Source organism: Pinus tabuliformis, chromosome J (genome assembly GCF_031772625.1).
Source record: "Pinus tabuliformis cultivar Carrire ecotype Pingquan chromosome J, CPIR1, whole genome shotgun sequence".
NCBI classification, from domain to species: Eukaryota; Viridiplantae; Streptophyta; class Pinopsida; order Pinales; family Pinaceae; genus Pinus; species Pinus tabuliformis.
In genome coordinates, this window is record NC_142295.1 from 467,481,445 (window position 1) to 467,553,533 (window position 72,089).

General features: G+C 40.8%; 1 pseudogene; it reads left to right on the forward strand.

Moving 5' to 3' along the window:
• The first annotated feature begins 24,083 nt into the window (after positions 1-24,083).
• LOC149227862 (mannose-1-phosphate guanylyltransferase 1-like) lies at positions 24,084-56,357 on the forward strand (annotated as a pseudogene).
• Positions 56,358-72,089: the final 15,732 nt, after the last annotated feature.

A 72,089-nucleotide genomic window follows, 5' to 3' on the forward strand; every position in this document is an offset into this window, starting at 1 on the left:
GCTTCATGTAGAGCATACTAGCTGGGTCATCATCTTATGGTTCCAACTCACTAAGTTGTTTTACCACCAGTTTTCCAACTTTCATGTTGTGATGCATTTTGCAGGCACTAAGCAATGTTCGCCACACCAGAGCACTATGTTCAAATCAGTTTTGAAGCTTGTATTTGGACATGCTAGGTTCATCTAGGCAAGTGGGAGATTTTGTACGCATATTTAGATCCTCTGTAAATCTTGAGGATCAACACATTCAACAAGGGTACAATGAAGGGTTAAAAGACATAGTAGATTTTTGGGTTGTGTTATATTCTTTCCACGTAGTTAACAGGGGGCTTGAAGGGCACCTGTAACCCCATTTTATGGGGTTCAGGGCAGCGCCCTGGAAAATTTTGGTTTTGGACCCTATGTTAGGTTGGGCGGACCCACCTATGGTTTTGTGCATGATTTTCGCACATGTTTTTTGGACACGATGGTTTTTAGTCCATGGTATTGGACATGATGGTTTTCACTCCATGGTATTGGATGCTTCGGCATGTATAGATATGTGTTATAACATTGAAAGGAAAATAATGAAAAATCAAGCTGTTGGTCCCGGTTTTGAGATCCAGGGGAGAATATTTGTGTATATGTGTTTTATGTGTTATGCTCTCACATTGCTTATTTTTTGTGTTTTAGAATTCTTATGCAGGTAATTTCTGGATGGGGTTAAAACCTACATTTGGTATCAAAGCAGATTTGGCTTCAAGGGGACGCCTTTGTTTTTGAGGGGTTTCGCTCAGGCTTGTGGTAGACCCTGTTCAGTGGGATATCTACGAGATCGATTCTGGTGGTGAAAGAGGATGGTGAGCAGTGGAAAGATAGAGATTGAGAAATTTAATGGTCAGAGTTTTGAGTTGTGGAAACTCAAGATGGAGAATATGTTGGTGGAGAAAGATAAGTGGATAGCAGTAGATCCAGGTACTAAACCAACGGGAGTGTTCGATGAAGAATGGAAGAAGTTAGATTGGAAGGCAAAGAGCACAATATGATTGTGTGTCTCAGATTCAATATTGCTGAATGTATCAGGGGAAGCTACGACGAAGGCTTTGAGGGACAAGCTAGGGACTTTGTACCAATGTAAGTCTCTGGTGAATAAACTGTTCCTGCGGAAAAAGTTGTATAACTTGAGGATGAAAGATGGAGACTCGGTGACAGAGCATTTGAATGCATTTAATACTGTGGTAAGTCAGTTAGCATCTATTGATATTAAAATTTCAGAAGAAGATAAGTGCATCAGTTTGTTGTGTTCTCTACCAAATTCGTGGGATAGTCTGGTTATTACAATAGGTAGTAATGCAACTGCATTGTAGTTTGATGAAATAGGCTCAACCTTGCTGATGGAGGAGATGAGATGGAAAAATATGGAGAGCCGAAATGGTGATGGATTGTCTGTATGAGGACGGTCCCAAAACATAAACAAAAATAAGTCATCGAGTGGGAGATCTAAATCTAGAGGGAGATCTAAATCTCCAGGAAAACCTGTAAAGGTGCTGTGTTGGAAATGCAGAAAGGAAGGCCACTTCAAAAGGGACTATAAATCTAAAGCTCCTGACAAAGGACAGGGATCTGATGAGGCTCCTTCTGCAGAGGCGAAAATCACCTCAGATGAAGGTGGGGATGTGTACTTGGCTTCTTCAAGTACACATGTAGATCATGAGGCATGGTTGATTGACTCAGGTGCATCCTTTCACTTCACTCCCCATAGAGAGTGGTTCTACGAGTATGAGAAATATGATGGTGGTGATGTCTTCTTGGGGGATGACAGGAAGGCTAAAATCATTGGTCGCGGAAAGGTAAAGTTGAAGTTGCAAGGTGGAAGAGTTAGAACACTTCCGGGTGTTCTACATATTCCTGCATTGGCTAGAAATCTAATTTCTGTAAGCAAGTTGGATGATGCAGGTGTAAAAACAGTGTTCGAGAAGGATACCTGCAAGATGGTTCAGGGAGCACTGGTATTGATGTGGGGAGTTCGGATTGGAACTCTGTACAAGATGCAAGGTAGCACGGTTGTTGATGGGTGCAACAATTCTGTGGTTCTTGAAAGTGGATCAGAAAATCTAGTGGTCTCTGGAGAGAAGACCATGCTGTGGCATCAAAGGCTTGGAAATATTGGAGAGAAAGGCCTTCGACTACTTCATGATAAAGGTATGGTAGAAGGTATGAGTAATAGCTATTTGGGTTTCGATTTCTGTGAAAAATGTGTATATGGGAAGCAGAATCGGGTGAGTTTCCCCTCTGGTGGTAAGAGGGCAAATGATCCGGATTTAGACAGGAACGCAATAAAACACAGAGATAACCATAAACATAGATATGCAGCGGAAATAATACTTCACTTCATTAATATAAAACACTGAAATATGCTTACAAACAGTAATGGAAATAAACCAGCTAGGGCGATGGTAGCTTATCTGTGAGAAGAGATGTGGTGGCTACATGCCTCTGAACTGTTCCAAAACTCTGTTACAATGAGGCTCGAAGGCCTATTTATTGTTGAGAAACAATGGAAAACCCTTCACATTCCAAAACCTACCCCTAGAAGATGAAACACCAAATTGTGGGCCCCGTTTGGGTAAATTGGTACATCAATTTCCCAGGGTCGTAACTTTGGCATACGATCTTCGTTTGACATGTACGATAGCCCGTTAGAAAGATCTATTCGAGCACTACCACTTTGGGAGGCAACATCGGTCCATGGACCCATGTTGCCCCAGATTTTCCAAAAAACTTCGTTTAGGGCCTCAAAACAGCTCCGGAAGTTCAAGACCCGAAAAACTACTAAAAATAGTAAAATGTGCTACAATTTAGGAAACTGAAAGAGCTGAAAGAGACAGTTGTGGGGGTCCAAATGGGATAGGTGGGTGGCCACCAACATCCACCTGGATCATTCCTCCCCCCTTAGGAAGCAATGGTCCCCATTGCGTTGAGTTCCTCCATCTGCTGAACTTGGTCCCTGGTGAGCTGTTCTGCAATCTCTGATGTGTTCAGAAATGGTGGGAAGCATGGTCGACGACGGTCCACATTGATCACTTGGTGCAAGCGAAGGAATGGAGGAATGCTATGCTTCAAAGAATTGTTACCCGTAGCCTTGGTACTGGTGTAACGACCATGTCGGATTGGTCTGAGTTTCTGATGGGTTCTGGTAAGGCGTTCTCTCTCCAGATGAAACCAAACTTTGTCGCCCAACTGAAACTTGTGTGGTACCCCTGTGGGTGAGGAGAAGTTGTTCCCGTGTTCTATCATGACCATATCCCTTTGCTGATGCTGCTGCGTGGAGGAACCCTTTGCGAGGGTCATGGATGTAGCAACGATCTTCCCCTTACTTCGAGAGTGAGCCAAACAAATGAATTTCCTGGTTTGGGAGATGAGCTTGCTACCTTTCTTAGCAGTTATCAAAGAGGTGGTGGTAGGTGGGGCTACCTCTGGTATCCTGTATAATGAATCACCCAAAGAAATAATGACAGCGCGAGGCCTTAACGCATACACAACATGTCGCCTCCACAAGTATGGCTGGCCTAATAATACATCACAAACATCCAGAGGTGTAACATCACACAATACCTCATCTGTGAAGGGCTTGATGTTGTAGGGAAGGTGGAACTACTGGAAAACTTTGAGATCTCGTCCTTCGTGAAGCCACCCGATACTATACGACTGCGGGTGCGGTGTAGTCGGTAGGCCAAACCGCTTCACGACCTCTACTGAAATGAGGTTCTTTTGGCTGCCACTGTCGACACTGAATTGCAGCGGCGAACACTTCACCCACATCTGTGAGTGGAAAAGACGCTCCCCCTCTTCTGGATCTGTAGGTTCATTCTTCTGGATCTTGGCAGTGGCAATAGTTGCGCTGGGATCCGCATCAATGATCTGCTTCCCTTTGCCATTCCCCTTATCAGGTTCTGGCTCAGGGTCAGAACATGCATCTGATTCGGAAGCCTTCAACTCGGCCACCAACGACTGCTTGGTCCGACACTCACTTGTGTTATGAGTGGGACTCTTGTGGAATTCACACCACTTTCCTGTGTCCTTCTTCGGCTTCGTGGTATTGTTCTTTTCTTGCGGCTTCGACGGGTTGTCTTGGGTCACCCCGCCTTGGCTTTGTCCTTTGGGCTTCGGATTTGCAGATCCAAAGTCTCGCTTCTTCTGTTTGAACTTTTGCTCGATTTTGACAGCGTATCGGTATGCTGTGCCGAGTGAGGAGATGTTCAAGAACCCCATCTCTTCCTGGATGTATATGTGTAGGCAGCCACGGTATTTGAGTACCAGATGCAGCTTAGAATCTTTGATACCCAACTGTGTGCGAAGGGTATGAAAAATGTTTGTGAACTCCGGCACATCTTGGTCTCGTCCGTTCCGCAGTGTGGTCCATTTGATGTATTTGTCCTCATAGCTTCCGACAGGGTAGTACTGCTCCTTGTTGGCATCCCGGAAGTCATTCCAAGTCGGTGAGGCTGAAAATAGTGAGCCTGTACTTTCATCCTTCTGCTCGCAGTAGGTTTCCCACCAGTCCTTGACGTGGGGAGCTGCTTTGAGAAGAGCGAAAACAATCTTTTCCTGATTTGAAAATTCATGAACAGAGAAATACTGATCTAGCAGATTTAACCATTTATCTACGGCATCTGCGTCTATTTGACCCTCGAAGATGGGGATTTCAAAATTAACTTGTACCTTAAACGGTGTGGCGTTTCCAGAGTAGCTGTTGGAAGCCGATGCATCGCCTCTGGGTAGCCGCTGAAGGATCTGCGCAAAGCTATCCATCATCGCGCTCCTTTGCCGCTCGAGCGCTTCTTCGAGCAAGATTTTGATAGGATCTCCTGCCCCCTCCTCTTTCTTCTCATCCTCCATGGGAGGTCGTCGGGATTTGCGAGGCTGGTCTTGCAAAGGTTTGACCCGTTCAAGCCCTAACTCCTTATATCCCGACCTCGTTGGGGACATGCAAAGAAAAACAGAGAAAAAAGCAGACCGCTCTGATACCACTGATCTGGATTTAGACAGGAATGCAATAAAACACAGAGATAACCATAAACATAGATATGCAGCGGAAATAGTACTTCACTTCATTAATATAAAACACTGAAATATGCCTACAAACTGTAATGGAAATAAACCAGCTAGGGCGATGGTAGCTTATCTCTGAGAAGAGATGTGGTGGCTACATGCCTCTGAACTATTCTAAAACTCTGTTACAATGAGGATCGAAGGCCTATTTATTGTTGAGAAACAATGGAAAACCCTTCACATTCCAATACCTACCCCTAGAAGATGAAACGCCAAATTGTGGGCCCCGTATGGGTAAATTGGTACATCAATTTCCGGGGTCGTAACTTTGGCATACGATCTCCGTTTGACACGTACGATAGCCCGTTAGAAAGATCTATTCGAGCACTACCACTTTGGGAGGAAACTTTTTTCCATGGACCCATGTTGCCCCAAATTTCCCAAAAAATGTCGTTTAGGGCCTCAAAACGGCTCCGGACGTTTAGGACACGAAAAACTGCTAAAAATAGTAAACTGTGCTACAATTTAGGAAACTGAAAAAGCTGAAAGAGACAATTGTGGGGGTCCAAATGGGATAGGTGGGTGGCCACCAACATCCACCTGGATCAGCGAAACAGATATTAGAGCTTTTGCACAGTGATGTGTTTGTACCTGTGAAGGTACCATCACTCCATAAGTCTATGTACTATGTATCATTGATAGATGACTTCTCAAGGAAAACATGGATATATTTCCTTAAGAAGAAATCTGAAGTCTTTGACAGGTTTAAAGAATTTAAGGCTCTTGTGGAAAATAAGATAGAGAGGAAGATAAAGGTGCTAAGGACAGATAATGGTGGAGAGTTTTGCAGCAAGGAATTTGAAGAATTCTGTAAGAAGTGTGGTATAGCATGGCAGAAGACTACTCCATATACACCTCAGAAAAATGGAGTTTCAGAAAGAATGAACAAGATTTTGATGGAAAGGGCAAGAAGCATGCTCAGTGGTGTCGGGTTAGGACAGGAATTCTGGGCAGAGGCAGTGGATACTGCATGTTACTTGGTCAACAGGTCACCTTTATCAGCGTTGGAGGATAAGACTTCACATGAGGTATGGAATGGTAAGAAACCCCCTCTTTCACATCTAAGGGTATTTGGATGTGATGGATCGGAAGGCAAAGAGCACAATACGATTGTGTGTCTCAGATTCAATATTGCTGAATGTATCAGGGGAAGCTACGATGAAGGCTTTGTGGGACAAGTTAGGGACTTTGTACCAATGTAAGTCTCTGGTGAATAAACTGTTCCTGTGGAAAAAGTTGTATAACTTGAGGATGAAAGATGGAGACTCGGTGACAGAGCATCTGAATGCATTTAATACTGTGGTAAGTCAGTTAGCATCTATTGATATTAAAATTTTAGTAGAAGATAAGTGCATCAGTTTGTTGTGTTCTCTACCAAATTCGTGGGATAGTCTGGTTATTACAATAGGTAGTAATGCAGCTGCCTTGTAGTTTGATGAAATCAGCTCAACCTTGCTGATGGAGGAGATGAGATGGAAAAATATGGAGAGCCGAAATGGTGATGGATTGTCTGTACAAGGACGGTCCCAAAACATAAACAAAAATAAGTCATCGAGTGTTAGATCTAAATCTAGAGGGAGATCTAAATCTCCAGGAAAACCTGTAAAGGTGGTGTGTTGGAAATGCGGAAAGGAAGGCCACTTCAAAAGGGACTATAAATCTAAAGCTCCTGACAAAGGAAAGGGATATGATGAGGCTCCTTCTGCAGAGGCGAAAATCACCTCAGATGAATGTGGGGATGTGTACTTGGCTTCTTCAAGTACACATGTAGATCATGAGGCATGGTTGATTGACTCAGGTGTTTCCTTTCACTTCACTCCCCATAGAGAGTGGTTCTACGAGTATGAGAAATCTGATGGTGGTGATGTCTTCTTGGGGGATGACAGGAAGGCTAAAATCATTGGTCGTGGAAAGGTAAAGTTGAAGTTGCAAGGTGGACGAGTTAGAACACTTCCGGGTGTTCTACATATTCCTGCATTGGCTAGAAATCTAATTTCTGTAAGCAAGTTGGATGATGCAGGTGTAAAAACAGTGTTCGAGAAGGATACCCGCAAGATGGTTCGGGGAGCACTGGTATTGATTTGGGGAGTTCGGATTGGAACTCTGTACAAGATGCAAGGTAGCACGGTTGTTGATGGGTGCAACAGTTCTGTGGTTCTTGAAAGTGGAGCAGAAAACCTAGTGGTCTCTGGAGAGAAGACCATGCTATGGCATCAAAGGCTTGGACATATTGGAGAGAAAGGCCTTTGACTAATTCATGGTAAAGGTATGGTAGAAGGTATGAGTAATAGCTCTCTGGGTTTTGATTTCTGTGAAAAATGTGTATATGGGAAGCAGAATCGGGTGAGTTTCCCCTCTGGTGGTAAGAGGGCAAATGATCCGGATTTAGACAGGAACGCAATAAAACACAGAGATAACCATAAACATAGATATGCAGCGGAAATAATACTTCACTTCATTAATATAAAACACTGAAATATGCTTACAAACAGTAATGGAAATAAACCAGCTAGGGCGATGGTAGCTTATCTGTGAGAAGAGATGTGGTGGCTACATGCCTCTGAACTGTTTTGAAACTCTGTTACAATGAGGCTCGAAGGCCTATTTATTGTTGAGAAACAATGGAAAACCCTTCACATTCCAAAACCTAACCCTAGAAGATGAAACACCAAATTGTAGGCCCCGTTTGGGTAAATTGGTACATCAATTTCCCGGGGTCGTAACTTTGGCATACGATCTCCGTTCCACGCATACGATAGTCCGTTAGAAAGTTCTATTCGAGCACTGCCAGTTTGGTAGGCAACATGGGTCCGTGGACCCATGTTGCGCCAGATTTCCCAAAAAATGTCGTTTAGGGCCTCAAAACGGCTCCGGAAGTTCACGACTCGAAAAACTGCTAAAAATAGTAAACTGTGCTACAATTTAGGAAACTAAAAAAGCTGAAAGAGACAGTTGTGGGGGTCCAAATGGGATAGGTGGGTGGCCACCAACATCCACCTGGATCATTCCTCCCCGCTTAGGAAGCAATGGTCCCCATCGCGTTGAGTTCCTCCATCTGCTGAACTTGGTCCCTGGTGAGCTGTTTTGCAATCTCTGATGTGTTCAGAAATGGTGGGAAGCATGGTCGACGACGGTCCACATTGATCACTTGGTGCAAGCGAAGGAATGGAGGAATGCTATGCTTCAAAGAATTGTTACCCGTAGCCTTGGTACTGGTGTAAGGACCATGTCGGAGTGGTTTGAGTTTCTGATGGGTTCTGGTAAGGCGTTCTCTTTGCAGATGCAACCAAACTTTGTCGCCCACTTGAAACTTGTGTGGTACCCTTGTGGGTGAGGAGAAGTTGTTCTTGTTTTTTGTCATGACCATATCCCTTTGCTGATGCTGCTGCGTGGAGGAACCCTTTGCGAGGGTTATGGATGTAGCAACGATCTTCCCCTTACTTTGGGAGTGAGCCAAACAGATGAATTTCCTGGTCTGGGAGATGAGCTTGCTGCCTTTCTTAGCAGTGATCAAAGAGGTGGCGGTAGGTGGGGCTACCTCCGGTATCCTGTATAATGAATCACCCAAAGAAATAATGACAGCGCGAGGCCTTGACTCATACACAGCATGTCACCTCCACAAGTATGGCTAGCCTAATAATACATCACAAACATCCAGAGGTGTAACATCACGCAATTCCTCGTCTGTGAAGGGCTTGATGCTATAGGGAAGGTGGCACTGCTGGCGAACTTTGAGATCTCGTCCTTCGTGAAGCCACCCGATACTGTACGGAAGTGGGTGCGGTGTAGTCGGTAGGCCCAACCGCTTCACGACCTCTGCTGAAATGAGGTTCTTTTGGCTGCCACTGTCGACAATGAATTGCAGCGGCGAACACTTCACCCACATCTGTGAGTGGAAAAGACGCTCTCCCTCTTCTGGATCTGTAGGTTCATTCTTCTGGTTCTTGGCAGTGGCAACAGTGGCGCTAGGATCTGCATCAATGATCTGCTTCCCTTTGCCATTCCCCTTGTCAGGTCTGGCTCAGGGTCAGAACATGCATCTGATTCGGAAGCCTTCAACTCGGCCACCAACGACTGCTTGGTCCGACACTCACTTGTGTTATGAGTGGGACTCTTGTGGAACTCACACCACTTTCCTGTGTCCTTCTTCGGCTTTGTGGTATTGTTCTTTTCTTGCGGCTTCGACGGGTTGTCTTGGGTCACCCCGCCTTGGCTTTGTCCTTTGGGCTTCGGATTTGCAGATCCAAAGTCTTGCTTCTTCTGTTTGAACTTTTGCTCGATTTTGACAACGTATCGGTATTTTGTGCCGAGTGAGGAGATGTTGAAGAACCCCATCTCTTCCTGGATGTATCTGTGTAGGCAGCCACAGTATTTGAGTACCAGATGCAGCTCAGAATCTTTGATACCCAATTGTGTGCGAAGGGTATTAAAAAAGTTTGTGAACTCCGGCACATCTTGGTCTCGTCCCTGCTGCAGTGTGGTCCATTTGATGTATTTGTCCTCATAGCTTCCGACAGGGTAGTACTGCTCCTTGATGGCATTCCGGAAGTCATTCCAAGTGGGTGAGGCTGAAAATAGTGAGCCTGTACTTTCATCCTTCTGCTCACAGTAGGTTTCCCACTAGTCCTTGACGTGGGGGGCTGCTTTGAGAAGAGCAAAAACAATCTTTTCCCGATTTGAAAATTCATGAACAGAAAAATACCCATCTAGAAGATTTAACCATTTATCTACGGCATCTACGTCTATTTGAACCTCAAATATGGGGATTTCAAAATTAACTTGTACCTTAAACGGTGTGGCGTTTCCAGAGTAGCTGTTGGAAGCCGATGCATCGCCTCTGGGTAGCCACTGAAGGATCTGCGCAAAGTTATCCATCATCGCGCTCCTTTGTCGCTCGAGCGCTTCTTCGAGCAAGATTTTGATAGGATCTCCTACCCCGTCGTCTTTCTTCTCATCCGCCATGGGAGGCAGTCGAGATTTGCGAGGCTGGTCTTGCAAAGGTTCGACCAGTTCAAGCCCTAACTCCTTATATCTCGACCTTGTTGGGGACATGCAAAGAAAAACAGAGAAAAAAGCAGACCGCTCTAATACCACTGATCTGAATTTAGAAAGGAACGCAATAAAACATAGAGATAACCATAAACATAGATATGCAGCGGAAATAGTACTTCACTTCATTAATATAAAACCTTGAAATATGCTTACAAACAGTAATGGAAATAAACCAGCTAGGGCGATCGTAGCTTATCTCTGAGAAGAGATGTGGTGGCTACATGCCTCTGAACTATTCTAAAACTCTATTACAATGAGGCTCGAAGGCCTATTTATTGTTGATAAACAATGGAAAACCCTTCACATTCCAAAACATACCCCTAGAAGATGAAACGCCAAATTGTGGGCCCCGTTTGGGTAAATTGGTACATCAATTTCCTGGGGTTGTAACATTGGCATACGATCTCCGTTTGACGCGTACGATAGCTCGTTAGAAAGATCTATTCGAGCACTACCACTTTGGGAGGCAACATCGGTCCATGGACCCATGTTGCCCCAAATTTCCCAAAAAATGTCGTTTAGGGCCTCAAAACGGCTTCGGAAGTTCAGGACACGAAAAACTGCTAAAAATAGTAAATTGTGCTACAATTTAGGAAACTGAAAAAGCTGAAAGAGACAATTGTGGGGGTCCAAATGGGATAGGTGGGTGGACACCAACATCCACCTGGATCAACAAAACAGATATTAGAGCTTGTGCATAGTGATGTGTTTGGACCTGTGAAGGTTCCATCACTCCGTAAGTCTATGTACTATGTATCATTGATAGATGACTTCTCAAGGAATACATGGATATATTTCCTCAAGAAGAAATCTGAAGTCTTTGACAGGTTTAAAGAATTTAAGGCTCTTGTGGAAAATCAGATAGAGAAGAAGATAAAGGTGCTAAGGACAGATAATGGTGGAGAATTTTGCAGCAAGGAATTTGAAGAATTCTGTAAGAAGTGTGGTATAGCATGGCAGAAGACTACTCCATATACACCTCAGAAAAATGGAGTTTCAGAAAGAATGAACAAGATGTTGATGGAAAGGGCAAGAAGCATGCTCAGTGGTGTCGGGTTAGGACAAGAATTCTAGGCAGAGGTGGTGGATACTGCATGTTACTTGGTCAACAGGTCACCTTTATTAGCGTTGGAGGATAAGACTTCACATGAGGTATGGAATGGTAAGAAACCCCCTCTTTCACATCTAAGGGTATTTGGATGTGATGGATCGGAAGGCAAAGAGCACAATACGATTGTGTGTCTCAGATTCAATATTGCAGAATGTATCAGGGGAAGCTACGACGAAGGCTTTGTGGGACAAGTTAGGGACTTTGTACCAATGTAAGTCTCTGGTGAATAAACTGTTCCTGCAGAAAAAGTTGTATAACTTGAGGATGAAAGATGGAGAATCAGTGACAGAGCATCTGAATGCATTTAATACTGTGGTAAGTCAGTTAGCATCTATTGATATTAAAATTTCAGAAGAAGATAAGTGCATCAGTTTGTTGTGTTCTCTACCAAATTCGTGGGATAGTCTGGCTATTACAATAGGTAGTAATGCAACTGCCTTGTAGTTTGATGAAATCGGCTCAACCTTGCTGATGGAGGAGATGAGATGGAAAAATATGGAGAGCCGAAATGGTGATGGATTGTTTGTACAAGGACGATCCCAAAACATAAACAAAAATAAGTCATCGAGTGGGAGATCTAAATCTAGAGGGAGATCTAAATCTCCAGGAAAACCTGTAAAGGTGGTGTGTTGGAAATGCGGAAAGGAAGGCCACTTCAAAAGGGACTATAAATCTAAAGCTCCTAACAAAGGAAAGGGATCTGATGAGGCTCCTTCTGCAGAGGCGAAAATCACCTCAGGTGAAGGTGGGGATGTGTACTTGGCTTCTTCAAGTACACATGTAGATCATGAGGCATGGTTGATTGACTCAGGTGCATCCTTTCACTTCACTCCCCATAGAGAGTGGTTCTACGAGTATGAGAAATATGATGGTGGTGATGTCTTCTTGGGGGATGACAGGAAGGCTAAAATCATTGGTCGCGGAAAGGTAAAGTTGAAGTTGCAAGGTGGACGAGTTAGAACACTTCCGGGTGTTCTACATGTTCCTGCATTGGCTAGAAATCTAATTTCTGTAAGCAAGTTGGATGATGCAGGTGTAAAAACATTGTTCGAGAAGGATACGTGCAAGATGGTTCGGGGAGCACTGGTATTGATGTGGGGAGTTCGGATTGGAACTCTGTACAAGATGCAAGGTAGCACGGTTGTTGATGGGTGCAACAGTTTTGTGGTTCTTGAAAGTGGAGCAGAAAACCTAGTGGTCTCTGGAGAGAAGACCATGCTGTGGCATCAAAGGCTTGGACATATTGGAGAGAAAGGCCTTCGACTACTTCCTGGTAAAGGTATAGTAGAAGGTATGAGTAATAGCTCTCTGGGTTTCGATTTCTATGAAAATTGTGTATATGGGAAGTAGAAGCGGGTGAGTTTCCCCTCTGGTGGTAAGAGGGTGAATGATTCGGAATTAGATAGGAACGCAATAAAACACAGAGATAACCATAAATATAGATATGCAGTGGAAATAATACTTCACTTCATTAATATAAAACACTGAAATATGCTTACAAACAGTAATGGAAATAAACCAGCTAGGGCGATGGTAGCTTATCTGTGAGAAGAGATGTTGTGGCTACATGCCTCTGAACTATTCTGAAACTCTGTTACAATGAGGCTCGAAGGCCTATTTATTGTTGAGAAACAATGGAAAACCCTTCACATTCCAAAACCTAACCCTAGAAGATGAAATGCCAAATTGTGGGCCGCGTTTGGGTAAATTGGTACATCAATTTCCTGGGGTCGTAACTTTGGCATACGATCTCTGTTTGATGCGTACGATAGCCCATTAGAAAGATCTATTCGAGAACTACCACTTTGGGAGGCAACATCGGTCCATGGCCGCATGTTTCCCCAAATTTCCCAAGAAACGTCGTTTAGGGCCTCAAAACGGCTCCCGAAGTTCAGGACCCGAAAAACTTCTAAAAATAGTAAACTGTGTTACAATTTAGGAAACTGAAAAAGCTGAAAGAGACAGTTGTGGGGGTCCAAATGGGATAGGTGGGTGGCCACCAACATCCACCTGGATCATTCCTCCCCCCTTAGGAAGCAATGGTCCCTATTGCGTTGAGTTCCTCCATCTACTGAACTTGGTCCTTGGTGAGCTGTTCTGCAATCTCTGATGTGTACAGAAATGGTGGGAAGCATGGTCGACGACGGTCCACATTGATCACTTGGTGCAAGTGAAGGAATGGAGGAATGCTATGCTTCAAACAATTGTTACCCGTAGCCTTGGTACTGGTGTAAGGACCATGTCGGAGTGGTCTGAGTTTCTGATGGGTTCTGGTAAGGTGTTCTCTCTGCAGATGCAACCAAACTTTGTCGCCCACCTGAAACTTGTGTGGTACCCCTGTGGGTGAGGAGAAGTTGTTCCTGTGTTCTGTCATGACAATATCCCTCTGCTGATGCTGCTGCGTGGAGGAACCCTTTGCGAAGGTCATGGATGTAGCAACGATCTTCCCCTTACTTTGAGAGTGAGCCAAATAGATGAATTTCCTGGTCTGGGAGATGAGCTTGCTGCCTTTCTTAGCAGTGATCAAAGAGGTGGCGGTAGGTGGGGCTACCTCTGGTATCCTGTATAATGAATCACCCAAAGAAATAATGACAGCGCGAGGCCTTGACTCATACACAGCATGTCGCCTCCACAAGTATGGCTAGCCTAATAATACATCACAAACATCCAGAGGTGTAACATCACACAATACCTCGTTTGTGAAGGGCTTGATGCTGTAGGGAAGGTGGCACTGCTAGTGAACTTTGAGATCTCTTCGTTCGTGAAGCCACCCAATACTGTACGGCTGCGAGTGTGGTGTAGTCGTAGGCCCAACCGCTTCACGACCTCTGCTGAAATGAGGTTCTTTTGGCTGCCACTGTCGACAATGAATCGCAGTGGCGAACACTTCACCCACATCTGTGAGTGGAAAAGATGCTCCCCCTCTTCTGGATCTGTAGGTTCATTCTTCTGGATCTTGGTAGTGGCAAGAGTGGCGCTGGGATCCGCATCAATGATCTGATTCCCTTTGCCATTCCCCTTGTCAGGTTCTGGCTCAGGGTCAGAACATGCATCTGATTCGGAAGCCTTCAACTCGGCCACCAACGACTGCTTGGTCCGACACTCACTTGTGTTATGAGTGGGACTCTTGTGGAACTCACACCACTTTCCTGTGTCCTTCTTCGGCTTCGTGGTATTGTTCTTTTCTTGCGGCTTCGACGGGTTGTCTTGGGTCACCCCGCCTTGGCTTTGTCCTTTGGGCTTCGGATTTGCAGATCCAAAGTCTCGCTTCTTCTGTTTGAACTTTTTCTCGATTTTGACAGCGTATCGGTATGCTGTGTCGAGTGAGGAGATGTTCAAGAACCCCATCTCTTCCTGGATGTATTTGTGTAGGCAGCCACGGTATTTGAGTACCAGATGTAGCTCAGAATCTTTGATACCCAACTGTGTGTGAAGGGTATGAAAAATGTTTGTGAACTCTGGCACATCTTGGTCTCGTCCTTGCCGCAGTGTGGTCGATTTGATGTATTTGTCCTCATAGCTTCCGACAGGGTAGTACTGCTCCTTGATGGCATCCCGGAAGTCATTCCAAGTGGGTGAGGCTGAAAATAGTGAGCCTGTACTTTCATCCTTCTGCTCGCAGTAGGTTTCCCACCAGTCCTTGACATGGGGGGCTGCTTTGAGAAGAGCGAAAACAATCTTTTCTCGATTTGAAAATTCATGAATAGAAAAATACCCATCTAGCAGATTTAACCATTTATCTACAGCATCTGTGTCAATTTGACCCTCGAAGATGGGGATTTCAAAATTAACTTGTACCTTAAATGGTGTGGCGTTTCCAGAGTAGCTATTGGAAGCCGATGCATCGCCTCTGGGTAGCCGCTGAATGATCTGCGCAAAGCTATCCATCATCGCGCTCCTTTGCCGCTTGAGCGCTTATTCGAGCAAGATTTTGATAGGATCTCTTGCCCCTCGTCTTTCTTCTCATCCGCCATGGGAAGCCGTCGGGATTTGCGAGGCTGGTCTTGCAAAGGTTCGACCAGTTCAAGCCCTAACTCCTTATATCTCTACCTCGTTGGGGACATGCAAAGAAAAACAGAGGAAAAAGCAGATCGCTCTGATACCACTGATCTAGATTTAGACAGGAACGCAATAAAACATAGAGATAACCATAAACATAGATTTGCAGCGGAAATAGTACTTCACTTCATTAATATAAAACACTGAAATATGCTTACAAACAGTAATGGAAATAAACCAGCGAGGGCGATGGTAGCTTATCTCTGAGAAGAGATGTGGTGGCTACATGCCTCTGAACTATTTTGAAAGTCTATTACAATGAGGCTCGAAGGCCTATTAAACAATGGAAAACCCTTCACATTCCAAAACCTACCCCTAGAAGATGAAACGCCAAATTGTGGGCCCCGTTTGGGTAAATTGGTACATCAATTTCCCGGGGTCGTAACTTTGGCATACGATCTCCGTTTGACGCGTACGATAGCTCATTAGAAAGATCTATTCGAGCACTACCACTTTGGGAGGCGACATCAGTCCATGGACCCATGTTGCCCCAAATTTCTCAAAAAACGTCGTTTAGGGCCTCAAAATGGCTCCGAAAGTTCAGGACCCGAAAAACTTCTAAAAATAGTAAACTGTGCTACAATTTAGGAAATTGAAAAAGCTGAAAGAGACAATTGTGGGGGTCCAAATGGGATAGGTGGGTGGCCACCAACATCCACCTGGATCAGCGAAACAGATATTAGAGCTTGTGCACATTGATGTGTTTGGACCTGTGAAGGTTCCATCACTCCGTAAGTCTATGTACTATGTATCATTGATAGATGACTTCTCAAGGAATACATGGATATATTTCCTTAAGAAGAAATCTGAAGTCTTTGACAGGTTTAAAGAATTTAAGGTTCTTGTGGAAAATCAGATAGAGAAGAAGATAAAGGTGCTAAGGACAGATAATGGTGGAGAGTTTTGCAGCAAGGAATTTGAAGAATTCTGTAAGAAGTGTGGTATAGCATGGCGGAAGACTACTCCATATACACCTCAGAAAAATGGAGTTTCGGAAAGAATGAACAAGATATTGATGGAAAGGGCAAGAAGCATGCTCAGTGGTGTCGGGTTAGGACAAGAATTCTGGGCAGAGGCGGTGGATACTGCATGTTACTTGGTCAACAGGTCACCTTTATCAGTGTTGGAGGATAAGACTTCACATGAGGTATGGAATGGTAAGAAACCCCCTCTTTCACATCTAAGGGTATTTGGATGTGATACATATGTACATGTTCGAAAGGAGAAATGAACCAAGTTGGATAGTAAATCTGAAAAGTGCATCTTTATTGGGTATAAGGATGGTTTAAAGGGTTATAAACTTTGGAACTCAGTAACAAGGAAGGTTGTGTACAGTCAAGATGTAGTGTTCAGAGAGGTGAAGGATGTTATTAAACATGAAGTCCAACCAAAGGAACCTGAGAAGATAGAGTTTGAGCTAAAGGAGGAAGAATCAGACTCTACAATAGAGGAGGAATCAGAAGATGAAGAGCCAAAAACTCTGGCTGTGAGAAGATCAGTTCGAGAAAGAAGGCAGCCAGAAAGGTATAGTCCATCTGATTTTTGTTTAAATTTTGCTTTGTCTGTTACTGATGATGATCCTAGAAATGTGAAGGAAGTAGTGGATTCAGAGGATGGAAAACTCTAGAAAGAGGCCATGGTTGATGAAATGGCATCTTTGCACAAAAATGAGGCTTGGGATCTGGTGGAGTTGTCGGCTGGAAGGAAACCCATTGGCAACAAATGGGTGTTCAAGAAGAAGACAAATGCAGAAGGAAAAGTGGAGAAATACAAAGCTCAGTTTGTAGCAAAAGGTTATTCCCAGGTGCCGGGAATTGATTTTGGTGATATTTTTTCTCCTCTTGCCAAGGTAACTTCTATTAGATTACTTTTATCTGTTTCTGCTACTTTTGATTTTGAGGTAGAACAGATGGATGTGAATACAACATTTCTTCATGGAGATTTGGATTAGAGAAGATCTACAAGTGGGTATGTGTTTAACCTATTTGGAGGTACAGTCAGTTGGATGAGTATGAAACAATCTGTAGTGGCGCTATCAACTATAGAGGCAGAATACATGGCAGCAACTCATGCAAGCAAGGAAGCAGTTTGGTTGCAGAGATTGTGTTCAAGCATGCGCATTTCAGGGCTGAGAAAACAGCTAAGTTCTCTTGTGGCCCCCTGTGGAAAGAAAACAACAGGTGGGAGAATGTTGGGTTGTGTTATATTCTTTCCACGTAGTTAACAGGGTGTTTGAAGGGCACTCGTAACCCCAGTATATGGGGTCCGGGGTAGCGCCCCAGAAAATTTTGGTTTTGGACCCTATGTTAGGTTGGGCAGACCCGCCTATGGTTTTGTGCATGATTTTCGCACATGTTTTTGGACGCGATGGTTTTTGGTCCATGGTATTGGATGTGATGGTCTATTCGAGCACTACCACCTTGGTAGGCAACATCGGTCCATGGACCCATGTTGCCCCAGATTTCCCAAAAAACGTTGTTTAGGGCCTCAAAACGGCTCCAGAAGTTCAGGACTCGAAAAACTGCTAAAAATAGTAAACTGTGCTACAATTTAGGAAACTAAAAAAGATGAAAGAGACAGTTGTGGGGGTCCAAATGGGATAGGTGGGTGGCCACCAACATCCACCTAGATCATTACTCCCCCCTTAGGAAGCAATGGTCCCCATCGCGTTGAGTTCCTCCATCTGCTGAACTTGGTCCCTGGTGAGCTGTTTTGCAATCTCTGATGTGTTCAGAAATGGTGGGAAGCATGGTCGACGACGGTCCACATTGATCACTTGGTGCAAGCGAAGGAATGGAGGAATGCTATGCTTCAAACAATTGTTACCCGTAGCCTTGGTACTGGTGTAAGGACCATGTCGGAGTGGTCTGAGTTTCTGATGGGTTCTGGTAAGGTGTTCTCTCTGCAGATGCAACCAAACTTTGTCGCCCACCTGAAACTTGTGTGGTACCCCTGTGGGTGAGGAGAAGTTGTTCCTGTGTTCTGTCATGACCATATCCCTTTGCTGATGCTGCTGCGTGGAGGAACCCTTTGTGAGGGTCATGGATGTAGCAACAATATTCCCCTTACTTTGGGAGTGAGCCAAACAGATGAATTTCCTGGTCTGGGAGATGAGCTTGTTGCCTTTCTTAGCAGTGATCAAAGAGGTGGCGGTAGGTGGGGCTACCTCCGGTATCCTGTATAATGAATCACCCAAAGAAATAATGATAGCGCGAGGCCTTGACTCATACACAGCATGTCGCCTCCACAAGTATGGCTAGCCTAATAATACATCACAAACATCCAGAGGTGTAACATCACATAATACCTCGTCTGTGAAGGGCTTGATGCTGTAGGGAAGGTGGCACTGCTAGCGAACTTTGAGATCTCGTCCTTCGTGAAGCCACCCGATACTGTACGGCTGCAAGTGTGGTGTAGTCGGTAGGCCCAACCGCTTCACGACCTCTGCTGAAATGAGGTTCTTTTGGCTGCCACTGTCGACAATGAATCGTAGCGGCGAACACTTCACCCACATCTGTGAGTGGAAAAGATGCTCCCCCTCTTCTGGATCTGTAGGTTCATTCTTCTGGATCTTGGCAGTGGAAAGAGTGGCGCTGGGATCCGCATCAATGATTTGATTCCCTTTGCCATTCCCCTTGTCAGGTTCTGGCTCAGGGTCAGAAGATGCATCTGATTCGGAAGCCTTCAACTCGGCCACCAACGACTGCTTGGTCCGACACACACTTGTGTTATGAGTGGGACCCTTGTGGAACTCACACCACTTTCCTGTGTCCTTCTTCGGCTTCGTGGTATTGTTCTCTTCTTGCGGCTTCGACGGGTTGTCTTGGGTCACCCCGCCTTGGCTTTGTCCTTTGGGCTTCGGATTTGCAGATCCAAAGTCTCGCTTCTTCTGTTTGAGCTTTTGCTCGATTTTGACAGCGTATCGGTATGCTGTGTCGAGTGAGGTGATGTTCAAGAACCCCATCTCTTCCTGGATGTATTTGTGTAGGCAGCCACGGTATTTGAGTACCAGATGTAGCTCAGAATCTTTGATACCCAACTGTGTGTGAAGGGTATGAAAAATGTTTGTGAACTCTGGCACATCTTGGTCTCGTCCTTGCCGCAGTGTGGTCGATTTGATGTATTTGTCCTCATAGCTTCCGACAGGGTAGTACTGCTCCTTGATGGCATCCCGGAAGTCATTCCAAGTGGGTGAGGCTGAAAATAGTGAGCCTGTACTTTCATCCTTCTGCTCGCAGTAGGTTTCCCACCAGTCCTTGACATGGGGGGCTGCTTTGAGAAGAGCGAAAACAATCTTTTCTCGATTTGAAAATTCATGAACAGAAAAATACCCATCTACCAGATTTAACCATTTATCTACAACATCTGTGTCAATTTGACCCTCAAAGATGGGGATTTCAAAATTAACTTGTACCTTAAACGGTGTGGCGTTTCCAGAGTAGCTATTGGAATCCGATGCATCGCCTCTGGGTAGCCGCTGAATGATCTACGCAAAGCTATCCATCATCACGCTCCTTTGCCGCTTGAGCGCTTCTTCGAGCAAGATTTTGATAGGATCTCTTGCCCCTCGTCTTTCTTCTCATCCGCCATGGGAGGCCGTCGGGATTTGCGAGGTTGGTCTTGCAAAGGTTCGACCAGTTCAAGCCCTAACTCCTTATATCTCTACCTCGTTGGGGACATGCAAAGAAAAACAGAGGAAAAAGCAGACCGCTCTAATACCACTGATCTAGATTTAGACAGGAACGCAATAAAACATAGAGATAACCATAAACATAGATATGCAGCGGAAATAGTACTTCACTTCATTAATATAAAACACTGAAATATGCTTACAAACAGTAATGGAAATAAACCAGCGAGGGCGATGGTAGCTTATCTCTGAGAAGAGATGTGGTGGCTACATGCCTCTGAACTATTTTGAAAGTCTATTACAATGAGGCTCGAAGGCCTATTTATTGTTGAGAAACAATGGAAAACCCTTCACATTACAAAACCTACCCCTAGAAGATGAAACGCCAAATTGTGGGCCCCGTTTGGGTAAATTGGTACATCAATTTCCCGGGGTCATAACTTTGGCATACGATCTCCGTTTGACGTGTACGATAGCTCATTAGAAAGATCTATTCGAGCACTACCACTTTGGGAGGCGACATCAGTCCATGGACCCATGTTGCCCCAAATTTCTCAAAAAACGTCGTTTAGGGCCTCAAAACGGCTCCGAAACGTCAGGACCCGAAAAACTGCTAAAAATAGTAAACTGTGCTACAATTTAGGAAATTGAAAAAGCTAAAAGAGACAATTGTGGGGGTCCAAATGGGATAGGTGGGTGGCCACCAACATCCACCTGGATCAGCGAAACAGATATTAGAGCTTGTGCACAGTGATGTGTTTGGACCTGTGAAGGTTCCATCACTCCGTAAGTCTATGTACTATGTATCATTGATAAATGACTTCTCAAGGAATACATGGATATATTTCCTTAAGAAGAAATCTGAAGTCTTTGACAGGTTTAAAGAATTTAAGGCTCTTGTGGAAAATCAGATAGAGAAGAAGATAAAGGTGCTAAGGACAGATAATGGTGGAGAGTTTTGCAGCAAGGAATTTGAAGAATTCTGTAAGAAGTGTGGTATAGCATGGCGGAAGACTACTCCATATACACCTCAGAAAAATGGAGTTTCGGAAAGAATGAACAAGATATTGATGGAAAGGGCAAGAAGCATGCTCAGTGGTGTCGGGTTAGGACAAGAATTCTGGGCAGAGGCGGTGGATACTGCATGTTACTTGGTCAACAGGTCACCTTTATCAGTGTTGGAGGATAAGACTTCACATGAGGTATGGAATGGTAAGAAACCCCCTCTTTCACATCTAAGGGTATTTGGATGTGATACATATGTACATGTTCGAAAGGAGAAATGAACCAAGTTGGATAGTAAATCTGAAAAGTGCATCTTTATTGGGTATAAGGATGGTTTAAAGGGTTATAAACTTTGGAGCTCAGTAACAAGGAAGGTTGTGTACAGTCAAGATGTAGTGTTCAGAGAGGTGAAGGATGTTATTAAACATGAAGTCCAACCAAAGGAACCTGAGAAGATAGAGTTTGAGCTAAAGGAGGAAGAATCAGACTCTACAATAGAGGAGGAATCAGAAGATGAAGAGCCAAAAAATCTGGCTGTGAGAAGATCAGTTCGAGAAAGAAGGCAGCCAGAAAGGTATAGTCCATCTGATTTTTGTTTAAATTTTGCTTTGTCTGTTACTGATGATGATCCTAGAAATGTGAAGGAAGTAGTGGATTCAGAGGATGGAAAACTCTAGAAAGAGGCCATGGTTGATGAAATGGCATCTTTGCACAAAAATGAGGCTTGGGATCTGGTGGAGTTGTCGGCTGGAAGGAAACCCATTGGCAACAAATGGGTGTTCAAGAAGAAGACAAATGCAGAAGGAAAATTGGAGAAATACAAAGCTCAGTTTGTAGCAAAAGGTTATTCCCAGGTGCCGGGAATTGATTTTGGTGATATTTTTTCTCCTCTTGCCAAGGTAACTTCTATTAGATTACTTTTATCTGTTTCTGCTACTTTTGATTTTGAGGTAGAACAGATGGATGTGAATACAACATTTCTTCATGGAGATCTGGATTAGAGAAGATCTACAAGTGGGTATGTGTTTAACCTATTTGGAGGTATAGTCAGTTGGATTAGTATGAAACAATCTGTAGTGGCGCTATCAACTATAGAGGCAGAATACATGGCAGCCACTCATGCAAGCAAGGAAGCAGTTTGGTTGCAGAGATTGTGTTCAAGCATGCGCATTTCAGGGCTGGGAAAACAGCTAAGTTCTCTTGTGGCCCCCTGTGGAAAGAAAACAACAAGTGGGAGAATGTTGGGTTGTGTTATATTCTTTCCACGTAGTTAACAGGGGGTTTAAAGGGCACTCGTAACCCCAGTATATGGGGTCCGGGGTAGCGCCCCGAATTTTTTTTGTTTTGGACCCTATGTTAGGTTGGGCAGACCCACCTATGGTTTTGTGCATGATTTTCGCACATGTTTTTTGACGCGATGGTTTTTGGTCCATGGTATTGGATGTGATGGTGTTAAAACCTACATAGATTTGGGTAAAGAAAAAGAAGGAGATGATGGTTTGAAGACTGGTTTTGAGACAGGGAGAGGAATTGGGTTTTACAAGAGTTGTATCAATATATGGAAAGTTGTAATTGAAGTTGAACTAACTGTATTCTCTGCAAGGGTACAAAAGAACCTAAAACAACTTGAGGAATTGGCAGATAGTTACCCACTTTTGGATTCAGAAATAAAAATGAGTCATCTTAGGATAGATTCGGAGCCTTGAGAACAAAATTCTAAGCCATTTTTGCAACACTATCAGTTCATCTTGAATATGATGGATATCCCAAATGTACAGAAGGAATTGAATTTTGAGTGCACAATTTTTCCCTTTGCATAAGTTTTGGTAGAGTTAGTGATCAAGTCACATATGAAAAGCCTTTTTGAATAGACAAAAAACCATTTCTTTTATTTAGAACCTGATTTGGGCCGAATTAATTCTTGTTTTGGATTGGGTAGATTTAGAACCAAATTCTCACATGGGTACCTACCCCATGTCTTCAATGTTTGGTGCAATGCACAACAAGTGAGTCTGAAATAGGTGATCCAGTTTGAAGTGACCCTTGTTCTTCAGTCGGTTAAAGTGTTTTCTCCTACAACAATAGCTAATCTTGGACCTAGATTTGACTTTATGGGTTGTGTTATTGAGGGACTGGGGGATCATGTCACTATAGAGGTGGATGAGGATGTGGAATTTGGTAAGATGGTGATTTGTTTCATCTATGGGGATAATAATCAATTTAGTCTCAATCCAGTGAAGAATTGTGCTAGGACTGCAGCCAAAGCTACGATGGAATTGTTGGGGGTTAGGTCGGTGGGATTGTCACTAGGTCTTCATAAAGATCTATGTTTGGGAAGTGGCCTTGGCTCAAGTGCAGTTGCTGCAACAGTGGCTGTGAATGGTTTGTTGAAAATAAATTAACAAAATCAGATCTTGTTTTGTCTATATTGGAATCGCAAAGGGAAATTATACTGCCTTGTGAAGATGTTGGTTATGGGCATACCTTGCAATCATGGCATTGCATCAAACTAAATCCCATTTTGGCATCTTATCAAACACATTGCATTCCTCTTTTAGACAACCATAATTAGCATACATGTCGACCATATCACTCTTAGCGAATACGTCTACCTCGGGCTCAACTTTGCCCTGTAAGCATGGACCTGCTTTCCTAAATCAACACATTCTATAATACAATAGACTCTAATAATACTCATAATCGTGAATTGATTTGGATTCATATATGCTAGCTGCATTTGACGAAATAGTTTTAATGATACCTGTCCATGTCGTAGATTTTGTGGGTGAGTAGAAGGGATAATATTCTATGTTGTAGGCTTCTTTTTGGGTTGGGAAGTTTGGGGGTGCAGATTGTTTTCTATTTCTCTCTTTGGAGGTTATGGGAGAAACGTAAATTTTAGGCTGACTAAAAAGCTTGAATTTTTTCTTAGGCTTGTACTCTGTGGTTTCCTACATGCACTGATTTAGTGATGATTCCTTTGGAAAGCTAGCACCTAGAAAAGTATAATGCACTGTCACCAACTGTTAGGGCTTTGGCATGGGATTTCTTTGACCCATTCCGAGTATATTTGACTCTTGTTGATTAGAAAAGGAGGGAAATGGTAAGAACAACTATGAGAAGTAACAGGAAACCATGAAGGCCCTCATATTGGTCGATGGTTTTGGAACTAGGTTGTGCCCTTTGACATTGAGTGTCCCTAAGCCTCTAGTTGAATTTGCTAATAATCCAATGATTTTGCATCAACTAAATTTAATAAACTTGCAAAAGTAGCAGTGATGAAGGAGACTATCAATTTATTGTATGAAAAATTAAACAAATTGGATTTCAATTTTTGAGCAGATTGAAGCACTAAAAGCTATCGGTGTTCATGAAGTTCTGATGAGCTTCTTGAAGGCATTTGAAACAAAACTTGGTATTAATATTACCTGTTCATGGGAAATATATCCCATGGGAACTACTGGGCCTTTAGCTCTTGTAAGGGACAAACTGATAAATGGATTGGGGGAACCATTTTTTGTTCTCAACAGTGATCAAATCAGTGAATACCCATTAAAGAAAATGGTTGATTCCATACAAAATAGGAAATGGAATTGGTTTTGTTTTAATGTAAAAAGAAAGACCCATTGCTTTCAAAAGTCGTCCAATCAAAGGAAAGTATTTACAAAAAGCTATTTATGAGAAAGAAATGTTGGCAATACTACATGCACTTAAGAAATTGCGGCCCTACCTAATGGGAAGACACTTCAAGCTAAAAATGGATCATGATAGTCTTAAATACTTTTTAGAACAAATATTATCTTCAGGAGAGCAGCAAAAATGGGTCACAAAGATGTTCGGTTATGACTTTGAAATCATCTACAAAAAAGGGAAACAAAATGTTGTGGCAGATGCACTCTCAAGAAAGGACGAGGATGTGGAAGCATTACTTTGTGCCATTTCTATTATCCAACCAGATTGGATAAATGAAGTAAGGGATGAATGGAAAAATGATGAAGAAGTGTGGGCACTCATTCAAAATTTACAACAAGATCCTAGTACATCTAATACATTTAGCTGGAAAAATGATTTGTTATGGTACAAAGATTGCTTATACCTATGTAAGAATTCCCAAATCAAACAAAAGATTCTTATGGAATTGCACACCTCTCCCTTAGGAGGGCACTGAGGATTTTTAAGAACTTACCACAAGGTTAAGAAGGATTTTTTTTGGGATGGCCTTAAATCAGATATTCAAAAGTTTGTGGTGGAATGTTTGGTTTGCTAACAAACTAAAGTTGAAACAATTAAGACCCCAGGTCTATTACAACCTTTATCCATTCCAAGCCAACATTGGGAGGAGGTTTCAATGGATTTTATCACAGGTTTGCCCAAGTTCGAAGGAAAGAGTGTCATCATGGTGGTCGTTGACAGACTTACCAAGTATGCACCCTTTTTTGCATTATCGCATCCATTTAAAGCCAATATAGTTTCTATTGCATTTATGGAAACAATTCAAAAGCTACATGGAAACCCAAAGATTATTGTAAGCGACAGAGATCCCATTTTCAAGGGAAATGTTTGGAAAAAATTGTTTTCTTGTCTTGGTACTCAGTTAGCTCATAGTTCATCTTATCATCCTCAATCTGATAGGAAAACCAAGAAAGTAAATTTTTTTTTGGAAGGATATCTTCGTTGCTTTGTATCTGATAAATAGACACAACAGGTCAAGTGGTTGGCTCTGGCTCAATGGTGGTATAACACTTCCTTCCATACTACGGCAAAAATGACCCCATTTATGACACTTTATGGCTATCATCCACGTCCATCACATCATATTTAAGAGAAAATTCTAAGGTTCAAGCAATGGAAGATCACATCGAGCATGAACAAAAATTTCTCCAACTCTTGAAGGATAAACTCACTTTGGCGCATAATAGAATGAAACAGCAGGCAGATTAACATCATAGTGAAAGAAGTTTTGATATAGGTAATGAGGTATTCCTACAGCTACAACCATATAAAAAAAATGTCCTTCAAGCAAGCTAAGAAGGATAATAAATTATCACCAAAGTATTTGGTCCGTACAAGGTGTTGCAAAAGATTGGTACTATGGCTTACAAATTGGAGCTTCCTGCAGCTTCTCGAGTGCACCCAGTTTTCCATGTTTCATGCTTAAAGAAGGTTAAAGGTGATAAAATCCTAGTTCAAATAATATTGCTAGAACTTGACAAGGAAGGAGAAATCATAAGCAGTCACAAAAACAAGAACTCGACAACTACGAAATCGATCAATTTCAGAGTATCTCATCAAGTGGAAGAACTTATCCACTGAAGATTCCACATGGGAGGGTGAGAATTTTATATAAAAGCATCCAGAACTACTCAAGCGTTGAGGACAACACTTTTTTGAAGGAGAGGGGCATGTTAGTTCCCTATAATACTAGTGATTCCCCCATTACTATTGTCATTGTATCCCTTATTATTATTTTTGTGCCCCTATTATCCCCATATTGTTATTATTGTGCCCTATAGAAGCCCACTAATTTTATTGTTGTGCCCTTATTTTATTATTATTATGTCGTCTTTGATTATATTATGACCCCTTAGACTCCTATATATAGAAATGAGGTTTTGTCATTTGTATCATCCAAGAATTGTTCATTTGTGTAATTTAAAGGAGGTTCCCCCCTCGAAGAGGTTGATTTTGAAGTCGTTGATCTATCTTTTATTCGATTTTGTGAGCTGGTTCATAGTTGACCATGACCCAATTTCATATTGAGACAACCTTTGTCACAATGCAATGTTCCACCATAGTTTATTTTCATATTGACAAAATATTTGTCGCAATGTGACGTTGGACCATGGTTGACCATGATTATAAACACAATGGATTTATATTAAACCCAAGGGTTAATATTATAAAACCTATGAATAATTTTATACCCTTGGAATACAAACCCTTACATCAATACATCCAACGAATTGATGTTACAAACCCAAAAAATAATAAACCCAAGGGATTAATATTAAAAAACCAAGGGTTTATAAACCCAAGGGAATAATATTAAAACCAAGCAACTAATATTTTAAACCCTATGTATATAAACCCTTAGATAAATACTATAAACCATGAAATAAACATTGTTGACCATGATTCATTTAAACATTGAGACAATCTTTGCCACAATGCGACGTTGGACCAAGGATGACCATGGTTGGACATGGTAATATGGTATGCGATTATATCAGAAGGAAGATTTCTAACTCAAAATCGAAGTCAAAGTCTAAATCAAAACCCATTACCTTGAATGCAATTACAAATATTGATCTATACAAGTGCAAGCCATATGACTTAGCGGTGAGGGCGTACGAGCCATCCGACTTAGCAACGAGGGCATGCTTCCAAGGGGGGCCAACACTGGTTTTTTTTACAGAGGAGAATAAGAAGAAATAACCTAATGCATCGCAAAAGAACCAAGATATCAAAGGTAGGTAATGGAAAACCACTCGTAAAGATTTCCTGGTTTAGTTGAGAGGGGTGATTGTTGGGATGAAAAATACTCTTGTGTTCTACATAGGGTGCTTGCCTCACACAAAGCATACTAGCTTGGTCATCATCTTATGGTTCCAAATCACTGAGTCATTTTGCCGCCAATTTTCCAACCTTCATGTTGCGATGCATTCTGCAGGCAACAAGAAATGTTTGCCACACCAAAGCACTATGTTCAAATAGGTTTTGAAGCTTGCATTTGGACATGCTAGGTTCATCTAGGCAAGTGGTAGATTTTGCAGGCATATTTAGATTCTCTGTAAATCTTGAGGATCAACACATTCAACAAGGGTACAATGAAGGGTTCAAAGACATAGTAGAGTTGGGTAATGTAGAAGGAAGAGATGTTGGTTTGAAGACTGGTTTTGAGATAGGGGAGGAATTGGGTTTTTATAGGGGTTGTATCAATATATGGAAAGTTGCAATTGAAGTTAAACTGACTGTATTTTCTGCAAGGGTACAAAAAAATGTACAACAACTTGAGGAATTGTCAAATAGTTACTCATTTTGGATTCAGAAATTAGAAAATGAGTCATTTTAGGACAATTTTAGAGCCTTGAGAAAAAAATTCTTAGCCATTTTTACAACACTATCAGTTCATCTTGAATACGATGGATATCCCAAATGTACAAAAGGAACTGAATTTTGAGTGCACAATTTTTCCCTTTACATAAGTTTTGGCAGAGTTAGTGATCAAGGCACATATGGAAAGCCTTTTTGCATAGACAAAGAACCATTTCTTTTATTTAGAACCTGATTTGGGCCTAATTAATTCTTGTTTTGGATTGGGTAGATTTAGAACCAAATTCTCATGTGGGAACCTACCCGATGTCTTCAATGTTCTATGAACTTCACAAAAAGTGAGTCTCAAACAGGTGATCCATTTTGAAGTGACCCTTGTTCTTCAGTTGGTTAAAGTGTTTTCTCCTGCAGCAATAGCTAATCTTGGACCTAGTTTTGACTTTCTAGGTTGTGTTGTTGAGGGACTAGGGGATCATGTCACTGTAGAGGTGGATGAGGATGTGGAATTTGGTAAGATGGTGATTTGTTTCATCGATGGGGACAATAAACTATTTAGTCTCAATCCAATGAAGAATTGTGCTAGGATTGCAGCCAAAGCTATGATGGAATTGCTAGGAGTTAGGTTGGTGGGCTTGTCACTAGGTCTTCATAAAGGTCTATGTTTGGGAAGTGGCCTTGGCTCAAGTGTAGCTGCTGCCGCAATGGTTGTGAATGGTTTTTCTAGAAATAAATTAACAAAATCATATCTTGTTTTGTCTAAATTGGAATCACAAAGGGAAATTATACTGCCTTGTGAAGATGTTGGTTATGGACATACCCTGCAATCATGGCATTACATCAAACTAAATCCCATTTTTGCATTTTTCAAACACATTTCATGCCTCTTTTAGATAGACATTATTAGCATACATGTCGACCATAGCACTCTCAATGAATATGTCTACCTCAGGCTCAACTTTGCCACGTAATCATGGACTTTCTTTCCTAAATCAACACATTCTATAATAAAATAGACTCTAAGAATACTCACAATCGTGAAATCATTTGGCTTCATATATGCTAGCTGCATTTGATGAAATAGGTTTAATGATACTTGTCCATATCATAGATTATGCGGGTGAGTAGAAGGGATAATCTTCTATGTTGTAGGTTTATTTTTGGGTTGGGGACTTTGGGGGTGCAGATTGTTTTCTGTTTCTCTCTTTGGAGGTTAGGGGAGAAATGGAAATTTGAGGCTGACTATAAATCTTGATTTTTTGCTTAGGCTTGCACCCTGTGGTTTCCTACATGCATTGATTTAGTGATGATGCCTTTGGAAAGCTGGCACCTAGCACATTGCAATGCACTGCCACTAACTACTCGGGCTTCGCGATGGGAATTCTTTGACCTGTTCTGAGCATATTCGACTCTTTTTTATTTGAAAAAGAGGGAAATGTTAAGAATAACTATGAGAAGTAACAAGGTACCATGAAGGCCCTCATATTGGTTGATGGTTTTGAAACCAGGTTGCACCCTTTGACATTGAGTGTCCCTAAGCCTCTGGTTGAATTTGCTAATAAGCCAATGATTTTGCATCAAGTAAAGCTAATAAACTTGCAACAATAGTAGTGATGAAGGAGATTGTTGATTTATTGTATGAAAAATTAAACAAATTGTATTTCAATTTTTTAGTAGATTGATGCAGTCAAAGCTAATTTTGTTCATGAAGTTATGATGAGATTCATGAAGGAATTTGAAATGAAACTTGGTATTAAGATGACCTATTCATGGGAAATATAGCCCATGGGCACTACTGGGCCTTTAGCTCTTGCAAGGGATAAACTGATAAATGGATTGGGGGAACCATTTTTTTTCACAACTGTGATCAAATCAGGAATACCCATTAAAGCAAATGGTTGATTCCGTACAAAATATGGAGGAGAAGCATCCATCATGGCAACCAACATACATTTTTTTGCCCTTCCTGTTACACAAAAATATCATCACCACGATTATTTGTAGTCAATATGGGTCTATCATCACTTGTACTATCCTCCTAAGCAAGTCCTAGACCTCAGCTCTTCAAGTCAAGCTTTGAAAATGAGAGGAAGACATTAAAAATCAACAAAGCTCTGGTTCTGCACTTTCTCTCACTGTTGCCTGCGGTCTCGCACCCCCTGTTCACAAAAACTGCGGACCGGCCCACTCTGTCCCTAAAGGAGTGCGTGCGGACCCCTGTGAAAGTAAAAAATGCGCAAGTTTATTCTAAAAACTCATTTTGGGTTAATTCTAGATGATTCTAGAAGGAATTTTGACGTGGATTGGTCGCTCTTAGGTGGTTCATGCATCCCAAAAGAGAAGGAGCTAATCCCTTGATGAGAGGAGCTATCCCTTTGAAGGAGAGCTTTATCCCTTTGAAGGAGGACCTAGTAACTTCCCTCCATTGCACTATAAATTAAGGCATTGGGCTGGTTGCTAAGGAAGTTAGAAGCTGAACATTTTTGAGGGTAAATGCTGGTGGAATTGAGACTTCCTAGTTAAGCTTGAGAGGAGAGATCACATACCTTTTTGGCTTCATTGGGAAGAGAGTGAAACTTGTCAAAGTAGAGGAGACTTCTTGTTGGACCTCGGGAGGAGCTTGTACAGCATCAAGGCATAGGTTGTAAAGTTCTTCTTTGATTTTAATTAATACAATCAAATTCATTTTTCTCAACAAATTGTCCTATGTCATTTGTTTCATGAATTCCTTGATCATCATGTTAGATATGCTTTATGATATTGGCTTTTCAGGTGCTATTTAATTTGTTTGCTTGTTTGTGTTTGCAGATTCGCAACAAGGGAGCTCATTTGGATCAAAGGAGCGAGGCTTCCACAAACTTGCATTGGACCCAAGGTAGGCCTAAACACTTGTTTGCCTTTGTTTATAAATGCATATTTAGAGAAAGATAGTTTTTGATTGGCTTGCTTGTCACTAGATATCGTTAGATTCTAGGAAGGTCTATCTTGTCCGCAAGATCGACTCATTCCGTGTGACAAAATGGCGACTCCACTGGGGACTTGATTTTTTCCTTGTTTTTACTTTGACCTGAGAAACTGTGTTTTTGTTTCTGTTTTTGGCTTGTTGTGTGTGGAATTGGGTAGATTTAGTAGATCTAGGATTATTTTTTGTTTTTCATAACTTTGGGAGAGGACCACACCCTCGGCTTGGGACACAGTGCAGACCTATCTACACTTTTCCTTTTAGCACAGAGCGGTACCGCACCTGTGTTAACTGTGGGCCTGCGGACCCTGTCAAAATTTTGGAAAACCTAAGATTTTCTCTGTTAGTCAACTTAGTTTTTGTTTAGATGTTATTATCCCCTACCCAGACATACATATAACTTGTCAGAAGCTTTTCTTAGGTTAATTCCATTGGTGTTAGTGTTTTAGGTGAAATTCCTAGAAGTTTTGATTTTTGGGTTTGGTTTTCATTTTGGTCTTGTAGTAGCTCTGAGCTTAGAAGCTGTAGAAACCTCAGATTACCTTGGTTTTTACTAGCCTTCTTATGAGTCTGACCATTTGTAAAATCTACCTTTGTTGAGGAATCCACCTTGTGTTTTCCCTTTACGAAACTTCGAAAAAGATTGTGTTAAAAGTTTGGATTTCATTTTTAGAAAAGAAAACAAAAATTGGTTGTTTTTTGACTGATTTGTGATTCTGGACAAATTAGTCCTTAGTTTGCTTGTAGCTAAGTAAAAAATCTTTGAAAAGACATCTTGTAAGCTTTGACTTCAAATAGGTTTTTATAGTTTATAGATCTCAAGATTAGTCATTTCCATAGTTTTGAGTGTTTTATAAAAAATAAAAAATATCTCTTTTGGAAAAAGTTTGTTTTTGTAGTGGTTGAGTGTTTTGAAAGAAAAGGGAAATTTTTGTGAAAATAACTAGTTGTCTCGTTTTGAGTGCATTGGAAAAGACAAAAAGCTCTTCTAATTTGTTTGTTAAGAAAGATTTGTGTTTACAAGTATTTGCATTCTCAAACTCTTTCCTAGCTAGAAGTTCATTGAAGAGAAAAGATTGCTTAATCATCTTAAGTGCATTTTTTAGTGATTTTGAGTCGAGTCTTCATACCATGAGTTTCATCTCCGCACCTCTTGACTTAAACAAAAACCAATAAAAATAATTCTTAAAGTAAAATCTATCTAGTAATATTTTTATTTCTAGGGCTCTGATACACCAATATAGCTTAGGCTAGTGTCTTGGAGTAGGGAGTAATTAACTCTCCAAGACAGTAAACCAAACAAGTAGCTGTATCTTGCGGTAGGAGAGAAATCAAATTTTTGCATTTATGCTCTCGGAAAGCTCCTCTTAAAGGAGAAGCACGAGATCGTGTCTGAACCAGTGTGGGAATCAATCCTTCCTCATTGGGAACGACGCCAGATATTCACATATTAAAAATGGTAAACCTCAGATTAACCATTGTCGAGGAGCCTGGGGTCACTTGTTGATAAACCTTGGATTATTTCAAGGAGCCTTCAAGGGGATTGAGCTTGTTACTCTACCCTTGCATGCGTATCGGATCGTAGACTGCTCCCCCAGGTATATTTGTTTCCGTTGGTAACCTTAGTGACCATATTCTATAGGATTCTTCCTAAGGTGACAGTGGTGGAAAGATCCCACTGTACCTGGAGCAGACGTCGGCTAGACTCACTTGGATTTTCTGGGGGGTTCTCTTCACTCGAGACGGTTTAGTGGAGAAACTTGTGCCAGTCTATTCATTAAGTAGGTTGCCAGGGTAACTGTTCCAACCGCCATTTCTGTATTGAACTCTGCGACGTTGGGCTTCATCACCAACTAGTGTTTTCAGTACGGAAAGTTACTGTTTGTGTGTGTTTGTTCTCCTAGATTCTTTAGGCGTGTGATTCAAAATTGTTTGGTTTTTTATAGGCTTTAGGTGGTTTTCATTGAGATTTTACTTTGTTTGCGTGTGAAGTAGTTAAAATTTTTTAATCGTGGCTGAATTACCGAGGAAGTCCCGTAGACTTCGGGGCCAACCTCCTGAGTTTTCACCGAGCCAGCCTGAAGGGTTAAGAGCCTTCGTAACTCCTAGAGACAGTAGAGTTGGGTCACCTGAAGAAGGAGAGTCTTCTTTGGTGGTACATCCTAATTTTCAAGCTTTAGTAGTAGATTATAATCCACAATCAGTGTCTGTCTCTGAAATTACTGGTAGCTTTTCATCTACTAGTGATATAGGTGAGGAACCTGAAATATCTGAGCCTGAAAGTGAATTTGCTGCTACTCCAACATCAGGGTTTACCTCTCCAACTTCTAGTGGTCCTGGTTCACCCAAGGTAGAAAGAATAATTACCCAAAATCTTCCTTCTGGACTTATAGCTATCGAAGAACTTGCTACTCCGGAAGAAGAAGTAGGCATCCCTATCCCTAAAAATCAACCTGTTATTGAACTAAGGGAGCGTGAATCAATTTTTTACAGTCCACCTAGGAGCAGTGCTTGGTATCTTTCATTGAATAATTTTTTGGAAAACCCAGGGTTAAGTTTTTCACCACCTCGTATTCCTTATCACCCAACACCTAGAGGTTACTATCCTCCGTTAAATATGTCAAGACAGTCGTCCATGTTTACTCAATCGCCAGAATCCTTTTTGTACGGCGGTCCTTCTGTTCCCTCTGGGTATCAGTCACTTTCTGGTACTTTTGTGGGAGCATCTCCTCAACCCATTGAACAAGGGTTATTAACTGGAAACAATGGTACTAAGCCATTGAGTGTAGAAGATATTCTCATGATGTCAGGTACTATTCCTAATCCTCAACCTCAAGGTGGTCAGTTACCGCCTGGGGGGCAGCCTCAAAATCCTCAATTATCGCCTGGGGGGCAACCTCAAGGTACCCAATTTGCGCCTGGGGGGCAACCTCAAGGACAGTACATACCTACGGGACAATACGTTCCTCAAGGTCAACCCCAGACTCAATATGTACCTCAAGGTCAACCCCAGTATCAATATGTACCTCAAGGTCAACCCCAGTATCAATACGTGCCTCAAGGGTATCAACCCCAAGGTCAGTACTCGAACCAAGGTTTCCAACCACCCTGCAATCAATCATATGTTCAAGGAACGGGAAATGTACCTTTGAATTATCAACCCTACCCTCAACCCGGTTATGGTCCTCAATATTCTCAACCTGTTATGGGTCCGTACCCCGGAATGAATTCAATGTGGGATCCATCACAAACTCAACAGGTCTTGCAACTGAATGTACAATTTTCATCTCAAACTGGACAACCCTTAGTTTCTGGTTCACCCCAGCAACCTGTCCAGTCTACTATTCAAACTTCTGTACCTTTGGTAGTTTCTCAGCCTGGGCCTAGTACGCCTCGTACTTCGCCTCAAACGGATGCTACAACTGCTGCAACATCTGTTCAATCTACCCCACCTACTTCTGGATTATCGACAGCTCCAGTTTCTACTGTTCCTGTATCTACTCCTCAGACATCTTTACCTCAGTTTGGATCCACAATTCAAACTTCAGTTTAGATGCCTGTAGGACAACCTGGTTCAAGTACGGTTGTAACAAGTCAACCACAATTTACTTATCAACCATACCAGGGACAGTACCAATTCAGGCCTGCTGTGCAGCAGCCAGTCTATCAGTATCAACCGTACCCTGGGTACACATATCAACAACCTCAACAACCCCAGTACGGTCTGGTTAATCCTGGTTTTCCGGGAGGATACAATATCCCAAATGCAATTCCTATTCCTAGTTATCCTGGATATCCTCCTCCTGGGGCTGGTCTCATGACCTAGAGTTTTAGGGACCCTAATCGTCAGTTACCGTTTATTGCAACTTTGGACTTGCCTGACTTGTCGCGCCTAATGAATGATCCCATTAATTATCTTCCGTTTTGGCTGCCAATGCCGAATAAGTTGCCTAGTGATATTCCTAAGTTTGAAGGCAAATCAGGAGAGGACCTGTCGAACCATGTGATGACTTATCACCTCTGGTGTGCGTCTAACTCCATTTTAGATGATTCAATCCGTCTAAGGCTTTTCCAGTGCACTCTAATTGGTCTTGCGGCCAAGTGGTACATTGAGTTACCACGAGGCACTTTTTATAACTTTAGTCAGTTAGATACCTCGTTTTTAACTCATTTTCAGTTGCCAGTCAGATATGACAATGGCACGAAATTACTGACTTCATTAAAGCAGTCGATGTCCACTTACATTTCAGATCACATTCATGAATGGAGACGTCGACGGCATTTAGTGAAGATTTTTACTCTGGATTAGATCTTAGTTGAATGGTTTGTAAAATATTTATTGCCAAAGATCATTGAGGATGTAGCTAAGGCTGGAGTCATTACTGAAGAGCAAGTAATTGCTCAAGCACAGTACCTTGACTTGGTTTATAGTCAGTTAGGTACGTTACATGAGAAAATCTCCAATCTTCCTAAGCAAAATCAAATCGCTGCAGCTCCTTTAGGGTATCATGCCGCTGATGGTATGATTGGTACGGTTAACACCAAAAGTAAGAAGAAGTCTTCCAAGAATTCTTCTCCTATCATAACCTTGCTAGACTCCCCGACAGGAGATTATTCCGTGGAAATTTCCGCTGATATTCATGTTGTAGAGTCATCTACAGCCAAATCAAAATCCGGTGGTAAGAAGAAATGGAAGAAGAAAAATAAAATGGATAAAAATTCAAAAGAGAAACCTGAAAAAGCGGAATCAAATGATGAGAAACGCAAACCTTGTTATCCTTGTCTCATTTGTGATAAAGAGCATTTTACAAGAGACTACCCTCATCGAGCAGGGGTTGTAAAAATTGTCAAAGGTTCCCAAATGCTTGCTGTTTTGAAGGATCCTTTTCCAAGTCAAGACAGTAAGATGATAGGTTCTTCCTTGAATGCCAATGAAGAACCCATACTGATGATGTCCCATGTTAGGATTGTGACTCGATCACATGATTATGGTAGTAAAAGTCCTGTTGATGGTAAAGAAGCAGAATCTTCTCATTCTAACCCATCAACCTCAGCTCCCGGTTTCGATCCACTACAGATCGAGAAACCTAATCCAGACTTAGTAATCAAACCGCCCGCCAAGGGTATACTTCGAAAGTCAGTTTCAATCCACATGCGAGAGCGGCTCAAAACTATAACAATGTTGAGGATTTAGCTGTTTCACCTTCAGCAATGTTGGCTTTGGAAGTGCTGCAGTCATGTCCAACACAACAAAAATTACTTTTGTCGGCTATAGGAGCTGTTGACGTTCAGGACTCCAACCTAATAATTTTCGATCTAGAAAATAGTAAACTGCACTTACCTCATCAAATGCCTTTCCAGATCCTAGTGATAGTCAAAAACAAGCCTATTCATAGGACTGTGATTGATGAGGGAGCCTCAACGTGTATTATGTCGATACAGTGTTGGAGATCGCTTGCTTCTCCTTCATTAAATCAATCCCCGACGATTCTAAAGGCCTTTGATGGCCGTGGGTTTCATCCTTTTGGCATTCTACAGGATTTACCTATAGGGGTTGAAGGAAAAATTGTTAATCTAGATGTGGAGGTGGTTGATGCTCCTCTAGATTACAACCTTCTCTTGGGTCGTAGTTGGTCTTACGTTATGACAGCTGTCGTTTCATCAGTCTTTCGGGTTATAAAGTTTCCTCATAATGGAAAGATCGTAACAATAGACCAGTTGGCTTACTTTTCGTCCGACCCAGCCTCTTCTGAAAGCATTCATCATGTCGGTAAAACGACTATCCCGTATAAGGATGTTGGAGTAGGACTAGTTAAATATGCCGGTTTACTCAGAACTTTTCCTTTTCCTCCGATCAATGCATTGTCTTCTTTTGCAACCATTCATATGATTTTGTCAGACACCATTGTTTATGACGATCCTTGGATCGTACCTTCCGAATCTGAGATAGACTCATTTGGTGATGTTATGCCTTTGAGTCCACATGAAATTGCGTATGAGGCCGCACAATCGTTTACCGACCCATCTTCAACCAAAATTGACTTAATGAATGTGGTCCATGAGGAATCACTTTTCACATCAAGCTCGGATGCAACAACGTTTTCCGAACATGTTCACTCTGATGAGCAAATTCGTGAAATCCTATGTGTAGATGATTTACCATGGGAAGATCTCCATCACAGATCTTCGTTCTTACCCGAGAATGAACGTTTTGAAAATGATTTTTCATCAATTTTTACAACTGAATATGTCAAGGAACCTTAGAATCCAATGAAAAATCCTGATTCAGAGTTAAATTTGGGAAACATCTCTCGAACTATTCCTATTGACATTTCGGTTAAGCCTGGAATTGTTGAAAACATTCATATAGGTGCCTCGTGTACAGAAGATGAAATTAGAATATATAAGGCCCTATTTCAAGAATTCCGCGACGTGTTTTCCTGGTCCTATGAGGAAATGCTAGGAATTGACCCCGCAATTGTTGTTCATGAAATCAAGACTTTCCCGGAAGCTAAACCCGTCCGGCAACGTTTGCATCAGATTCACCCAAGAAAAGCTACTGCTATTAAAGCAGAAGTTGAAAAATTACTCAAAGCAGGTTTCATTTATCCGATTCCGTTAACGGATTGGGTATCGAATATTGTTCCGGTTAACAAAAAGCAAGGGACAATAAGAATATGTACTGATTATAGGGACATTAATCGAGCCTATCCAAAGGACAATTACCCAACTCCCTATATCGATCAAATCATTGATGATTGTGCCGGCAGCGAAATATTTTCCTTCATGGATGGTTTTTCCGGATACAATCAAATCAATATTCTACCTGCCGATCAAACAAAAACGGCTTTCATTTGTGATCCGGATTTAAACAGGAACGCAACAAATTATAGAGATAACCATATACACAAAGATGCAGCGGAAATAATACTTCATTTCATTAATGGAAAATACTGAAATATACTTACAACCAGAAATGGAAATAAACCAGCTAGGGCGATGGTAGCTTATCTCGGAGAAGAGATGTGGTGGCTACATGCCTCTGAACTGTGTTACAATGAGGCTCGAAAGCCTATTTATTGTTGAGAAACAATGGAAAACCCTTAACATTCCAAAACCTAACCTTAGGAGATGAAACGCCAAACTATGGGCCCCGTTTGGGGGTAAATTGGTACACCAACTTCCCGGGGTCGTAACTTTGGCATATGATCTCCGTTTGACGCGTACAATAGCTCATTAGAAAGATCTATCCGAGCACTATCATTGTTGGAACGGGAAACATCGGTCCATTCCATGGACTGTTGCCCCTGGATTCCCCAAAAAACGTCTTTTAGGGCCTCAAAATGGCTCCGGAAGTTCAGGACCCGAAAAACTGCTAAAAATAGTAAGTTGTGCTACAATTAAGGAAACTGAAAATGTTGAGAAAGACAATGGTGGGGGTCCAGGTGGAGTTGGCAGGTGGCCACCAATATCCACTTGGATCATTCCTCCCCCCTTAGGAAGCAATGGTCCCCATTGCGTTGAGCTCCTCCATGAGATGAGGAAACTTCTGCTGAACTTGTTCCCTGGTGAGCCACTTGCCCTGCTGAAGGAGTTGGCCTGCTTTGACAACTCGATACAGTTGGATATTCTGTTGGCGAGTGTTCTTGATCTGTGTGTCCATGATCCGATCAGTTGCAGCTTGTTCCATGCAATCTGGATTTAATTCTGTGGGTTTGAGCTGTTCTGCAATGTCGGATGTGTCTAACAATGGTGGAAAGTATGGCCAAAGGCGGTCCACATTGAACACTGGGTGCAGCCCAAGGAATGGGGGAATGCTGAGCTCAAATGCATTGTCTCCCATCGCCTTCGTAATGGTGTAAGGACCATATCGGAGTGGTCTCAATTTCCGATAGGCTCCAGTAAGTCGTTCCTTTTGCAAATGCAACCAGACTTTGTCGCCCACCTGAAACTTGTGTGGCACCCGGTGTTGATCATGTCGCTGCTTGTACTTGGAATTTGATTTCTCAAGAATGTCATGGACCTGCTGGTGAATATGTTGGATGCGCTCAATGAAGCTAGTGGCCTTATCTGTTTTGGACTGGACATGAGCTGAATTCATGTGAGTAGCTGCAAGGGGCATGGCCACATCAATGGGGCATAGTGGCTGGAATCCCAAACCCACCTGAAAAGGGCTATGGCCAGTGGAGCTGTGAAGAGCTCGGTTGTAGCTGTGCTGAACATAGGGGAGGCTCTCGTCCCATGTGCGTGGATACTTTGAGTTATACATGCGCAGAATGTGCACAATCATCCTGTTGACAACCTCTGTCTGGCCATCAGTTTGAGGATGGAAGGCTGTGGACTTCGTGAGTTTGGTGTCCAGCATTGACCAGAGACTGGACCAAAATGTGCTGAGAAACTGACTGTCCCGATCTGAGATGATAGACTGTGGGATCCCAAAGTGCACCCACACTCGCTCAAAGAAGAGTTTAGCAGTGGCTTTTGTTGTGATATTCTTCTTGCAGCCCATCATAATGGCCATCTTCGAGAACCTGTCGACGACCACAAAAACACAGTCATTTCCATGCTTAGTGGAAGGAAGGCCTGACATGTAATCCATGGAGATGGATTCCCAAGGTCGACTAGGGGTAGGCAACGGGGTATAGAGGCCGTGCTTCTTAATGGTCAGTTTGGCAATGGCACAGGCAGTACATGATCGGATGTACTTCCCAACATCCTGTCGAAGATTTGGCCAATAGAAATAATTTTGCAGTACTGCCACTGTTTTCTCGACCCCGAAATGCCCAACAGCCCGACTGTAGTGTGCTTCCCAAATCATCTTGGCACGCTCGCTTGAAGGAACATAAAGGTGACCGAGGTGGCATAATAGGGAGTCCTAGAGGTGAAAATCTGCAACATGCCAACCTTCCAAGAGTGTCCGGTATGTGTGGCCGAATTCTGGGTCGCTTTTGTAGAGAAGTGGCCAATCAGCAGTCTCGTGCCCACAAGAGTTGAGCACGGTGGTCAGCGCCATGATCGGTGGCCGACTGAGGCAATCTGCAACATTATTGGTGCTGCCCTTTTTATACTTGATATTCAAGTGAAACTGTTGCAGGTATGTAGACCACTTCTGATGGCGATCATTCTGCAATTTCCCTTGGGTCTGTATGAACTGCAGAGGTCAGTGGTCTGTGTGGATGACCGTTTCCTTCCCCAAAATATAATGCTTCCATTGTCGGCAGGCCTGTACAATGGAATACATCTCTTTATCATAAGTGGGGTACTTCCGGACTGTGTCTGAAAGTGTTTCACTGTGATATGACACTGGATGTCCATGTTGAGTAAGGACTGCCCCAATAGCATAGTCAGAGGCATCTGTCTCGACCTCAAATGGTTGTTGTAAATCTGGTAACGCGAGCACTGGTGCTGTGCAGAGGCGATCCTTCAATTCCCTGAATGCCTTCTGTTGAGATTCAGACCAAAAGAATTTTGCTTTCGCCCCGCCCTTGGTGACTTGACTCAAGGGCCAAGAAATATGAGAAAACCCCAACACAAACCTGCGGTAGAAGTTGGCAAGACCTAGAAAGCTGCGGAGCTCTATTAGAGTGGTTGGAGAGGGCCAATCCCGAATGACTTGGATCTTGGCCGGATCGACATGCACCCCCTGTTCATCAATGATGTATCCCAGATACTGAACCTGGGTCATGCCAAAAGTGCATTTCTCCAAATTGGCACATAGTTTGTGTTGCCGCAGTGTTTGGAGAACCTGTCGGATGTGGTGGAGGTGCTATTCCCAACTCTGGCTGAAGATCAAAATGTCATCCAAGTATACTACTACAAAGGAGTTGGCGAATGGCCGCAAGATGTCATCCATTAGCCTCATAAAGGTTGCAGGAGCATTCGTCAATCCGAAAGGCATGACCAACCATTCGAAGAGGCCCTCCTTGGATTTGAAGGTAGTCTTCCACACATCGGAGGGTTCGATTGGTACCTGGTGATATCCTGACTTCAGATCGATCTTGCTGAAATATTTCGCCCCCTTTAGTTGGTCTAGGAGGTCATCAATCCGTGGGATCGGGTACCTATTACGGACAGTGATCTTGTTCAGCGCCCGATAGTCAATACAGAGTCTCCACGTCCCATCCTTCTTCTGTACCAACATGATTGGGCTCCCACAGGGCAATGAACTCGGACGGATGTGACCTTTCTGTAGGAGCTCCTGAATCTGCCTCTTGATTTCATCGTTCTCCATAATGGAGCGCCGATAAATTAGTCCATTGGGTAGCGGCGCACCTGGGGTCAGATCGATGGAGTGCTTGACTTGACAGTGCAGAGGAGCCCCTGCCGGGGAGGTGAAGATGTACTCGTACTCCTCCACAACCTTGTCCATCTGTAGTTGTCGTGCAGAGGGACCCCGTTTGGAGGCCGCGGCCACTGTCTTCTTCTTTCCTTGAGGGCGTATCATCAAGAAAACAAATTTCCTGGTTTTGGAAATGATCTTACTGCATTGTTTTGCAGTAATCAAAGAGAGGGCGGCAGGTGGTGCTACCTCTGGTATCCTGAACAACTTATTTCCCAATGTAATAATAACAGCACGGGGCCTTGATTCATACACAGCATGTCGCTTCCACAAGTATGGTTGTCCTAGTAATACATCACAAACTTCAAGGGGAGCAATGTCACACAATACCTCATCCGTGAAGGGCTTGATGTTGTATGGAAGGCGACACTGCTGGCTCACGCGAAGATCTCGTCCTTGGTGAAGCCACCCAATGGTGTATGGTTGTGGATGTGCTGGGGTCGGTAAGCCCAACCGCTTCACGACCTCTACCGAAATGAGGTTCTTTTGAACTGTATCGGGGAGCCCTTTACCCAGATCTGGGAGTGGAAGAGATGCTCCTCCTCCTCTGGATCTTCGGGTTCATTTTTCTGGATCTTTGCGGTAGCAACAGTGGTGTTGGGATCCGCATCAATGATCTGCTTCCCTTTTTCATACCCCTTATCGGGTTCTGACTCAGAGTCGGAACATGCATCTGATTCTGAAACCTTTAGCTCAGCCACCAGTGACTGCTTGGCCTAACACTCACTTGTGTTGTGAGTGGAGCTCTTATGGAACTCGCACCATCTTCCAGTGTCCTTTTTCGGCTTCGCGGCGCTGTTCTTTGCTTGCGGCTTCGGCTGGTTGTCTTGGGCTGTCCCGCCTTGGCTTTGTCCTTTGTTCTGTGGTTTAGGGGCACCTTTCCCCTGCTTCGGATTCGCAGATCCAAAGTCTCACTTCTTTTGTTTAAACTTCTGCTCGACCTTGACGGCATATTGGTATGCTGCGCCGAGCGAGGGGATGTTTAGGAATTGTATTTCTTCCTGGATGTACTTGTGCAGGTAGCCACGGTATTTGAGTATCAAATGTTGCTCCGAGTCCTTGATACCCAACTTTGTGCGAAGGGTGTGGAAAAGATTGGTGAACTCCGGCACGTCTTGGTCCCTTCCCTGCTGCAGCGTGGTCCACTTTATGTATTCATACTCATAGCTTCCGACAGGGTAGTACTGCTCCTTGATGGCATCCCGGAACGAATCCCAGGTGGGTGAGGCTGAAAATAGTGAGGCAGTACTTTCATCCTTCTGCTCGCAGTAGGTTTCCCACCAGTCCTTGACGTGGGGGGCTGCTTTGAGAAGAGCAAAAACAATCTTTTCCTGACTCGAAAATTCATGAACAGAAAAATAACCCTCTAGCAGATTTAACCATTTATCTACGGCATCTGCGTCTATCTGACCCTTGAATATGGGGATTTCAAAATTAACTTGTACCTTAAAGGGTGTGGCATTTCCAGAGTAGCTGCTGGAAGCCGATGCGTTGCTTCTGGGTAGCCGCTGAAGGATCTGGGCAAAGCTGTCCATCATCGCGTTCCATTGTCGCTCGAGAGCTTCTTCGAGCAAGATTTTGATGGGATCTCCTGCCCCCTCGTCTTTCTTCTCGTCTGCCATGGGAGGCCGTCGGGATTTGCGAGGCTGGTCTTGCAAAGGTTCAACCATTTCAAGCCCTAACTCCTTATATCCCGACCTTGTTGGGGACATGCAAAGAAAAACAGAGAAAAAGCAGACCGCTCTGATACCACTGATCCGGATTTAAATAGGAATGCAACAAATTATAGAGATAACCATATACACAAAGATGCAGTGGAAATAATACTTCATTTCATTAATGGAAAATACTGAAATATGCTTACAACCAGAAATGGAAATAAACCAGCTAGGGCGATGGTAGCTTATCTCTGAGAAGAGATGTGGTGGCTACATGCCTTTGAAATGTGTTACAATGAGGCTCGAAAGCCTATTTATTGTTGAGGAACAATGGAAAACCCTTAACATTCCAAAACCTAACCCTAGGAGATGAAACACCAAACTGTGGGCCCCGTTTGGGGGTAAATTGGTACACCAACTTCCCGGGGTCGTAACTTTGGCATATGATCTCCGTTTGACGCGTACAATAGCTCATTAGAAAGATCTATCCGAGCACTATCGTTGTTGGAACGGGCAACATCGGTCCATTCTATGGACCCATGTTGCCCCTGGATTCCCCAAAAAACGTCGTTTAGGGCCTCAAAACGGCTTTGGAAGTTCAAGACCCAAAAAACTGCTAAAAATAGTAAGTTGTGCTACAATTAAGGAAACTAAAAATGCTGAGAAAAACAATGGTGGGGGTCCAGGTGGACTTGGCAGGTGGCCACCAATATCCACCTGGATCAATTTGTCCATGGGGGACATTTGATTATTGCAAATTACCTTTTGGGCTCAAGAATGTCGGGGCAACTTTTCAAAGGGCCATGTCTTATACGTTTCATGACATCAAGCACATTGTGCAACCCTATCTTGATGATTTTCCTACTCATTCATTACAGCGATTTGATCATCTCATCCATTTACGAGCAATCTTTATGAGGGGTAGGCATTATCGGATTAGGTTGAATCCACACAAGTGTGTTTTCTGTATAGAAACGGGTCGATTGCTGGGGTTTGTTATTTCGAAAGCCAGCATTCGCGTCAATCCCTCGAAGGTTGAAGCTATTGTCAAATTGCCTCCTCCTTCGAGTCTTCGCCAACTCCAAAGTTTGTAAGGGAAATCAAACTTTTTACGATGATTCATTCCTAACTACGCCGAGGTTACAAAGGGTTTTACCCGGTTGTTGAAACAGAATACTCCATTCTATTGGGATGAGATAGCTCAAAAATCTTTTGATGCACTAAAACATGCGTTAACCCATGCACCGTTATTGCATCCTCCCAACTACAACCAGGACTACTTCCTGTATCTCGTCGCCTCTCATTCCACTATTGGAATGGTCTTAGTTTAGGAAGATGAATTCGGTACTGAACATGTGATATATTACCTTAGTCGAACTTTAAATCCCACTGAGCTAAAATACTCACATGTGGAGAAATTGGCATTGGCAGCTGTTCAAGCTGTCCAACGTTTTCTTCACTACATTTTACTATGTAAAACAATAGTAATTTCTGATTGCAACCCTATGATCTACATTTTGACCAAGAAATTGCTAGGGGGAAAGTACTCCAAATGGATTATGATCCTGCAGGATTTTGACTTGGAATTTGAAAAATCTAAGTCTAAGAAATCTTTAGTTTCTGTGGAGTTAATGTGTGACTTCCCGCGTGCTGACACGAAAACTGTGGCCGAGGATCCCATTGCGGACGAATCCTTGTTTCTAATTAGCACTTTAGATCCGTGGTATGGGGATATCATCATTTATCTCCAGACCCAATCATTTCGGCCAGAAATTTCAAGGTCAGAATGTCAGAAAATACGATTCCAGTCCCAACAATTCAGGATTATTGGAGATACTCTTTATCACCGTGGGGTGGACTCTTTTTTTTGACATTGTTTAACTCACGAGGAAGCTGAAAGGGTTCTAAATGACTGTCACTCTGGAGCGTGTGGTGGTCATATGTCTAGGTATGCCACAACACAAAATATATTGCGCGCTGGCTACTTCTGGCCGTCTTTGTTTAAAGATTGTATTAACGCGGTCCGAAAATGCCACAACTGCCAAATTTTTGATCGAAAGATGCGCGCTCCACCTGCTCCTCTCCACCCTATAATTGCCGTTGGTCCTTTTGCCAAATGGGGTATTGATTTTATTACATGTAACCCTCACTCGGCCGGGGGGCATGCGTATATCATCCTTGCGGTAGATTATTTTACCAAGTGGGCCGAGGCAATGCCTACATTTGAGGCAGACGGTAAAACAACTGCAATTTTCGTGTTCAATCATATAATTGCTAGGTTTGGTGTTCCACAAGCGATTATCACTGATCATGGGCGTCTTTTTCGAAATGTTATGATGATCAAACTTACAGGCCAGCTTGGCTTACGTCACGATAGTTCAACTCCTTATTATCCACAAGCTAATGGTCTGGTTGAATCCATCAACAAAGTTTTAGTCATCATGATCCGACGAATCATTGGGATTCATCGGTCGAATTGGCATAACATGCTATTTTCAGCGCTTTGGGTGTATCGAACCTCAGTAAAAACGTCAACAGGGTTCACTCCTTTCCAACTAGTTTATGGTCTGGAAGCTGTGTTACCCATTGAATGTGAAATCCTGTCATTGCAAATGGCCATCGAGTTACTTCCAGCCACTTCCGAAGAGGAAAAACGTTTGTTATACTTGGCTCAATTAGATGAGAATCGACGTGATGCTGCATTGGTGATCGAAACTCACGCAAAACGTATGAAATCTCAGTTGATCGAAATGTGACCCCTCGAAATTTTCCAGAAGGAGATCTAGCCTTATTGTACGATAAAGCTAATGATAAATTAGGCGCTGGAAAATTCGTTCCTATGTGGCATGGTCCCTATGTTGTCAAGCGAAAGCTAGCAAAAGGGGCCTATGAATTGGTAGACTTTGACGGGGACTCTTTAGGTAAACCCAGAAATGGTCTTTACCTGAAGAGGTATTATGCTTAAAGAATGGGTATGGAGATTTTTAGTTAGGATAGTTTTCTTTCTAGCTGGTGTGTTTTAGTTTAAAAAGTGTGCTTAGCATAGAGAGTGTTTTTCGTCATTATTCCTGCTTATCTTGGTTTTACTCTTGATATTGCAAATCTCGATGCCTCTCCAAACATACATTAGTTTCGCTGATGGTGCTTGTCGTAAATACACGGAACATTTCTTCCGCAGCTTGGGTTATCTATTCACCCTCTGACGAGTTGGTATCTATGCATGGGGTAAGCCTCGGTCAAACAACGAAAAACATTGCCGAGTATAGTGCAGTGATTGAGTTATTATCTGAATCTATTTCATTTGGGATTCGGAGTTTGATAGTGAGGTTAGATTCTGAACTCGTTGTATTACAGCTTAATAGAGTGTATGCCATTAGAAATCCAGTGTTATTGAGATTATTTTTGAGAGTGCGTCTCTTGGAACATGAATTTGATTATATTGAATATCAACATATTCCAAGATCTTTAAATACATTAGCAGATGCAATTGCTTCTCAAATGTTAAGTAGACATTTGCAATAATCATACATGTAAATTTAAAAGCATTCCATAACATGATTTACAAGATAAGTTGGTAATAGTGATATATATATAGAAGTGTGTCAAAATATACATCGTCCTCGATCGTAGGTTGAAAAACACCTTATGATCGACAAAAATGATAAGTACAAAAAACAAAAATGTCATATGCGTCTACAATAGGTGATCATCCTATCACTGGTGATGATCTCGATAAGAAACCACTGTACAAGCCACCTTACAAAGGAACCTCCTAAAAGGTCCTGGGACCCCAATCACATAGCGTTGTAGTTGACGAGGAATGTCATCTATGCCGGTCTCTGGAATGTCCCCTGTAAAGCGCTCTAGATGACTCTCCAACTCGGCCAAGGTCTCTACTGATTCGTCCTGTGGGGCTAGCGCCGCTGCAGCTGATTGTTTCCTCTCGTAAGGCTAGAGAGCGGCTGGTCGCTGTGGACCCACATCTGCATTGAAACTTTTACTATTAGTTTTGGGACGAAATAAAAACAAAAAAAAAATTAAAATACGAAAATGTTGAAAATGATTTTACCTGAATCATCCCATTGCTCTCCTGGTGGAAGAGCCATGTCTGGGTCACCGAGAAAATCTACCCCAGCGTAAGGGAAGTCCCGAATAGCAAAAAACGGGTTTTCCAACCAATGGAAATACTCAGGTTTGAATCGAACGACCTCTGTCCCCTTGTCCGGATGACGGGCCATAACTGCAACCCATTGCATCAGTTTGGGCTCTCGAGGAAGCCCAGCTCCAACAGTAAGGTGCTGCGGGACCAATATTGGGACCCACTCCAGACCAAAGCTCACAACCAAAGCCCCATAACCAAAGGTCTTTAGTTGTCCATTCTTGGCTCTGGTCAGTTGGCCTTTTACATTAGCCAACACAGCATCGCACCAGTTGAAGATGGTGCCTCGAAAGTAGTCAACTGCCATCCGCATCTGCTATCCGGTGGCAATATGTAGTGTGGCACTCCCGCAAAGTCTGGTAATAGTAAACGCGATCACCATGAGTTCAGGACGGGATATGGTTTTAATGTCTATCCCTTTGTCTCTAGCCTGGCTGTTGCAGAACTCTAGCTGGAGGCTATCGATAGACTGGCCACCTGCCCTAGTCCCAAATAGAGTCAAGTCTTCGCCTCTCTTAGGCAAACCAGTCAAAAAGTATATGTCTGCCGGCTCAATTTCGAGCTGGTGGCCGCCAATGAAGAAGCACTGGTCCTATATGCTCCACCTGTCTACCAGCCACTGTAAGAAACCCACCTGGGCCCTCATGCCAGGTATGGCCCAGAATTTGTACAAGATGCATGCCTTCAATGCATCGATTGAAGGTTGGTGATTCAACGCGGCAAGATCCACATCCTCATGCTCCTGTTCTCGCCAATCAAGCATGATGTACACTCTACATCCAACAAAAAGGCAAATTAGAATGCAAGAAATTAATTTGTTTGGGTCAATTTTGAGAATTTTTGGGTTAAAAACCATTGCTGCGGGGTCCGCACCCTCTCTATTAGAGACAATGCATGGGTCCGCACCTTGCCTTCATGGAAGGTGCAGACCCCTAACTTTTTCCCCATTCAGAAAAAGTCAGGGTCCGCGGGCTGCCAGTGTTATGCCTGCAGGCCCCCGCGAGTGGGTTTCTAACCTAAAAACCCTCTAAAAAGTGAATTAAAACCCTAAAACACAAATTGAAACGATTAAAATTGAAGAGTAGGATGATGTGGATTACCTGGAGGAGACGGCGTTCAATTCCGACGGATGGATTTGCCACAATCTTCACGGGAAGTTTTTGAACAAAAGCACTATTTTCTCACCCAAATATTAAACGGTAAAAATGAATTGACGAAAGCCCTTTTTATAAGTTTTTTGAATAAATGAATTGTAAATTTGTTTATGTTTCACTTTAGAAAGGTAATTTTTGCAGCATTTTTATCCATCTCAAACATGTATGAGTAATGTTTGCAATTTTTGTTCAGGATAATGGATTGTTCAGGCGAAATCGATCATTTTCAATGAAAAAACATTTAGAGTCACCTTTAAGGTCTTTTCTGACTCCTAAAACATGAAAAGATCGTCGAGTTTTTCTTTTTAACTCGTTAAAATGGAACTAAAAAGAAGGTCCACTTACAGCTCTTTTCTGACCGTAAAAACATGAAAAGATTGCCGGATTTTTGTCATTTTAAATTCGATATTGGTTATAAAACGACGTGTCCTTGATCACTTTTTTACTTTTTCAGATCAGGGGCACTAAATACGAAAAGTACTCCTTGGTCGTAAAGATCAAGCGGTTCTCTCAAGTATTATTTTATACTTTTTTGGGCTTGGGAGACACAAATTTACGAAAAAGGTCAACCCTGGAGTCTTCTTAAGTTTTTTCAGACTCTCTAAAATTGAAAAACGCCGAGTTTCTCTTATACTAGACTTGTTAAAATTCCACAGTAAAGGACCTGTTCAATTACAAACAGCAACGAACCACTCCTTCTTAGGGTTCGAATTTAAACTAAGTTGGACTCATTCGAAGGATGAGCTTATAATCAAGCAAATGTTATCCTCCTCAAGCTTGTAAAAAATAAAGAGGTACTTGCCAGAAATGGTGGGGGAAAAGAGAGAAAAATGAGCCTGTTTGTCATACTTTGTAACCACTCTTGAACACGACACTTTTATTCACCTGGGTTGGGAAATCCTTTGCCTAACAGTTGATCAAACCACATTGAAAGCCTTCAGCCAGTTTTTGGGGATTAATTTTGGGTCAATTGTCACCAAACCATCTGTTGTGTTGTTATGTGTTCAAGAGGTCATTGCCAATAAAGCCATTCATCTACAAAATATCTGTCATCCATCTTGACCATCCCTGAGTCAGTCCTTGCAACTAAATTTCTTCAACTTGATCTATGATTTCGTGTTGTGAGCTTGCCTACGATGGATCGTTTTCTATTGACTTCAGCTCATTATCTAGAAAGATGATCTAGAAATCGTCAGTACCTTGGGATCTGCATGCCTCAATGGCAGGTTTCTCGCCTTTGACGACAGGTTGCATCATTGACCTTCGATCAAAGGATTCCGTGACATGTTCGACATCAACACATCTATTCACATCTCATGGATTGTACTGGGTACTTTGAGAGCCATTGACATCACTGGTGGTTTCTCTCAAACTTGTTAACAGCTTACATCATTGACTGGTAATCAAGTGGTTTCTACCATGTTCGACTTCAACACATTCATTCGCATGGATAGAATCGTACTGTTTCGGGAAGTAGAAATGAAGACCCTCGATCTAGTTTCTGCAATCTAGGCTGCGAGGAATTTTGTATTCATTATATGGTGGACTATTCATAAATAGATGGCTGCGTCCATACTGTGTCCACATGAGTCTATACTTGTGATGTATTACAATATCATTCCTATATCAGAGCAGTAGTTAGTTTTCTAAGTCAGTTTTGATCTGAGTATGGGAATGCCTACCTCAGCGATGATATGATCTCATATATATATCTTGCATTGAATGTTTTTACAGGTTCCGACAGGGCTCTCCACAAGATGATCCTCGAAATGATAAAGTACTTCACTCTTCCTAAATGATAAATGAAATCCTCATCTACTACAGACTTCGCACTTTGCAATCTGTTACAAAAAATATCGTCACCATGATTATTTGCAGTCAGTATGGGTCTATCATCACTTGTACTGTCCTCCTAAGAAAGTCTCAGACCTAAGATCTTCAAGTCAAGCTTTGAAAATGAGAGAAAGACATTAAAAACCAATAAAGCTCTAGTTCCGCACTTTCTCTCACTGTTGCCTGCGGTCCCGCACCCCATGTTCACAAAAACTGCGGACCTTCCCGCTCTGTCCCTAAAGGAGTGGGTGCGGACCCCTGTGAAAGTCAAAAAGGCACAATTTTATTCTAAAAAACTCACTTTGGGTTAATTCTAGATGATTCTAGAAGGAATTTTGACGTGGATTGGTCACTCTTAGGTGGTTCATGCATCCTAAAAGAGAAGGAGCTAATCCCTTGACGAGAGGAGCTATCCCTTTGAAGGAGAGCTTTATCCCTTTGAAGGAGAACCTAGTAACTTCCCTCCATTGCACTATAAATTAAGGCATTGGGCTGGTTGCTAAGGAAGTTAGAAGCTGAACATTTTTGAGGGTAAATGTTGGTGGAATTGAGACTTCCTAGTTAAGCTTGAGAGGAGAGATCACATACCTTTTTGGCTTCATTTGGAAGAGAGTGAAACTTGTCAAAGTAGAGGAGACTTCTTGTTGGACCCTGGGAAGAGCTTGTACAACATCAAGGCACATGTTGTAAAGTTCTTCTTTGATTTGAATTAATACAATCAAATTCATTTTTCTCAACAAATTGTCCTATGTCATTTGTTTCATGAATTCCTTGATCATCATGTTAGATATGCTTTATGATATTGGCTATTTAGGTGCTATTTAATTTGTTTGCTTGTTTGTGTTTGCAGATTCGCAACAAGGGAGCTCATTTGGATCAAAGGAGCAAGGCTTCCACAAACTTGCATTGGACCCAAGGTAGGCCTAAACACTTGTTTGCCTTTGTTTATAAATGCATATTTAGAGAAAGATAGTTTTTGATTGGCTTGCTTGTCACTAGATATCGTTAGATTCTAGGAAGGTCTATATTCTCCGCAAGATCGAATCATTCCGTGTGACACTTCCTCAAGCCCCTTTTCACTTGCAACAATTTTCCTTGGTTTGTTTTTTTGTAGGGAATGTCTTTGTAAAAGCCAAATTGCAAGGGAATTTCTTTTCATAATTTCATTATGTAAATTCTCTCTTTGTTCAATTTTTTTATGGTTGGTAAGGTAAATATTAAATAATTGATCTCTTGAATTAGGTTGATGAACCCTCAAAATATGGTGTTTTTATTCTTGACGAAGACACTCGAAAGGTAGAGAGGTTTGTTGAGAAGCCTAGGGTCTTTGTTGGTAACAAGATCAATGTGGGAATATACCTTCTGAACTGTAGAGTCTTTGTTGGTAACATGATAAATGTGGGAATATACCTTCTAAACCCCAGTGTTTTAGAACCAATTGAGCTAAGATGCAAATCCATTGAAAAAATAGTGTTCCCAAAAAGTACACAGGAGAAACAACTCTAAGTTATGGTTTTACCTTATTTCTAGATAGATATTAGGCAACCCACAGACTATAATTATGTGAGGTCCTTATACTACTAGTGTAACCCACTATTATTATTAGTGCAACCCCCTTATTATATTGTTGTGCCCATGTAGTACCCATATTGTTATTATTGTGCCCTATAGAAGCCCACTATTGTTATTGTTGTACCCTTACATTATTATTGTTATTTCAGCTCTGATTATATTATGACCCCTTAGATTCATATATATAGAAAGGAGGTCTTGTCATTTGTATCATCCAAGAATTGTTCATTTGTGTAATGTAAAGGAGGGTTGCCCCTCAAAGAGGCTGAATTCTAAGGCGTTTATCTCTCTTTTCTATCTTTTTGTGAGCTAGTTTCATAACATGTGGTATCAGAGCTTTGGATTTTAGGGTTTGTCTACTCCAAACAGGTCATCGTGGAATTTTCACTATAACTTTTTTTCTATGACGTTTCAAAAGCTAAAAAACAAACCCATTTGAGCCAAAATCATTCTGAAGTTCAGGTCCAAATTAGAGCTTGTCTCGATATATGTTAGGAGATATGATCTGAGGAAGTTAGGGGTTTTGTAAACTCTAGAATTACATTCAAAACAGGTGATCAGGGGCAAATAGTCATAACCTTTGTTCTGAGCATTAGATTGAAATTTCGTAAGAAGTTTCAGAAAGAGGACAGCCTGTAGTTTTCTGCATATCAGACTTGCGGGGTTAGAAATAGGAATCAAAGGGCTACTACAGGATGTGATCTCATATATTTGAGATCCTCAGTTACAGATATACAGCGCATTCAATATCGAGCTCATACAAAGTGAAAAAAAAGGTGTGTATTTTTTTTTTTTTTAATTTTGCATAAGATTGGTTTGAAAAATTAGTTTGACGGAATTCAAAGGGAATAGTTAAGAATTATTAGCATTAATTGATGCCCCGAAGAAAGAAAATGGAAACTCCTAGTAAGAAACCTGAAAGATCTAGCATGAATCGTGAAGAAGAGGAAGAAATGCAACATGATATATCGAAATTACAAGACCAAGTACAATAAATTTCACTCTCACAAAAGGTAACTGAAGCTAAGATGAATGGCATGGAAGCTAATATGAATGGCATGCAAGTTAATATGGATGGAGTGGAAACTAATATGGATGGCATGGAAGCTAAGATGAATGACATGGACAGTAAGATGAATGGCATGATGCTAAGATGGAAGAATTGAAGATAAATTTGAATAAGTTGCTACAAGAAATGGTTGCTAATGGTGAAAGGGTAGTAAATAAAACTCATGATGAGAACAAAAGAAATGTTAATCATGATTTCATAGACTGTAATGTTGAATTGAATATCCACTATGTTCCAAAAATCAATATGAGGAAGTTTTATTGCAAGGATCCCGGAACATGGATACTATAGACGGAGCAATTTTTCGATCTCCATAATGTGAAAAACACAGAAAAGGTATGTATTGCAACTTTATTTTTGGAACCAAATCAGTTTGTATGGTATCGATGGCTTTGCTCTCGTAAAAAAATTGTCACTTGGGCAATTTTTACATAAGAAATGATATCACATTATGAGGATACAAAAAGCAGCACCTTTTTTAGCTAATTGATAAATCTCAAACAAAAGGGTTCAATGATGGAGCACATTGAGGACTTCCAAAAATTGAACATAAGGGTAAAAGATATTCCAGAGGAGCATAGGATTGATGTGTTCATAGGGACTTTAAAGGATAATATCCAACATGAGGATCACCTTTCGGAACCTAATTCATTGGAGAAGGCATTTAGGTAGCAAGAAAAATGGAAAAAAAAATTATGGCAACCATGAAGCCTACCACTCACAACTATAATGATGGAAGTGTTGTTTCCCCTAGCCTTCCACAACCTACAAGGTTGACACAACAACAATTGGAAGAAAAAAGAGAAAAAGAGATTTGTTACAATTGTGATAGCAAAGGTCACAAGTGCGCTGAGAAGAAATTATTCTACATAGATTGTGAAGAGGAGGAAGAAAAGGAACAAGAAATGTCAAAATAAGAGGATATACTCCAGGAACAAATCCTAGATAAAGAAGAAATGAATCCGACCATATCTTGTAATGCATTGGCTAGAATTACCACTCCTAAAACTATCAAGATAGAAGGACATATCAAGAAGAAAAATGTAATAGTTTTGATTGATTCAGGAAGTACCCATAATTTTATTCATAGTAAGATAGCCAAGGAATTGAATTGCTTCCTATATCCAGCACCAGAGTGTCAAGTGATGGTTACAAGTGGAGGAACCATAAATTGCTCTGGAAAGTGCCATAATATCAAGCTATCCATGGGAGAATATGTATTGAATAGCCCAATGATTTCCATTCCAATGGGTCATGTTGATGTTGTACTAGGAGTCCAATGGCTACAATCATTGGGTACAATAGCTTTTACTTTTCAATAACTTTTCATGAAATTTTGTGCAGAAGGAAAGGAAGTTGAATTAAGGGGTATTGCAGGGAAACTGGGAAAGATAATTAGCTTTAAGGATATGAAAAAGCTTCTAAAGAAGGAACAATGAGGTGTAATTATACAATTATGTTCGCTAGAGGTTCCCACATCAAAAACATCTATTTCTCCATATCTCCAAAAAGTCTTGGACAATCATTTCAAGGTATTGGAGACTCCCAAAGGCCTCCCACCTATTCGTGATCATGATCATGCTATTCATTTGATTCTAGGAAGTGTTCCTCCAAACACCAGGCTGTACAAATATCCCAATGCCCAAAAGAGTGATTGAATGTATGGCTACAGAAATGCTAGAGGCTGGTATAAATCAACCTAGTTAAATTTCTTTCTATGCTCCAGTAGTATTGGTGCACAAGAACGATGGATCATGGCGCAAGTGTCCAGATTATAGGGAGCTCAACAAACTCACTATTAAAGACAAATTTCCCATTCCTGTCATTGATGAATTATTGGATGAATTGCATGCATCAATTTACTTCACCAAGTTGGATCTCTGTTCAAGATATCATCAAATCAGAATGAAGACTGAAGACATTCTGAAAACAACATTTAGAACTCATGAGGGTCATTATGAATTTTTGGTGATGCCTTTTGGCCTTACCAATGCACCTTCTACATTTCAAGGTTTGATGAATTCCATCTTCAAACCCTTCCTTAGAAAATTTGTGTTAGTATTTTTTGATGATATACTAATCTACAACAAGTCTTGGAAGAGTCATGTTCAACATGTTGACAGGATGCTCAAACTATTGGAGGAGAAACAATTATATGCAAAAAGATCCAAATGTTCCTTTAGAGTACAAGAGGTGGAATATCTAGGTCATATTGTATCTCATGAAGGTGTTAAGGTAGACCCTAGCAAAATTAAAGCCATTAAAGAATGGAAAATCCCCACGTCCATAAAGCATCTGCGAGGATTTATCGGGTTGACAAGGTATTATCGGAAGTTTGTTAAGAATTATGGGAGAATAGCAGAACCTCTAACAACATTATTGAAGAAAGATGCATTTTCATGGACTCCAGAAGCAACAAATGCCTTCAAACATCTTAAAGAGGCAATGTGCCGAGCACCGATCTTAGCTACGCCAAACTTCACAAAAACCTTTATTGTGTAATGTGATGCTTTAGGAAGTGGAATTGGTGCTGTTTTAATGCAAGATGAAAGACCCATTTCTTTTGAAAGTCATCCAATCAAAGGAAAGTGGAAGAAGGACGAATAAGTGTGGCCACTCATTCAAATTTTGCATAAGATCTCAGTTCAAACAATATTGCCAGAACTTGACGAGGAAGGAAAAATCATATTGGAGCCTGGAGCAGTCACAAAAACAAGAACCCGATAGCTACAAAATCGATCAACTTCAGAGTATCTCATGAAGTGGAAGAACTTACTCACTAAATATTCCACATGGGAGGACAATAATTTTATATAGAAGCATCAAGAACTACTCAAGCGTTGAGGACAACACTTTTTAAAGGAGAGGGGCATGTTAGGTCCCTATACTACTAGTGTAAGCCCTTATTATTATTAATGCAACACCCTTATTATATTGTTGTGCCCATGTAGTACCCATATTGTTATTATTGTTCCCCATAGAAGCCCACTATTGTTATTGTTGTACCCTTACATTATTATTGTTATGTCGGCTCTGATTATATTATGACCCCTTAGACTCCTATATATAGAAAGGAGGTATTGTCACTTGTATCATCAAAGAATTTTTCATTTGTGTAATGTGAAGGAGGTTGCCCCCTCGAAGAGGCTGAATTCTAAGGCGTTTATCTCTCTTTTCTATCTTTTTGTGAGCTGGTTTCATAACAAATTATGACCTAAGGCTCTACTTAGATTCTCTTCGAAGAAACACCTTATATAAATTAGCAACTAGGGTTAAGCTTGTTGGAAATGTGATTATTGACAACATTGCATATATTGGTGAGGGTTGCTTAATTGGGCCATATGTGGCCATTGGCTGAGCCAGTTTGATTGAGGAAGGAGTGAGACTATCACAATGCGCCATTATGCGTAGAGTGCACATCAAGAAACATGCTTGTGTGTCTGGAAGTAACATTGGTTGGCACTCTATTGTTGGTCAAAGGGCTCACATTGGAAACATGACCATATAGGGGGAGGATGTCCATGTTTCTTATGAGGCATACAATGATGGAGGTGTGGTCCTTCCTAATAAAGAAATCAAAACCAACATTCTCAAGCCAGAAATTGGCATTTGATTGGAAGGATGGAGGAGGCCTAGTAGCTAATTGGCTGCTACTAATTGGTTATTGTAAAATTAATGATACTTGTCCATGTCGTAGAATTTAGGGGTGAGTAGAAGGGATAATATTCTATGTTGTAGGCTTCTTTTTGGGTTGGTGAGTTTGGGGGTGCAAATTGTTTATATTTTCTCTCTTCGGAGGTTAAGGGAGGAACGGAAAATTTAGGCTGACTAAAAAGCCTAAGTTTTTGCTTAGGCTTGCACTCTTTGGTTTCCTACAAGCACTAGTTTAGTCATGATGTTGTTGGAAAGTTGTGATTCAGTATTGCTTATTTTAAACTATCTATACTGTTATGTTTTTGCACTCTTGGTTTTATAATAGTCAATAGGTAAAAAATATTTTTGATCAATTATCCCAGATCAAGGAGTCGTGTGTTAATGCACATGTTGGTTAAAAGCAAGCTAGGAAAGAAGCAAGGAGTTGTGTGTTAATGCACATGTTGGTTAAAAGAAATCTAGGAAAGAATCTTTCACATGGGTAAAGATATTTGTAGGTAATTGTGAAGATTCAGAACCTAACAATTAATGCCAAGAATAAGGTTTAAGGATGCAAGGAAATAAAAAAACTTTCAGTTAGAGAGAGTGCACAAGATATTGATTAAGAAAGATCAAAATGATGGGAGCCCATCAACCATTGAGGGGACTGGATTTTTCAATGCCATCAAAATTATCAATTTTAAGCTGGTATTTATGTCAAACATTTAACACTATTTTCTTTCCATTGAAGAGCACGTTCACAAATAGTTAGTAAAAATGATATTTTGAGAAATTAACTTGTGGTAGTGGAACTAGAAGCTTGATGATTATAGTGGATCTTTAGTAAGAAGGAGAAAATTTGGTCTGAAGATTGGCAGGTGGGGTTCATCAATTTCTACATATACTTGTATAAATTGAACTATACCATCAGATCCAAGCCTTGCAGTACATAGGAATCTTCTCTGAGAATGCTTCTCTCCATCAGCTTTAATATGTAGCAAGCACCTAATTAATGAGTGAAACCTTAAGCTTCCTTTCAATAGTTCATTTGGCTTTTAAAATTCTCTACTATACTGAGTATGCATGTCACTAATGAAGTCTATGTGAGTTGAAGAAAACTTGAATGCTAGGAACTAGGGTCTTGGGATTAATTTTTTGTTGTTGGTTTGACCCACGGGGATTTGAATGTTGAATTTCATGGTTTACATAATATTTCATAACATCTCAATGGCCAATTGAGCTACCCCTATGAGTTGGGTTTTGGAATTAAATTTCTTTGAACGACAAGGATTGTTTTATATTTGCATGGATTTGATTTCCTGATTGTTTTGTGATTAAATTAGACATTTATTTGAAAATTTTCCATAATGTTTTTGGGTAAATATGTATAACTTTGTAAGATTAATGATAAAATTATTGTGGGGATTATTTGCATGACTTGTGGAGGAGGCATATCCTTGCATAGCTTTTGGAGGCAGAATGTTCACTTGGATGATGACATGGAGGCTCGAGCATGCCTCTTGAAGTGTACCTGCCCACCTTGGATAGCATTTGGAAGCTTGTATGTGGTTGAAAAGGCTTTGGAAGTTAGAAATTGGGTGCTAAAGTTCCCTAATAAATATCATAACAATATCATAGTATTAGCCATATGAAAAAGAAGAAAGTTTATATCCTATTATCATACTTGACCATAATATTGGTCATACTTTACCATAATAAAAATATTAGATATTAGATGGCAATTAATATCGATTGAGAAGATTTTCCTGTATTTTTATTTAGAATTGCATTTCCCCATAATTAATACATTTTTTAAGCTCTATTATTTTGTGTACATAATGTACATATTTTTTAACCATTACTGTTTAGCAACGTTTTGTGTATTTATATAAAAAAAATTGATATTCACTTAATCAAGGCATATGATGATGACTCATATATATAATATAACTGGCATGGATCTATCTTAACTCTACTTCTATTGGAAGGACATGTATAGATACCTTTATTTAAGTAATGAAATGAGGACGTGTATAAATACCTTTGTTTAAATAGTGAAATCAAATAATCTAGTGCTAAAGTAGAAAGAGTTTAGATATAATTTTATGAAAATGATCTAGAGGTTATGATAGAAGCAATTAAGAAAAATATTTTTGTATGTGTCCCCCTTTCTCTCATCTAAAAATGTAGTTAAATTGGTAGATTTCTTAATTACTTATTCATCATAATAAGGTTTTGAAGAAAAACTATTTACGAGAGATTTTCGGCATAAAACACAAGATAAATCATTTGTCGACGCATTTTGAACCAACCAGTGTGGTTCATTGTCAGGACAAGTTGAAGAATCAGATCCAAATTTGCATGTTAAATAGTTTGAGCAGAGCCTCCAACGGCTGGAGGAGTCTCTGCATCTTTTAAGAAAAGCTAGATCTAACTTCAACCTTGAAACCTGCAAGCATGCCCATTCTAAATGGTGAACCTTGGTTGCAATGGCTTCTCCGTGCATGGATTCAATTGTTGAATTGAGGCTTGTTGAATTGAGGCATCTGTGATCCATATCAAATTTACAAGAGATTTTTCAGCGTAAAACACAAGAAAAATCATTTGTCGATGCGTTTCGAACCAACCAGTGTGGTTCATCATCAGGACAAGTTGAAGAATCAGATCTTGATTTGCTCAAGCTGGATCTGATTACCACAATGGCTGGTTCGAAACAGGTCGACAAATGATTTATCTTGTGTTTTACAGTGAAAAATCTCTTGTAAATTTGATATAGATCACAGAAGCCTCAATTCAAGAAAAAAATTGTTGTTCAAGAAAAAAATTCTGAGTTTATGTATCTATAATGATTGTCATCAAGGAGGGAATCTGTCTCATGAAGTACCTACATGGGAGAAGTGGAAGGGACATGAGGTTGTATGCTCCGGAGTGTAAGTCTTAAAATTCCTGGACTTTGCCAACAACCTTGGATTGCAATTTGTGAAATGATCTTGTTTTAATGGCTCTGTTAACTATTCCCTTAACATAGAGTTCTTGATGAACTTGGTGAACCATCTTTTATTGTTGTAAACTCTTTTTGTAAAACCACCAGAATCATCCTGGTTTGAACTACATCCCTCCAAGTAACCTCAAGCATAAAATTTTGATCTTGGACTGCCAGAGCTCAAGACTCAAACAAATGGATGGAACTTGTGACATGTATCTGGCTACTTAGAACACAATGCCTTTAGATGACATTTGTTGCTCTGAAACAGGGTCCACGCGATTGAGGGTTTGAGTCAAAGTGATACCAGCCATAAAAAATAAATAAAGAGTTGTGACCAAATACAATGTCCTTTCAAATAGCTGCACCATGCAATGACCTGCTAAAACTGATAGACTAGTTTCTACGTTAACGTATATTCAATTGCTTCTCTGACTTGATTTTTATAAAATTTCTAAGATGATTCCCTCTGAATTGTTCAGTTGTTAGGGAGAAAATATATTCATACCCATAATTTGTTTGTCAAATTGTAGTATAAGTTTAGGATTTTTCCAGGGAGGCAGTTCCATTTCAGAATTAAATTAAGACATTAATTCCATAGAACTTGAAGAATGACCACTATGATTTCATTATTTATATGATTCACCTTATTTGATATTTTTTTGGCTTGCTTAATCATGATTTATTGGAATTCAAATTGCTGACATCAGGTACGCAGATGAAAGTATCGTTCTAGCTTGCAAGTGGGCTTACAAAGACGCTGAGGAAGACAGTGTTTTGGAAGGTATATTCATGAATTTCAGATGTGCTTATTGTATTTTCTGGAAGCCATGAGAGTTGAAATTCCTTTTGTACAGATGACTATTTCCTCTCTCGTTTGCCCATTCTGGAGAAGCAACTTGCAAAAGGAGGTGTAAGGTTGGCTGCAACACTCAACCATATATTCAGTTCAGAAAAAGACTACACTCGCTACTCAGAACTCTAGAAGCAACAGGACTGGATTGTCTGCAACTATAGTATAGTAAATTTATATCAGGACCACTACCACTATGAAAACTATCATAGCTGACCATTGCACCACAACATCTTGATTCCTTTGTATATCAAGAAATAAATTGTACCCTAATTCATGGGAGCATTGGTAGCAAGGATGTGTAATCTTGATGAAGATCATCTTTCAAAGTTCATAGGAAAATACCATTCCCTGGCATGAAGATCGTCTTTCCAAGTTGTTGTCAGAATGTCTTAATTAGCCATATAGTCTGCATACTGCTTCTGATTCACTGTAAATTCTAGTTGGGGCTAATGAATGGTCCGGTTTAATTTATGATCCTTTTGCTGAAGTGAAGGGCATCGACAATCTTGCTGATGAAGCAGACATTTTTATCAGAAATGACATAAACGAACAAAGTTCAACTGATCACAAATTACATACAGAAATGAATGTTCACAGGGTTGATTATATGGATGGAGTAGACATTACCGAGCAATCAAATTTCCTCGCATTATTTTCTCCAGCTTATTTAGGTGGAGAATTTTTGGAGTTGAAGGATCTAATTTCACCACTTAAATCAAATTACTTGAATCAAATTCCTTTCTCTAGGTCAATATCTATGATATACAAGGCTACTACATCAGTAAATGAAGATCATCTGAAGATCATCTTTCCAAGTTCAGAAGAAAACACCATTCCCTGGGATGAATATCATCTTTCAAAGTTCTTGCTGAAATGTCTTAATGAGCTAGATAATGAGCAGACTGCTTCTGATTCACTGCAAATTCCAGTTGGGGCTGATGAATGGTCCGGTTTAATTAATAATACTTTTGCGGAAGTGAAGGGCATCAACACTCTTGCTAATGAGGTAGACAGTCAGAAATGATACACACGAACAAAGTTCAACTAATCAGAAATTACATACAGAAAGGAATGTTCACAGGGTTGATTATATGGATGGAGCAGACATTACTGAGCAATCAAATTTCGAGGCATTATTTTATCCGGCTTATTTAGGTGAAGACATTTTGTAGTTGAATGATCTAATTTTACTACTTGAGCCAAATTCCCTTCTTTAAGTCAGTATTTGAAGTCAGTATCTATGATATAAAAGGCTACCGCATCAATAGCCTAAATATGGTTGGAAGTGATAAGTATGCTTTGTTAATGTTGGCAAAACTCTTTAAGTCAGTATCTATGATATAAAAGGCTACCGCATTAGTAGCCTAAATATGGTTGGAAGTGATAAGTATGCTTTGTTAAGGGCAAAAACGATGTTGTGTTTTTCTTGTGAATATGAGCTTCATTTTTGAAGTGGCTTCAATGAGACTATATGGTTGGAAGTGATAAGTATCCTTTGTTAATGTTGGCAAAAATGATGTGAATATGAGCCTCATTCCTGAAGTGGTTTCAATGAGACTTTTGGAATTTTGCAGAAGAATCTTTGTATGAATTTTGCAGAAAAATCCTTGTGTGACTTAAGAAACTAATCATTGGCTTTGGAATGAGATTAATCTTGATAATTATATAATATTTATTTTATTAAAAATAAGAAATTTTATATAAATAATTTTTTTTATATTTAGTAATTTAATTTTTTAAAATAAACAAGTTCCAACTCTGCTATTCCTTCCATGTACTTTACACCTTCAGGGCAATAGCTAGTATTAAACAAGTTTAAATTATCTAAAAACTACTTAGAATGACGTGACGAAGTGTGTATGAATATTTCTCTCATTCCCTGAAGGAAACTTTTTAAAGCTTTGAACTGAGAAAAATACAAACTTTTAACCGAGAATCAGGAAGGGGTAAGATACCGTTTCATTAATACTTTATTGCAATCTATGTGATGTCATATACAGGTTTTAGCACTTAGTGTACCGGGACTTTCGCATTTTATTCCTGTGTTAATAGTTTATTTCATGTCGTAGCTACAATTAAAACTATACCGCGTGCATGAAATTTTGCATTAACCTCCTGTTCCCGGCGACGATTTTTATCTTCATTAACTCCATTTTACAGTGGAATTTCGTTCCATATATATACTATATAGGCGTCGGATAAGTTAATTTCCTGTCTGTACCCTAATGTGCCGTGAATTATACGGAATATTTCGCTTTACTTTTAAAATCCTTCTAGCTGTATGCGACATTGAGTTTTTTTTAAATGAGTTGTCTATAATGCGACTTTTTGGAGATTCTGATGACGGAATCCGGCGGAAGAAATTGAAGTTAAATCTTGATTTGTTGCAGTTAAAATGGTTTTTTAACTGCATATTTGGATTCAGCACCATGGAAAACCCCTGCGACGCTTTCATTGTGCAGAAATTAGCTATCAAACTTGTGATTCCAATAAATTCTTGCCGGATTTTGACGGGAAAAACCCGCTGGAAAGACTTTCAAAAAATCGCGTTATAGACAACTGCTTTTTTAAATGGTTATATTTGATAAATTTGAATTTTTTTCCATATAAAATAAAATTTATACATGATCCAACTTTTGTACCGGATGGAAAAATGTGTCTCAAGGTTTAACCAATCCTAAACTCAAAAAATCATGATTCAATCAGCATTCGAAATCGATGTAAGTTTTGTTTTGCAGTTGCGTGTCGTGTTAAAATACTAATTGCTACAAGATTATATGTTCCGACGTCTGACAAAACGTTTTTTCTATTTATAAACGTATTTTATAGAACGTCACTACTGTTACATCTATAAGATAGAAAATAAATTTGAAATCGTAAATCTCACAAGGAAGCATCTAAACACTATGACAGGTTGATACTAATGGGACCACATTACAAGAAGATTGTTGAAACGTTTGCAATCTCACACAATTTTTTCCCGTTCCCATTTTTTCCCATTTTTTCCCACTCTCTCTTCTAGATGATTCTTCCACATCAACCCAAACTGCTTAAAGCCTTTTGGATCTATCTTAAAGGTGAAGGAGCTTCTAGGATTGTTCTTCACATCAACACAAACTACTTAAAGCCTTTTGGATCCATCCTAAAAGTGAAGGGCTCCTCACTAGGATCTTAAGAGCTCTTGCATGACTAATGGCTTTTGTTGTTATGATTTTTATGGGTGGAAAGTTGTTATTGACTTTCATGAGCGAAAGCCATATAGTTTCCAAATTGTCAAAATATTGGTAAATAATTTCACCTTCTAACCATTTAGCATAACCAAGTTCCCAAAATTTATTATTCCGGTGAAATAATGCATTTTCCTATTTTCGTGGGAGGACCAAATAGTGGATCTCATAAAAGAGACTCCAGTTCTTTGTAAAAGTTAAAAATGCTGGACACCTTTTGTAATGGCTCCTCCAAGTTGGCCACTGAAGTCAATCTTTATCGTGAATCTTTGGCATATCAAATAACCACTTAATATTTCTTATTACTAATCTGGTTTATTGCTGAGTTTTATTTGATTCAATAATAAAAAGAGGGGGAAAAAATATAGAATTTGTGGTAGTTTTTCTTTATTCATGAGGGCAGTCTCCCCACTTTAAACGTCGAATGTTTCGCTTAAAATAAATAAAATGACATAGAAATTTGTATAAAAAATGATATGCATGAAAAACAAATAACCATTGTTTTATTTTCACTTTACAGCGAAGATAAATTTAAAATTGTAGGCCTGGTTTTGTGATAATTATTAAGCCCCTTAAGCCAATTATTAGATCACTAATTTTCTATCTTATTCATTGTATCAAGATAACGTGATATTGAATGCCGTTGCATGCCATTTTCTAACTATATTAATGGCTGGGAAACAACCAAAAATTTCTGCCATACCTTTTCAAATGAGGGAAAAAGAGGGCTCCTGACAATCCAGCGGTGCATGAGCATAGATGCATGAGGATTTTTACTTTTGCAATACTAGATTACGTCATTGAACTGCATTTTTTTTGAAGGACGTGAACACCTTCACGTAATTCATACATCTTTTGACAGTTGTCCTATAATAACAAAAGGTGAAGTGCATTAGTTTGCCACACAATTCCTTGATTCGATTAATAAAAGTGACTGCAATGATCCAGATTTTGTCCACGGTGGAACAAAGTTTCCGAGAGTTTCTGCCCGTCATAAATTCAAGATCACGATTCAACCAATGTTCAAAAACGATGGAATCTTTGGCTTTTCCTTTGCATGTCATGCCACAATACTAGAATAGACTGTTCCGTTGCATGTCATCATCTAACGATAGTAACCGATGGCAGTCGAACGGAAGCTTCTGCCAAGCCCCTCCAAATGAGGGAAAATGAGGGCCTTCTGACAAACCAGTGCTGCAAGACCATAAATGCGTGAGGTTTTTGACTTTTCAAGGAGTAGAGTACGTCCTGTAACTACAGCTTTCTAGGACGTGGACACCTTGACGTGGTCCATGGATCGTTTAGCAGTTGTAAACTAATAGCAAAAGTTGACCTGCACAATTCTCTGATGCAATTGATAAAAGTGACTGCAATGGATTATAAGTGTACTTTAACGATGCATTTTCTCTGGGCGAATTTTTGCTGTAATTAGGTGACATGTTTCTTTATTTTCAGTGTGATTACAACGCGATTCTTTATTTTATGTGTGATTACAATGTTTCAACGTTTAAATGAATTCAGATATCTGAAACACAATATAAATTTCACTTTTAATGTAAACCAAAATTATAAAAAATTAACAATTTTAAATTGTGATTTTCTCTAACTAGGTTCCGATAACTAGGCAGATTCTAGTTATCTCATATTCAGTATACACCTCGACGCTGGTGGTGATTAGATCTCATAATGATCTTGGGCGTGACTAAGCGGGCGAACTGGCGGTACACAAGTTACAGCAGAGCACGAGATATTATCCTTGAATTATTACTCAGAACCTAAACGAAATTCGACGCCAAAAGACTACAAACACATCTGAATAGGTACAACTGAACACCAAACTAGCTGATAAGTGAATCAAATCATCTTACCAGATGACAGCGAGCCCACCTTCTAAAATAATGCCTAGTAATGCCTTTATTTAATTGAATAATTTCAATGAGAAAAAACGAGAAATAATTACACTTACTACTGCACTACAACCATCGTGATTTCCACTTTCTGACACCCAAAAAAACCAACATGATTTCCACAAAGCTCCTTGCGACGAGGACTGATTCTTTGGAATGACCATGGAATGTAAGGAGAGACATATTAAAGAAGTGTTGGTTAGGTTTGGCATTTCGAATAGCAATCCATACTTATTAAATTTTTTGGTGTCATTTTATATTAAAATATTTAAGTTTATGCATAATAAAATTTCTTTTATGCGCTTAACCTATGAGATTTGAACTTTGAAGTAGCCACTGCAAATTCAACGTGAACTGATATATCTATATCTATATATATAACATTGTTTGACAGTATTAATAAAAAATTTAACCTCCATTTTCATTTAATTTATATAATATTTTATTTGTGGTTAATATTTTTTTATTTAAAAATTTAAATTAATATAAAATTTCTAATCTGAGAATTATATTATATAATATGTTATAATTTAATAATTGTAGTTGAAATGTTGATATATAATAATAATGTTTTTTAATGTTTTTAAATAAAAAATCTTATTCACATATATAATATTTATTATATTTCTTTTTATGAATATATTTTCTTTTGCTAAGTAAGTCTAATCTATTACTCACAGTAAAAGAGTACAATTACAGCAAGCTGAGCATGGTGAACCAACTAGCCTGACAGTAAGGCCATTTGACCCCGGAAAAATGTAGATATTTAAATTTTACTGTGGTAAAAGACAGAATTAAGAATAACATTGGAAGACTGTTTAAAAAAAAAGGGAAACCTTAATAGTATTCCTTTCTATTTTTATATGTGCATTAAAATATATTAATAAAGAGATACTTACGATAGTATTGGCAACTTCCGAGAGGGAGTTGGAAAAAGAAGTTAGTTATCGAAACTGCAGATAACTACCTTCCTTAACTAGAAAGGTTTCCAGGGAAAAGGGAAGGGGGATGGCAAAAATCTGCGCTGTAGGGACAGGCAGAGAGAGACAAAAAGAGAAAAGGAAAATGAAGAGACTAAGTCTGGTAAGGACCAGATAGTTGAGCACAAAGTGCGGACTTGCTGAGGATAGTGATCCGGCAAGAGAGAGCTAGGGGGGAGACTTTGGTCTTGAAGGACAAGTCTCACGGATGGGCGGTTCAACAGAAATGCACAGATTCTGTAGGTGATCTGCAGAGGGATTTAAGTGCGACCAGGTAAGTAAAGCAAAAACCCTTGAACATCTGCAAGTTATCTGAGTTATTCTTTTTCCTTGAAAAGACATAATTAGTACTTAATAATGTTACATTAGAAGGCTGAGAATGAAAGCTAACTAAACATAGAAAACTGTATCCTTGTACCCTGTAAAGGGCAAGGGATAAAGAAACGGTGTGAGGCAGAGACATCTTTGAGCAAAGAGTTCAGGTGCAGAGATTTAGTTCTGAGGGTAACCTCACCAGTTCGCTGGTAGAGAACAACCCTGAGCTGCAATAGTTTGCAGTCTCGCTGTCAATACAACAGGGACGAAACAACTATAAAACTGGTTGTAAATAGAGTTACTAGTAAAACTGTTCCCTAAGTATTCTAGCAGAGAATCTTTGCCAGAACTAAGATAAACTACAGGTATAAACCCAGTGGAATGGGATAATAATAATAATAACTCAAAGCTTGGTACGTAAAAAAGATAGCATACTCCCAAAATTTGTAGCGAGCTCTGGATACAAGGAAGATCAAGGAAGGAGTATGGCAGACTGTAGCTGCATGCTAAGAAAGAAAAACGAGATAGGTTGTTAAACTGGAAATTAAAGAAAAAAAAAACATAAACCCATAGAGCCGGGTAAATTTTTGTGGTACAAAACCTTTCCTCAATAATATGGCAAATAAAGAATATGTAAATATGTAGTGAATATCTGAAGTGCGATAGCATACTCCTGCAATCTGCAATCTCATGGAAAGGAAACAGAGCTATATTCAAGCTATTAACCAAGAAATCTTTGAAATAAACTGAGCAACGTTCAGGCTATTAACCAAGAAATCTTTGAAATAAACTGAGCAACGTTCAGGCTATTAACCAAGGAATCTTTTAAAAACAGAGTTACAAAACGAGCTATGAAACTAAGAACCAATCTTGGCCTGTTGGCATGAGCAAAAACGACAGTCTACTCACTTATACAAGGTAAGCATAAGGTCGAAACATGACCGAGACTATTTTACTCTATCAGGTGAAGCAGCCATAAAATAATCTTACTAAAACCTTAATGAGGGTTTTGCCAAACGAGTACATATATTTATACATGAACCTTTACCAATTAAAAAGATTAAGCAATATGTATAGCAAACAGCGAGTGACTATTGCGAATTTGTGCAGTATCTGGGTCGTTAGCACCCATAATAACTCTTTAAGCTAATACTCCAAACATGGAAATAAATACAGAGATTTAATGTTAAAATATGCAACGGCCGCGAAGCTGCAACAATTTGATTACAAGAAACAAAAGGGGTTTGGGTCCAAACGACTGCAACCAATAGTATTGTATTGTACACGGAACTCATTCCCAAAATACATATTCAGACTACCAGTTCAAATTTACAACTATTTAGAGGTGCCGTTACAGGCCTTATAATTTAATAATCCTTTTAACCCAAAAAAAAAGACTTGAAGCGTTAGGGTTCCACCGGAACCCATATCTTGCAAACAGAGAAGACACTGAGCAGGTCAGTGGAGAGCCTCCCGTCGCCATCTGCGACCAACCATGGTAAGAGTAAGGTTGGGCTATGGCCAGGCACGAGGGAGACCCTCTGCCAGCAGGTATAAAACAAAAACGAAGCTTTAACCCAGAAAGAAATATCATGCAAAATATTGAAGGGACGCACCTGGTGAATAGTCGATTCACCGTAGCTTGTGAAAGAGACCCTCCTCTTCCTGAATCGAGCTCGGAAACGGGACAGCTGCACTCATAAAACAACACAGCAGTAGGATAACCATTAGTACTGTTCACCCCAGGAGGAAATCACAAAAAAAAATATAGACAGAAGCCGAGAACGATAAAACCCGAAAGAAAACACATATGTTTAGCCACTGTAGCCTTACCAAAGTTCATCAACGGACGTATATAACGCTCAGGACGGATGCTCGGCGGTGTAGATGTTCGCTCGGTGGAAGGAGAACTTCAATCAATCCTCTGGCCGCTGCGAGGTGGAGCGGATAGAAGCAGGGTCACCGAGCCTTGCGGAAAACTCGAAGAGCCGAGAAGAAAAGCGGTAAATATAGTGTTAATCTCCGGAAGTGATGCCAGGGGGCATCACCACCCTTGGATCCACACCAGATCATCTTAACCGTTGAATGAGGCGGTAAAACCTAAGGCGGGAACTCTTGCACACTCGGACCACACCCCCGTCACGTGATCAGGCCGGCGGAATTAAATGCCTCGACCAGATGTTAACTGCTGAAAACGCCAGCAATGCCGCTGACCAGAGCTGCATCGAATTGCTACTTCCGGCAACGGAAAAGTGCAAGTTGCCCAACTTTGTTTTATACACGGAGGCCTCATATACGGTGGCTTGGTGCGGAATAATAATTTAAATGGTATTTCACACAGAAGCCCATATCAATCCATGGTAAATGTGATTTTGACCATTTAATTTATTTATTTATTTTTTTTATTATATGTCTGGGTATGTGACAAATTGGTATCAGAGCAGAGGTTTCCATACTGTGACCTCTGGGACAAGTCTGAACATGTTAAACTTGTGGTAGTAAACACAACATTTTTTTTTACAGTCACTAAAATGTACAAAATAACTAATAATGCCAAATATTCTTCTGATTTCATTTTAGGCGAAAAAAAGAAGAAGAAAAACAGCGAGACACTAGACAGTGACAGTAAGTATGCAGAGAGCTAGTAGTGCTCCACACAGATCGATAGTAGGCCAGGAACCTGCAACAAATCCTAGGAACAACCCAGAGCTGTGGGTACAGCTTGGCGAGGAGACATGTAGCATGAACCTGGCCATATTAGAGACAGTCCAGGAACTGAAAAATGAGATGGCCCGGTTGCGAGAGGATAATGCACGATTGACGATGGAGCAAGAAATAATTTTAAAGAGTTTGTCTGATAGGCAGAACCCGCCACTAGCCAATCCCAGCGCAGAACATCAGAGAATGACAGAGGAGCAAAATTATCAAACAGAACCTGAAAAATCAGAAGAGGGAGAGGATCAATCTGATAATGCATCCAAACAATAGACCTCAAAACGTCAAAGGGTGGAATTACAGGGAGAATTTCGGAAAATTAAACCCCCACACTTTGATGGGGAACAAGAGGAAGCAGCCGAAGCATGGCTAATTAACATGAACAAATACTTTCAACTGTATGAATATGACCATAACCTGAAGGCACGATTGGCCATCTTTCAGTTACAAGGGAAAGCAACCCTGTGGTGGGAAGAGGTTAAGATAGTCAAAGGGGTAAGTGAACGAACCATAACGTGGGTAAAGTTTCAGAAGTACTTCAAAGAAAGATATATGACTGAGCGCTTTTATGATGAAAAGGCAAAGGAATTCCACGACTTGCGGTTAGGACAGCAGACTATGGACGAGTTTATTAATCATTTTACCTCCCTGCTTCGCTATGTGCCCTACCTTAAAGAAGAAAAAGCCAAGGTACAAAGATTTGTCAGTAGTTTACCCATGTATATACGAGAAAGGATTGAGTTTGACAATCCTAGGACGATGGATGAAGCTATTCGCAAGGCCAGAATCTGTTATCAGCAGAACAAACAGAAAGGGGACGCTTCAAATAGAAAATGGAATGAAAAAAGGGGTAGTAAAACTGTTGGAAACAGTAAAGGAAGTCGCAGCGGTGGGGTTAAGGGAGGTAGTAAAGGGCAGAACAGCAGAACTGTACAAAGAGGTTCGTTCAGATCCAAGACAATCGGTGAATCCAGAATGAGCGAACAGTCTGCCAGGCTGGAGGGCGAAGGAATAACCAGACCCCCAGTTCAATGCTGGGGTTGTGGAGGACCACACTACGTCAAAAACTGTCCGCAACGGAAGGGAACTGATCAGATATCCCAGATTCATGAGGCATCAACCGTCGGCGATGTGGGACGTAGCGTGCCAAGGATTAATGCAGCCCTGGACGACCGTCAGGCGGAGTACCAGCCAACCATGGTGGAATTTGAAGGTAAAATTTCAGACCTTTCTATAGCTGTTCTAATTGATCCAGGAGCTACTTTAAGTTATATTAGCCCAAAGATAGTAGAACAATGTAAGTTACAGCCTGAAAAATTCAAGAATCCATGGTTGGTACAGCTAGCTACGGGGGTCAAGAGACGAGTGTTGGCCAAGATTAATAACTGCCCCTTAACAATAGCAGGACAGTCAGTGGTAGCAGATCTGAATGTGCTTCCACTTGGTTCATATGATGTTCTGATTGGGATGGACTGGCTAGAAAAGCACTGGTCGTTAGTAAACTGCAAGACGAAAACCATTAATTACAAAGATGACTTTGGAAAGGAACAAGAGGTGCAAGGGATTAGACGACCAGTGCAGGTCCGACCAATCACTGCATCTCAGCTAGCTAAGTGTATCAGAAAATGATGTCAAATCTATGCCATTCAGGTAGGTTATGCAGATTCCAAGGATAAAACAGCCACGCTGGGTAACCTTTCTGTAGTAAAAGAATTCGCGGATGTGTTTCCAGAAGAGATACCCGGGCTACCCCCAAAAAGGGATATAGACTTCTCCATTGAATTGATACCAGGGGCAGCACCAGTATCACGGGCACCTTATAGAATGAGTGTACCCGAGTTGACCGAATTAAAAATGCAACTACAGGAACTGCTAGACAAAAATTATGTCCATCCCAGTGTATCCCCATGGGGAGCTCCGGTGTTATTTGTCAGGAAGAAAGACGGAACTCTTCGAATGTGTATAGATTATCGTCAGCTGAACAAGCTCACGATCAAGAATAAATATCCCTTACCTCGGATTGATGAACTTTTTGATCAAGTCAAGGGTGCAACAATATTTTCTAAGATTGATTTGCGATTAGGTTACCATTAGATCAGAATTAAGGAGGAAGACATCGCTAAAACAGCTTTCTGAACACGGTATGGACACTACGAGTTTGTAGTGCTACCTTTCGGGTTAACCAATGCACCCGCCACCTTTATGTGTTTAATGAATAGTGTGTTTCATCGATTTTTGGATAAATTTGTGCTAATATTCATCGATGATATTTTGATTTACTCTCGTTCTAAGGAGGAGCACGAGGAACATCTCCGGTTAGTGCTGCAAACTCTCCGAGAACACCAATTGTATGCTAAGTTCAGCAAGTGTGATTTCTTCAAAGAGGAAATATAGTATTTAGGACATATAATCACAAAGGAAGGGATTGCAGTGGACCCTGAAAAAATAAGGACCATAATGGAATGGTCCGTACCAAAGGATGTGGCAGATATCAGGTCTTTCATGGGGTTAGCCGGTTACTATAGAAGATTTGTGGAAGGCTTTTCAAGAGTAGCTTATCCTATTACTTCTTTGCAAAAGAAAGGAAGGGCATTCAAATGGACTCCAGAATGTCAGCAAAGTTTTGAGCAACTTAAGCGTTTCCTCACCTCTGCTCCCATCTTGAGTATAGCTGATCCTAATAAGGATTACGTGGTATGTACTGATGCAAGTCGGGAAGGCATGGGCGG